This window comes from Nicotiana tomentosiformis, chromosome 4 (assembly GCF_000390325.3).
Source record: "Nicotiana tomentosiformis chromosome 4, ASM39032v3, whole genome shotgun sequence".
Classification (NCBI taxonomy): domain Eukaryota; kingdom Viridiplantae; phylum Streptophyta; class Magnoliopsida; order Solanales; family Solanaceae; genus Nicotiana; species Nicotiana tomentosiformis.
Genome location: NC_090815.1, coordinates 94,480,124 through 94,552,212, shown reverse-complemented (window position 1 = coordinate 94,552,212; position 72,089 = coordinate 94,480,124). Strand labels below are relative to the sequence as shown.

At 38.7% G+C, this 72,089-nt stretch overlaps 2 protein-coding genes across 2 annotated transcripts; both read left to right on the top strand.

The window, feature by feature from the left end:
- The first annotated feature begins 53,905 nt into the window (after window positions 1–53,905).
- On the top strand, window positions 53,906–54,505 carry LOC138910164 (uncharacterized). Its single transcript, XM_070201387.1, has one exon. It carries the CDS (start codon window positions 53,906–53,908, stop codon window positions 54,503–54,505), a length of 600 nt encoding a protein of 199 aa, XP_070057488.1.
- Window positions 54,506–60,352: 5,847 nt separating this feature from the next.
- Window positions 60,353–60,844, top strand: LOC138910163 (uncharacterized). The gene has a single exon (XM_070201386.1). The coding sequence runs from the start codon at window positions 60,353–60,355 to the stop codon at window positions 60,842–60,844; it is 492 nt and encodes a 163-aa protein (XP_070057487.1).
- Window positions 60,845–72,089: the final 11,245 nt, after the last annotated feature.

Here is a 72,089-nt window from a genome sequence, read left to right as displayed (position 1 = left end):
GGCAGAGGCCGACGATGAGCACGTGCCGTAACTAGGGCACCTACTAGAGCAGCGGTTGGGGAGCCACCAGTAGTTCCAGTTGGGAGCAAGTACTGGAGGCGCCTGCTATTACCCCCAGACTTCAGGAGACTTTAGCACAGTTCCTGAGCATGTATGGTGTATTGGCTCAGGCGGGGATATTCCGGTTGCACCAGTTACTTCATAGACCGGGGGAGGAGCCCAGACTCCCGCCGCCCACACTCCAGAGCAGCGAGTTCACGTTGGTCAGGTTCCAGGTGTCAGGGTAACACAGGCCGTGGTTCCAGTTTAGCTTATGGTCAGAGCAGTAGCATCCGAGGAAGGGCAGCTTAGATTTGTAAGGTTCAAGAGATATAACCCTCCTACATTCAGCGGTTTGGCTTCAGAGAGTGCACAGGGTTTTCTGGAGGAGTGTCATAACATCCTCCGCACTATGGATATTGTTGAGATGAGTGGGGCTGCTTTTACTACGTTCCAGCTTAAGGGAGCGGCTTATCAGTGGTAACGGGCATATGAGATGGGTAGCCCAGCCGAGTTAGCTTCACTTACATGGGTTCAGTTTTCAGAGATGTTCCTGAGAGAGTTTGTACCTCAGTCCCGTCGAGATGCATGGCGCGCAGAGTTTGAGCAGCTGCGCCAGGGCACTATGTCAGTGTCAGAGTATACCGTGAGATTCAGTAATTTGGCCAGGCATGCACCTGCTTTGGTTGCCACAGTCAGAGAGCGTGTCTGTAGATTCATTGAGGGACTCAGGCATGATATTCAGTTTAGTATGGCTCGGGAGTTAGAGTCAGATGTTTCATTTCAGCAGGTGGTAGGGATCGCTCGCCGTGTAGAGGACATGCGGGGCCATGAGAGATAGTACAGGCGAGATCAAGAGAGAGAGGATAGGGAGGTGAGGAGGCCTCGTAGACCGGAGAGATCTACTGGTCCTTATTTTGGAGGCAGGGTACGACATGGTAGAGGTTTTGTGGGTCAGCCAGTTCGGTTTGCACTTCAGGATTCGCACAATGTGTTAGGTGCTCATGGGTCTCAAAGTACCTGTACCGCACAGTTCCCATAGCCACGTCAGCAGAGAGGTTGCTTCGAGTGTGGAGATACCAGCCACAGGGTGAGAGATTGTCCTAGACTCCAGACAAGTGTGTCACAGCGGAGTATTCAGGCGAGTAGAGGGCGCCCAAGAGGGGAAGGCCTGGCCTGTTGATGTGTTTCATATAATAGGCTTGAGGCCACTGTGCCAGATGATGTCATACAAGTATGCTTTTGATTTGTTACAGAGGGGCACCATTCGTATTTTGATTCGGTTCTGCTTATCGGGGAGAGTTCTCCTATTTGTTGTCCCACCTATGGGTGAGTTCATGACTTAGTATTATGTTTAGGTGTTTACCCCTGTTGGGAGACTCTGTGAGTGGTAGCCCATGTTTATCGTTTGTTTCTCTTAATTATCGAAAGTTTTGAGACTAGAAGTGAATTCATGTTGTCCATTATGGTAGGTTTGATGTGATTCCTGGGTAAATTGGTTACGATTTGTGATTTGATACTCTACTGGGGTGAGGGTTTAGTAAGTGTTGTGATTTTATTGGAGGAATTGAATTAGTGGAAGATTTCCATTGGTATGATGTGTGTTCGACTTGTGATTCAGAGTTGAGGGTGAGACCCTCGCGATTCCATGTGATTTGATATGTTTGAACCGGGCTGAGTACAGCGGTGGAAGTTATAACAGGATGGGACCCTTGTGATTGTTCATATGCTTTAATTCTTTCCTTGTTATATTTTTTTGTAGGTTAGTATTGATAGAGAGTTGTGCCTGTCGGGCTTGTTTGGTAGTTTCCTTATGTGTTTCTCTTTTCATATTCAGTCAATTTCGTTCTGTGCTTCTTGAGTTTTAGCTTGCAGGGTGTGTGCCCGGTGGTGTTAGTTGAGACTTGTTGATTCGGGTGTATAGTTAAGAGGTCTTCGTGTTTCTTGCATTGTTGTCAGTGTTGTGGATGTTTGAACAGGGTTCTAACAGATATAAGGCTAATTGCCGATGATGGCTTTGATTACGGGCAACTATTGTGTCAAAAATGTTATTATGGACCTATGTGTGATGTGTCTTGTTGTGTGGTCGTACCTTGTGGGTGTAGGCATGGGTTGTTACAGCTAGTTAAGACTGATATCGGTTATGGATTTAGAATCGGGTCTTTTGAAGACAAATGGAAGGTGAGAATTTTAACTCTAAGGCTTATCGATGTTGATAGAAAGGATAAATTATAGTTGGGATGGTGTCGTTAGGCTTATGTGGATTGGGGTGACGTGGGGTCCCCCGCGGGTGTATGTTGAATATGTGCATTCAGTGATTGAAGACTTCGAGGCGATTCTTAGCACGTTCGAGGACGAACGTTTGTTTAAGAGGGGAAGGATGTAACGGCCCGGCCGGTCGTTTTGAGAAATTAAATCCCGTCCAGCGGCATAAGGCCCTGAGCAGCTTCTTATTATGTGTATTGACTTGCGCTCGTGGTTGAATTCAGTTACCAGATGATTTGGAGTGATTTGGGACACTTGGTCCCCAAAACGGAAGCTTAAGTCTTAGGATTTTGACCGCAGTCATAACTGTGTGAAGACGGCTCTGAAATTAAATTTCGTATGTTCCGTTAGCTTTGTTGGGTGATTTTGGACTTAGGGGTATGTCCGGATTGTGTTTTGGAGGTTTGTAGCTCATTTAGGCTTGAAATGGTGGAAGTCGGATTTTTGGAGATTTTGACCCGCAGTGGACTTTTTGATATCGGGGTCAGAATGCGATTCCAGAAGTTGGAGTAGGTCCGAAATGTTGAATATGACCTCTGTGCAAAATTTGAGATCATTCGGACGTGGTTTGATAGGTTTCGACATCGGTTGTAAGAATTTGAAGTTTCAAGTTTTTTAAGTTTGAATTGGAGGGTGTTTCAAGATTTTTAGCGTTAGTTGATGTGATTTGAGGGCTCGACTAAGTTCGTATGGTGTTTCAGGATTGGTTGGTATGTTTGGTTGAGATCCCGAGGGCCTCAGGTGAGTTTCGAGTGCTTAACGGATCAAAAGTTAGATTTGAGTTGCTGCTGAAGTCTTCAGGCATCTGTCATTTTCGCACCTGCGGTGGACAGATTGCAGGTGCATGATCGCACATGCGGGGAGGAAAGCGCAGAAGCGGAAATATGGAGGAGTGCCAGGGATCGCAGGTGCGAGGTGAATTCCACATCTGCGATGCCCGCAGATGCGTTAGGGTCATCGTAGGTGCGCAAAGTCCGCAAAAGCGCAAGGGATTTCTGCAGGCGCGCACGCACAGGTGCGACCCTTTCATCGCAGGTGCGAAGGCAGAGGGGGTAACTGATTTGCGCAGATGCGCACTTTTTGGCCGCACAAGCACACCCGCAGGTGCGAGCCCAGGTTCCGCAGGTGCGGAAATACCTGGGCAGTGGTTAAAACCAAAGGGCTTCGCGATTTGTGTCATTTTTTGGACTTTGCAAGTCGGTTTACGGCGATTTTTGAGAGCACTTTCGAGAGATTTCTTGAGGTAAGTCCCTTGTGCTTATTTTTTTTTTATCAATAATCATGCTTCCCTATGTATTTTTCCACCTAGTTAGTGTGTATTTAAAGTGAAAATTGGAAGTTGGAGGCTAGGGATTTGGGGAGTTGGATTGTGGATTTGGAGGACCATTTGGTGTCGGATTTTAGTAAATTTGATATGGTTAGACTCGTGAGTGAATAGGCTTTCGGATTTTGTGACTTTTACCCAATTCCGAGAGATGGGCCCGTGTCGACTTTTTAGGGCGAATTTCGGAATTTTTGTTAAAGTATTGATTTAATTAATTAGATGAGTCTATTATGATTGTAATTATGATATGTAAATGTTTTTGGCAAGATTTGGGCCATTCAGAGCCGGATATTCGTGGAAAGGGCATTCTTACGGATTGATTGAGCTTGATTTGAAGTAAGTATCATGCCTAACCTTGTGTGGGGGAATTACCCCTTAGGATTTGAGTCATCTATGTTGATTGTAGTCTGTGTACGCGAGGTGACGAGTGTGTGCTCGGAGTTATTTGTGGAAAGTTGGCCTTTTAGGGTTCTTATGTCCTTATATTCACCGTGTATGATGTTGTTTTTGATACGTTTGAATTCCTATTTGCTAGTTTCACCTCTACATGCTTTGATTAGAGATAATTGCTTTAGGATTCACTCTTACTGTCTATTTGACCCTTATTCGACTTAACCAAAGATTTTACCTCTTCTATCATCATGCTATATTTTTTATAATTGCTTATCTTTAATTGAAATCAGTATTTTCTCATCCTATAATTGTTTAGTCTTAATTGGAGTTATGATTATCTTCCGCTGCTTATCCTTACTTGAATTGTTGAATATTTCTCAAAATTTATCAACCTCAAAAGAAGTTTAGATAACCTATATCTTAGTTGACTTGCCATTATTTGGAACTATTTGACTCGTGTTAGCTTCTTATTGCTGACTTGAATATTGTGGAATCGTTGCTACATTTTTATTTTGTTTTCCCTTGTTAAGCTATTCTCCTTGTGCCTAGCATTCTTTACTGTGGTTATTCCTTGTGAATGAGTTCTACCGTTCTTGTGATTTAAATTCTTGAGTTGATTTGCTCGTCGTACTTTGCATTTCTGTCATTGTTGCTTTTGTACTCGTTGTGGTGATGTACGAGGTTTATGTCGTGTAATAGTTGTTATCTCTGTTGTTTGCGCTGCATATTTAATTTGGGAGTAGAGACGTATTTTGGGAGATCCCCCAGCACTGCATATTTATTTTGGGACTACAGACGTATTCCGGGAGATCCCCCAGCACTGCATATTTAAATTGAGACTACAGACGTATTTCGGGAGAACCCCCTGCCTTGCATATTTACTTTGGGACTACGGACGTATTCTGGGAGATCCCCCAGCACTGCATATTTATTTTGGGACTACGGACGTATTCCGTGAGCCCCCCCTCCCCCCGTACTGCATAATTAATTCGAGACTACGGGATGGTATTCCGATAGATTTTCCCTGTGGTTATATCTGTGTTCGGAGCTGCTAATCTTCCATGCTTAGGTGTCATAGGGTGACTTATACTCGAAGGATATTACTTGAAAAATTTATATTTGAAAAGTATTTATCTTGAAAGAACTATGTTTGAAGATATTTATTTGAAAGGGTTATACTTGAAAAGTATTTATCTTGAAAGAACTATGTTTGAAGGCTAATTATTTGAAAAGTTTATATTTGAAAGGTTTTATCTTGAAAGAACTATGTTTGAAAGATATTTATTTGAAGGAAGTGTATTTCAAAAATAATTTCTTATTGGAAAGGACTATATTCTAAAGACCTCAATTTAAAACCTTACGGGTGAAAGTTTACACTTGAAGGATTTGACTAATTTATTGGGGTTGTTGGCTGAGTCCTGATGTGAAAAAACTATTGCAGCTGCTAAGTTACTACTTGCCTTTACTGTATTGTAATTTTTGGATTTGGGTTATGTTTTCGTTCATTCTTCTGTGTCTTATTCTAGTGTTCCACTGTTACTTGCTGTTTTTCCTTCCTTATTGCAGTTGCTATGTCGTTAGCCATATCGCGGGGTCCTTAGATAGATGTCATGTTTTGTCATCCCTATACTTATGCTTGTTCAATTTATTAGACCAGTGGATGTCTTGACCAGTCCTCGTCACTACTTCACCGAGGTTAGTTTTGATACTTACTGGGCACCGTTGTGGTATGCTCATGCTACTCTTCTGCACAGTTTTTTTTTGTACAGACCCAGGTATTTGTTCGTTAGCTAGCTGTGTGGACTGTCTCTACGGAGACTCCAGGTAAACCTGCCAATGCGTTCGCAGGTTTCGGAGTCACCTTCAAGTTTTTATTTTGCACTATTTATTCTTATTTCTGGATAATTGTATTTAGAAGTTTTCTAGAAAACACTCTGTAGAGCTTATGACTTGTACTACCGGTTTTAGGAATTGTAAGAGATTTCTATTTATTTTGTTAGATGTTAATTAAATAATATTGTTTCAATTAATGTTAAGCTTACCTAGTCCCTAAGACTAGGTGCCATCATGATACCAAACAGAGGAAAAAATTAGGTCGTGACATAGTGGCAGTGGAAGCGGCAACGACGGGGGAGTGGCGACACGGGGCAGTGGCTACATGGGGTGGGGAATGGGATTTGTGTGAGGGAAATAGAGAATGAGAGGGGCAAGGGTGTTGTGTTTGTAAGGGAGAAGAGAGTGAGGAGTATGAAAATTTTGTGAAGAGAGTAAGAGAAATGAGGGGCAAATCCAGTTTTCAGATCTAAAATTAGAACTACCGACCAAAGTTGGTCGGTAATTTTGGTAGGTACACTAAGTGTTTGACTGTCAGACTATTAACTGACCAGATTTGGTCGGTTCACTAAGTGTTTGACTGTTTGACTATTAACCGACCAGCTTTGGTCGGTTATTGTTTTTAAAAAAAACTAAATTGTTTTTTTGTGTTTTTATTTCTTAAAATATTATAAACTATAAAACATTATTATAAACTATAAGCATTTATTTTATTCACACATATATTTATTATAAATAATTATAAACTATAATAATAATAATCTTTATAAATAATTATATTAACTAATTACTTTTAATAAATTATAATAGCATCTATCTAAGTTAATTTTCTAAGTTATAATTAAGTATATGAGTAATTTTACACACACACATATACACTTTATTGTAATTGATGATCAATCACATACATTACTACGTACGAAAAATTTATCAATTGATAAACCAATATTATTCTATTGTAAATATGTTTAGTAGTTTGACCTATTATTCGAAACGCTTTGTTTTTAATATTTATCGATACATCTAAATAAGTTGTAAGTCGATAAATCAATTTATAAATAGATATATTTGATGATGATCAATTATATATACAAATTAGATTATTGCTTCTTCACAAGTTTATCCCCAAAAGAGCCCGACCATGTGGCCCTAGCGCTTCATGTTCTTATATATATGCAGATATACCTATATATTGTCACGACCCAAAATCCCACCGCAGACGTCATGATGGCGCTTAGTCTCTAAGACTAAGTAAGCCGGTTATTAAATAGATAATTGAAACCAATAGAGGAAATAATTACAAACAACCTCCCAAGACTGGTAATACTGAGTCACGAACTCTAACTGAATACATAAAATGATCTCAAGGATCGAATACTCAATACTGTTTAATTAATAATTAACAGTATAATAAAATGGAAAGACTCCAAGTGACTGCGACAACCAAATATGTCTACCTTGAATCCTTGCGATCACACTCTAACACTGTCCGAGTCTGATATCTCCAGGCTCTGCACAAAAATGTGCAAAAGTATAGTATGTGTACACCACAGTCGGTACCCAGTAAGTATCAAGACTAACCTCAATGGATTAGTGACAAGGTACAGTCAAGACACTCACTAGTCTAATAACCTGTGCAATATAGTATACAAAAATAATAGAAAATAAATAACAATGATGGCAACAATAATCAATCAGTGATATACACAGCAGGGCAACCACATACACCATAAATATTGCTCAACAAATAATGAATACAAGTACAACCAATTAATCAAGTCCTTCAAATATAAATCTTTCGCCTATATTTTTTTCTAATAATAATCTTCAGGATATAATACTTTCCAATAAATATATTTCGAATATATTTCGAATATACTCCCTTCAAATAAATATCTTTCAAATATAATTCTTTCAAATAAATCTCTTTCAAATATAATTCTTTCAAATAAATATCCTCCGAATAAAAGTCACTATGTGACACCTCATTTCAAAATCATAAAATACGGGTCTCAACCCACTTTCATATTTCCACGGCACCTCGTGCCAATTTCTCTATCACAACCGCACGGACAACTCACGTGCCAATATCATCATCATTTACTCACGACACCTCATGCCCACATTTCAAATCATAACTGCACGGACAATTCACGTGCCAATATCATCATTATTTACTCACGGTACCTCGTGCCCACATTTCATTTCATAATCCGCCTGGCAATAGCCACATGTTCCCAATTTCAACATAGATCAAACTATTATCAAGTTTACCAAAACAATAAGACAAATTGCACAAGATATAAAACTAAACATAAGAAAAAATCACAACATCACATAAAAATTACCAACGCAATAACTTCACATCATCACGTATCATCCCTGATAATAGCCACCCTTATCTCTCCTATAGCCACCCTTATCACTCCTATAATAACCGCCCTTATCCCTTCGCCCTGACAATATCAATAGCCACCCTTATCGCTCCGTATAATAGCCACCCTTATCACTCCGCCCAGACAATATCCCAACACACATAACCACTGTGAAATGCCGCCCTTATACCCACATAATATCAACAGTGAAATGCCACCCTTATATCCTCATAATAATAACTCAAATCACACAACAATTAACATGGAATATTATCACGACAACACAACACAATCAATTCCTATCACAATTTGCCCAACAACCACAACAAATTCTAATGACATAGTAAAATAAAATAAATTTCTCAAAAATAGCCCAAGGCTCCACACAACGTATATAAAACCTCAAAAACAATCAACAGAGATAGAAAATACTCAGTATAGGGCAACGTTTTCATTAATCCGAATTCTTGATAATTATATTAGCGCCTCAGTTTAAGCTTAGTTCATTAATTATTTGCAGATCGAAAATCCTTAATATAATTATTTTCAGAAAATATCAAATAAACAAACTCACGGAATTTACATAAATATTCAAGTAACAATCACATCAAATTGTCATATAAAAATAAATTCAACAAACAATGATTTAGGCATGGCAAATAGATGATTTAATAAATGTCAACAATTATCTAATTTACTATACAATAATGCCTAAGACTTTAACCCAATAAAATTTACACATATAAGCCCGAGTACGTACTCGTCACCTCGCGTACACAGCTTTTCACATTTCACAAATGGCACATAAGACTCGATGCCTTAGAGGTAATTTCCCCTACTCAAGGTTAGGCAAGATACTTATCTTTTTCAAGTTAGGCCGATATTTCAAAATTGCCTTCTTGCTTGAATTGACCTCCGGACAGCTCAAATCTATCCAAATTAAATCAATTCAGTTAATACTAATTATAGGAATTAATTCCATATAAAAATACTAATTTTCCAACAAAATCCGAAATTTAATTCAAAAATCGCCCGTGGGGGCCGCGTCTCGGAATCCGACAAAATCACAAAATCTGATAACTCATTCAATTATGAGTCCACCCATACAAATTTTATCAAATTCCGATAACAACTCGACCTCCAAATCTAAATTTTCGTTCTTGAAAAGTTTTGCAAAAATCTTGATTTCTTCCATTTAAATCCGATTCGAAGTCGTGAAGAAATTCTCAAAATTGCCTAAGAACCGTACTCCAAAAATCCAAAACGAAATGAAGGAAATGACCATTTTTGGTCCTTAAGTTTCTGCCCATCCATCACTAAAAGTCCATTTTTCATCACTAAATGTCACGACCCAAAAATCCCACCACAGGCGTCGTGATGGCACATAGTCTCTAAGACTGGTTGTACTGAGTCACAAAATCTAACTGAATACATGGAATGATCACGAGGATCGAATATACAATACTGTTTGATTAAAATTAACAGTACAATGAAATGAAAAGACTCCAAGGGACTGCGACGACCAAGCAACTCTACCTTGAATCCTTACGATCCCGCTTTAACTCTTCTCAAGTCCGATGTCTCCAATACCTGGCTCTGCACAAAAATGTACAGAAGTGTAGTATGAGTACACCACGGTCGGTACCCAGTAAGTATCAAGACTAATCTCAATGGAGTAGAGACGAGGTACAGTCAAAACACTCACTAGTCTAATAACCTATGCAATATATATTATACAAAATAATAGGAAACAAATAACAATAAGGGCAGGATAAAACAACCAGTGATATGCACAAGAGATAACAAGAATACCAATAATATTACTCAACAATTAATAAACACAATTACACCCAATTAAATCAAGTCTTTTAAATAAATGTCTTTCACATATAATTCTTCCAGATAACTCTCTTTCAAATATAATTTTCTCAAATAATTATTTTTTAAATATAATTCTTTCAATAAATCTTTTCAAATATAATTTCCTCAAATAAATATCTTTCAAATACAATTCTTTCATATAATACTTTCTAAGTAAAAATCCTTCAAAATAAATATTTTGAATATAATTCTTTCAATTAAAAAGTCACCATGTGACACCTCATTTCATAATCATAAAAATACGGGTCTCGCCCCTTTTTCATATTTCCACGGCACCTCGTGCCCATAATTAAATTATCATATTTTCCCGGCACCTCGTGCCCTCATTTCATATCTCAACTGCACGGACAATTGACATGCCAATTATCATTATCATTTCATCACAGCACCTCGTGCCCACATTTCATATCACAACTGCATGGACAATTCACGTGCCAAATATCCTCATGATTTACTCACGGCACCTCGTGCCCACATTTTATTTTATAAATCGCCTGGCAATAGCCACAGGCTCTCAATTTCAACATAAATCAGATTGTTATTAATTTACCAACAATAAGACAAATTGCACAAGGTATAAAAGTAAACACAAGAAAATCACAACATCACATGAAAATTATCAACACCACAACCCCACATCATCATATATCGTCCCTGACAATAGCCACACCCTTATCGCTCCTATTGCCGCCCTTATCCCTCCTATAGCCACCCTTATCGCTCCGCCTAGACAATATCAATAGCCACCCTTATCGCTCATATTGCCACCCTTATCGCTCCTATAGCCATCTTTATCGCTCTGCCCAGACAATATTCCAACAAACACAACGACAGTAAAATGCCACCCTTATACCCACATAATATCAACAGTGAAATGCCACCCTTATATCCTTAAAATAACAACTCACACAACACAACAATTTATACGGAAAATTATCATGACAACATAACAAAATCAATTCATATCACAATTTGCCCAATGGCCACAACCAAATTCCAAAGATATAACCAAATTAATAAATTTTACAACAAATAGTTGAAGGCTCCACACAATGTGTATAACACCACAAAAACAATCAACATAGATAAAAATTATTCAGCGTAAATCAAAGCCTTCAGTAATTCAAATTTAGATAATTATATTAACGCTTCTTCTTAAACCTTGTTAATTAATTATTTGCATAGGAAAAATTCAAAATGAAATTAAATTCCCAGGATTATCAAACCAACAAACTCACGGAATTACATAAATATTAAAATAACAATCACATCAAATTGTTATATAAAAACAAGTTCAACCAACAAGGGTTTAGGCATGGCAAATAGATGATTAAATAAATGCCAATAATTATCCAATTTACTACACAATATGCCTAAGACCTAAACCCAATATATTTTGCACATACAAGCCTGAGTACGTACTCGTCACCTCGCGTACACGACTTTTCACATTTCACAAACGACACATAAGACTCGATGCCTGAGGGGTAATTCCCCCACTCAAGGTTAAGCAAGACACTTACCTTTTTGAAGTTAGGCCGATATTCCAAAATAGCCTTCCTATTTGAATTGACCTCCGGACAGCTCAAATCTATCCAAATTAATTGTATAACTTCATTAAAATTCATCGGAAACAATTCCGGATAATAATACGTCGACTTAAAAATTTATTCCAAACAGTCAACGCGGGGCCCGCCCCTCGGAACCCGACATAATTTTCATGAAATTCGAACAACCATTCCGATACGAGTTCAACCATACCAATTTTATCAAATTCCAATAATAAATCGACCTCCAAATCTTAAATTTAAACCAAGAGGGTTTTCTAAATTTTTCAACTCAATTCACTAATTTAGTGATAAAAACAACAATAGATTCATGTAATTTAACCAAAATCAAGTTAGGAATTCTTACCCCAATGTTTTCCTTGAAAAACTCTCGAAACATCGCCTCACCTGAGTTTCCTTGGTCCAAAAATGGAAGAATGTCACAAATTTGGACTTTATTCTACTGCCCAGGGGTTTGTTCTTCGTGTTCACGAGACTCCCCCCGCGTTCGCGAAGAACAATTTCTTCAAAAGTCATTTTCAAACTCTTCTCAGACAGCCTCTAGTATAATGGTCATAACTTTTTGTACAAAACTCCAAATGAAGAATGGTTTGACTTTCTGAAAACTAGACTCCAAGGGATATAACTTTAGTTTGTTACTCATCTCCCAATTCCTTATAGATTACGAGATAAAAGCTTCCAAAATTAGCTCTCTGCAACAGAGATTTCCAAACTCTTCCCGGACAGCCTATAGTATATCCACCATAACGTTTTGTACACAACTCCAAATGATAAATGGTTTATCTTTCTGAAAACTAGACACAAAGGGCTACAACTTACATGTTTGGATCATCTCCAAATTCCTTACAGATTGCGAGATATCAGCCTTTAAAAGTAGACGACAAACAGCGAAATTTCTTTCTTCGTGAACGCTAAGAACAAAATCCTAACAGCAAAATCCTTCTTCGTGAACGCGAGAGGCTTCTCGCGAACGCGAAGAACAACACCAGAACCAAAAACCAGCAACATCAAAACACCCAAACTTGGTCCGAAACCACCCTGAATCAAACCCGATGCCCCCGGGACCCCGTCCAATTGTACCAACCGGTCCCAATACATAACACGAACCTGATCGAGGCCTCAAATCACATCAAACAACATCAAAGCCACGAATCATACCCCAATTAAAGTTTAGTGAACTTTGAAATTTTAAATTCAATATCTTATGCCGAAACACATCAAACCAATCTGGAATGACTTCAAATTTTGCACACAAATCATAATTGACATAACGAAGCTATTCCAATTTCCAGAATCGAATTCCGGCCCCGATATAAAAAAGTCAACCCCCCGGTCAAACTTCCCAAAAATTCATCTTTCGCTATTTCAAGCCAAATTCCTCTACGGACCTCTAAATAATTTTCCGGACACGCTCCTAAATCCATAACCACCATACAAAGCTATTGACATCATCAAAATTCCATTCCGGAGTCATCTTCACACAAGTCCGACTATGATAAAAATTCTAAGACTTAAGCTTCCGTTTTGGGGACCAAGTGTCCCAAATCACTCCAAATCATCCGGTAACTGAATTCAACCACGCGCGCAAGTCAATACACATAATAAGAAGCTACTCAGGGCTTTATGCTGCTAGGCGGGGCTTAAGTTTTAAAATGACAAGTCGGGTCATTACACTAAAAGTCCACACCAAAACTTGCTTGCACCAACAGTTATGTTTTTCACTAAAAAGGCTCTAACTCCATCATACAAACTCGAAATTCAACTATTCTTGTTCCTATGAGTCACAAATAATAATACGAACCTAGTCGTTCAATCAAAACTCAATTCAGGGCTCATTTGCTCAATGCGATACCTATTTCTCTTGTTAAATAATTAACTCATGTTTCGCGATAAAAACCCAATCGCGACTTGATGAAATTAGACCAAACTTTCCAGATCACTCCTATAATTCATTATCAAAATCTTGGAAGTCTCAAAATCGAATTTCGATCTCTAGAACTAAAAATGGACTTTTGGATCATTACCTGCTTATGCTGAAAACATCAAACTCTTTCAAAACTCTTCCCCGACAGCCTATAGTGTATCAATTATAACTTCTTATACTCAACTCCAACTGCCAAACAGTTTAAATATCTGCAAACTAGATACAAAAGGCTACAACTTTCATGTTTTTCTCATTGCCCAACTCCTTATATATTGCGAGATATAAGCTCCCAAAGTCAGCCCTGCGCAGCAGAAATGTCTGGCGATGCACACTGTTGTAGCCAAAATCTGCAGTACTAGCTTCAGTAAATCAATCAAAGCTTTTTGTACAAATGTCCAAACGATGAATGGTTTATCATTCTGGAAACTAGAATCAAAAGAGTACAACTTTTATTTTTGGATTATTTTCATATTCCTTATAGATTTCGAGATATAAGCTTCCAAAGTTAGCTCTGCGCATCAGAAATTTTGCACATTACTGTAAAAAAAACCAGCAATTACAAATGATCCGAAACCACTCCGAAACTCACCCGAGGCACTCGGGACCTCAACCCAATACACCAACAAGTCCTAAAATATCATACGAACTTAGTTGAAACCTCAAATCACATACAACAGTGCTAAAACCACGAATAACACCCCAATTCAAGCTTAAGGAACTTAAGAATTTCCAACTTCTACATTCGATACCGACACCTATCAAATCAATTCCGATTGACCTTAAATTTTGCACACAAGTCATAAATGATATAGCGGATCTATGAAAATTTTCAAAACTAGATTCCGACTCTGATATCAAAAACTCAACTCCCCGGTCAAACTTCCCAAAAATTCAACTTTCGCCATTTCAAGCAAAATTTCACTACGGACTTCCAAAAAATTTTCCGGACATGCTTCTAAGTCCAAAATCACCATACGGAGCTATTGGAATCATCAAAACTCCATTTCGGGGTTGTTTACACATAATTTATCATCCGATCAATTATTTCAACTAAAGCTTCCAAAACAAGAATTGTTCTTTCAATTAAATCCCGAATCATCCGAAAACCAAACTTGACCACCCTCGCAAGTCATAATACACATTGCAAAGCTGCTCGAGACCTTAAGCCATCGAACAGAACATAAATTCTTAAAATGACAAGTCTGTTCGTTACATCCCCCCCTCCCCGGTGCCAATAATTATTCTGAGGACATTAAATTTCTGAGTGTATTATTACACACATACTCGCGGGCGATTATACGTCACCACAATTTAGCATGGGTCCGACAACACCATCTCAGTTGAGATTATTTCTTTTATCCTCATTTATAAACTTTAAAGCCAACTTCTAACACTCCAATTAATTTCAAAAGGTCTTATTATCACATCAACGCACGGTATTAGTTTCAACCAGTTATAGCAACTCGTGCCTACGCACACATCAACGTATGCCCATGACCACATCTCTGGTCATAATAATTGTTTATAATTAATTCCACCATCCTCAATTAATCTCATATTAACTAAAATCTCATTTTAAATTTTTGCAACACTGACAGCAACATGCGAGGCATGAAGACCTCATAATTATTTATCTGAATCAACGAGTCGCATTTAACACCACCTGAGCACTCACCTTATAGGCTAAAACTCAATGTTTACAGCGCAAATATGGCTATATATGCACAGAAACATATAAAGGAATTATCAAATAAGCCTAACAGGCATGACTCCATATTAATACTATAGTACAAATTTAATTTCACTGTGGGAGAATTTAAAATCATAAATTTTTCACCACAGGGACCTCGTCCTTATATAACTTCCACCGCGGCTTGTAACCCAGTTTAAATATTTCGCATCATATAAAAATACGAGGATCTCGTCTTCAACTCCGAATGACGAATATTTTGCACATTGTGCCAACTGAAATTTTAAATTTCCTTTCTTTCTTCTTTTCAATAAATTTCATAAACAATTTTCACAACACAATGAACCCCCATACCAATAGGGCATATAATTCGTAAAAATGAAATCAATTATTCTGAAATCACATCAAAACCCACTGTAGAGAGTAATACTTACGTAGATTACTCTCCAGGAGATAACCCACCTCCTTATCCTCAAATTGGCATCTTGTTATATCTTTTCACAGTCACAATTACTATACAATCACTTAGTCTATTTGAGTCCAAACTTATTAACCAGACATGAGAATTTAATTTGTCCCAAAATTTAACAGTGTAAAAGATCCTTCAAAATATTCATACTCGAGATTGTACGTCACATCAAAACAAAAATCAAGCACCCAATGGCCTTTCCTTTACATTTTTACGGAAACACTTCTCATCACATTCAATGCATCTTAACACATCCCGCAGTTATATCGTACTCATCACAAGGCCATTCCACCGCTCATCGATCCACAAATTCCACCTGTAGGGACATTACCATACATATTAGTCCAAATGTACAAGTTATAACTGAAGCTACCGAGCTTAAACTGCAGTCTAGCCATGAACTCAAGTCCTCCAGACTGGCCCATCACCAAAACATAAAAACACATCTCGCACATCATCCTTGAAATCACAAGCTGACGATACACAGGTGATACCGAGCGCTCATGTGCGCATACGAATGCGTGGAAGGAACTCAAAGAGTTATATTTCAAGCTGAATCAATTTCGCACGATAAAGAAAGAAGATGGGAAATTATCCTAAATGACCTGTAGCCTCTCGAATATAAGTATGGACGTCATCATACCGATCCGCAAGACTCTACTAGACACTTGCTCATGATTTGTAGAACCTATGAACCTAGAGCTCTGATACCACCTTGTCATGACCCAAAATCCAACTAGTCGTGATGGTACCTAACCCAACCCTCTAGGTAAGCCAACTTTCAACTATTCAATTCCAGTAACAATTATTTAAACAATTTAAGTAAAGAACGATCTTAATCTTATATATTTTCCAAGAACTGGTAGTACAAATCATGAGCTTCTAAGAAGAATATGCAAAGCAAAAATGAAATAAATACATAGTCTGTTTGAATAGTACATAAACAGAGCTTTCATAAATCTAAGGCTACCATGAACAAGAGGCAGCTACAACAGGAACGCAGGTACATCTTCAAATCCCGCAACCATCGAGAAGAGCAATAACATCAGCCAACATCTGCACGCAATGTGCAGGAGTATAGTATCAGCACAACCGACCCCATGTACTAAGTAAGTAACAAACCTAGCCTTAGGTTGAAAGTAGTGATGAGCTTCCACTAAGGTCGGGTCCAAAACCAATAGTCCACAACAATCCATAACAACATAAAGCAGATAAGACCAAAAGTAACTCAGAACTAAAATGCTCAGCTAAATCATTATTTCAAAGATAATAGTTCTTCCTTTCAAGTACATCAGTGAAAACTCAAATCGTTTACCAAAGTTTCCAAAATATGAATAAGTTAGAAAACAATAATTTTCCCAAAATCCTTTCAATAATAAATGAGATGTTTCATTTTCTTTCCAGATAACCCGTGTAAAAACAAATGCATCACTATGCCCATCTGTCAAAAATGTGTGAAAAATCATGAATGATGTGATGTAGTACATCATGAGGAAATACATCTCTATGCCTGTATGTCATGTGTGTATGCCAATGCGATGCAACTCAATGATAAAAATCATAAATAGCCCCTCGGGCAGACCTCACCATCACTCGTATATAGCCCATCAGGCTTACCTCTCAATCACTCGTAAACAGCCCCTCGGGGATACCTCACAATCACTCGTAAACAGCCCTTGGGCATACCTCACAATCACTCGTAAACAGTCCCTCGGGCATACCTCACCATCTATCATGCCTCCCAGTCACTCAACACTTGGTACCCATACTCAGTAGGTACATGCGCTCACTGGGGGTGTGTATAGACTCCAGAGGGGCTCTTTCAGCCCAAGCGTTATATCAAGCATAATCATGGCATAAATCACTCAGGCCTTCGGCCTATATCAAACATGTTGCGGCGTGCAGCCCGATCCCAAAAATATCCTCACAATCAGGTCCTCGGCCTCCCTCAGTCATCAATCTCTCCAGTCTCTCTCTCACGGGCTCACAATGTCATGAGAATAGCCCAAAAATGATGATATGATGTATCAATGAATAACAACAGAGACTGAGATATGATATGTAATGAAATAAATATGACTGATTATGAATTTTTAATTTAAAACAAATAATTCACAACAATATGACCTCTGTGGGTCCAAAAATACTGGCACATAGCCTCAACATAATTTTTAATATGCTTTTCAGCTCAATTTCTTTAACACAAAAAACCGCATGGAAAAATGCCAAGATTATTTAACTACAAAATTCCACAGAAACAATTATGTCATAATTTCTATAGTGCACACCCACACACCCGTCACCTAGCATGTGCGTCACCTCCCAACAATTCACAAAATACATATATTCATGGTTCATAACCTCAGCTCCAAGATTAGAAGAGTTACTTACCTCGAACAAGCCAAATCCAATGTCGAACAAGCTAAACAATGCTCCAGAAATCCCATTCTGCGCGTATCAACTTCCGAACGGCTCGAATCTAGTCACAATTAATTTGATTCAGTCCACATAATTTATAGAAATTAATTCCATATCAAAATACTAATATTTTCCACAAAATTCCGAAATTACGCCCCAAAAATCACTCGTGGGGCCCACATCTTGAAATCCGACAGAAGTTACAAAATACAACAACCCATCCCATTACAAGTTCAACCATACTAATTTCACTCAATTCCGACTCCAAATCGATGTTCAAAACTCAAAAATTTGTTTTGTGACATCATAGAAATTTCCTTCTATTACTCTTGAAGATTCGATAATCTTACACCAAAAATGAAGATTAATTCATGCAATATAATCACAAGGGAGTTCAGAACACTTACCCCAAGTTGTGTGGAAATATTCCTCTCCAAAATTGCCCAAACCGAGCTCTGAAATGTCCAAAATGAGAAAAATCTCGGAACCCTCGTTTTTAACACTGCCCAGGCATTTGCGCACCTGTGGTGCCTGGGCTCGCACCTACCCATCCGCTTTTGCAGACAAAAATGCGTGCTTGCAGAAACAGCCAGCCTTCCAAAACCTCGCATCTGCGGGCTCGCAGATGCGCATTCCCCTTCGCACCTGCGGTCGCCTCACGCTAGCCCCAGTCCGTATCTGCGCCAATACCTTCGCACCTGCGGCCTCGAAGATGCGGAAAATTCCTCGCACCGGAGAGCACTGCCCAGTTCCACACTTGGCTGCTTCTGCGACATATCTCATGCATATGCGGCTTCACACATGCGATCAAAAGCTTCGCATGTGCGATCACACTAGTAGGCAGCAGCCCCAGCATTTCATTAAGTTCAAATTTGATCCGTTAATCATCCGAAACTCATCCGAGCCCCTCGGGACCCCGTCCGAACATACCAACAAGTCCCATAACATAACACGGACCTACTCGAGGACTCACAACACACATAACAACATCGAAACGAAGAATCACACCTCAATTCGAAATCATTGAACTTTGAAACTTCAAATTCTATAACTTGTGTCGAAATACATCAAATCACGTCCGATTGACCTCAAATTTTTCACACAAGTCACATTTCATATTACGGACCTATCCCAATTTCCAGAATCGGATTCCGACCCCGATATCAAAAAGTCGATCCCCCGGTAAAACTTCCCAAATTCAACTTTTGACATTTCAAGCCAAATTCCACTACGTACCTCCAAATAATTTTCCGGACACGCTCCTAAGTCCAAAATCACCATACAAAGCTATTGGAATCATCAAAACTCCATTTCGAGGTCGTTTACACATAAGTCGACATCCGGTCACTATTTTAACTTAAGCTTTAAACCTTGTAACTAAGTGTTCCAATTCATTTCAAAACCTCACCGAACCCGAACCAATTACCCCGGAAAGTCACACAACAATTGTAAAGCCTAAATTCAGTAGTAAATGGGGAAACGGGGCTGTGATACTAAAAATGACCGGTCGACTCGTTACACCTCCGCCTTGACAATATCAATAGCCACCCTATAATGACCCAACCGGTCATTTTGATTTTTTGAATCCCGTTCCCCTAAATAAAATTCCCCGTATGTGATTTTCTTAATTTATGACTTGCGGGAATGATTGGTTCGGGATTTAGAAGTGTTCGGGTTGAAATCGGAACACTTAGTTCTTTAATTTGTCTTTAAAAGGCTAAGTTTGACTTCGATCAACATTTTGAGAAAACAACCCTAGAATCGGGATTTGACGATTCCAATAGGTTCATAAGATGAATTTGAACTTGGGCGTATGTTCGAATTGGGTTTTGGATGCCCAGGAGCATTTCGACGCTTAATAGTTAAAAATCAACTATTTGAAGGCTTAATGAACTTTAAATTTGGTTTGGAGTAGGTTTTGGAGTAATTGAGGTCCATTTGGAATTCCGAGCCTGAGAATAGCTCTGTATGGTGATTTATGAGTAGTATAAGTATATTTCAGTGCGTTCGGAATAAGTTTGAAGAATTTGAAATTTTTAAGTTGAATCAATTTGGTTTCGGGTATGATTCTTATTTTTGAAGTTGTTTTACACGTTCCGAGGGTTCGAGCGAGTCTGTTTTATGATTTCAAACTTGTTGGTATGTTCGGGCGGGGCCCCGAGGGCCTCGGGTGTCAACCGGATGAGGCTCGGATCAATTTGGACTTTGGAGCAGCAGCTGAAGCTTCCAGCTTCTGCTGCAACCGCATTTGCGCTTAGCCAGCCGCAAGTGCGAAACTTGCAGGTGCGCAGAAGTGCATCGCAGATGCGGCGTACAAGTCGCAGAAGCGGACGGGGCCAACTTAGGGAGAAGCCGCATCTGCGACGCCTTTTCTGCAGATGCAGAGCCGCAGATGCGAAACTACTGCTTGGCATAATGGGTTAAAAATCGGGGCTCAGCCATTTTTGAGCCCATTTTCTCCATTCTTGGGCGATTTTGGAGCTTTGTGAGAGGGGATTTCAACTATCAACTTGAAGGTAAGTTAATTCCACACTTTTTGAGTTAAATACATAGATTATGGGTAGGTTATAACCTGTAAATTATGAAAATCAAGTGTTTAGATGAAAAACCTAGATTTGTATACAAATGAGATTTTAACCATGAAAATAGGTATTGAATTGCATGAAAATTGTATATTTGAGTTCTTGAGATTATGGGTAACATTTTCCTCTGAATTTATAGGTTATAACCTGTAAATTTTAGAAATTTGGGCCCGGGGTGAATTTTAGGAATTTTACCATTTTGGGTTGGGCAATTAATTTAATCATTTAATTTCAAAGTATTGAGCATGTATTAATTATTTTATATAACACTCGGATAGTTTCGGATTTCTCGGCACCGAATTGGGATTTTTACGCGACATTGTGCTCGGGAAGTGGACTTTGAGACAAGGTAAGTCTCTTGTCTAACCTTGCAAGAGAAAATTTACCCATAGGTAATTTTAACTAATAATTGTTGTTAATTGTAGGGGTTACGTATGCACGAGGTGACGAGAGTCCGTGCGTAGATACTAATTATGATATGTCCGGGTAGTTTTTGGACTCAAATCATGAATTACTTGTGATAATTGCATCTTTTATTTAATTAAACTATTGAAATTATATTGTAAATTGTTAGAGGATATAGTAAAAGATCGAAACTTCATATACTTGAATTTTGCGTAAATTATTTAATTGTTAATAGAAATTGTACAACCTATGTGTAAGCTTTTCAATAACTTCTCATTCAGGAGGTTCATAAGAAAATGTCCTCCTTTCTTGTGGAGCGGGCCAAATATCTCGCCAGTATAGATGTATCTATGAATTGTTCCGCATGTCCCTCGGCAGTGTACACAACACTCTAGAGGTCGTACTACCTCGGCAGAAATCGTGCCTAATAATAATAATAATAATAATTACACAATACTTTGATATTTTAATTGCAGCTTGTAAAGTTAATTGATAAAATTGGAAATTATTAAAATTTAATGAATTAATTATTTCTGTTGTTAAGGGAATTATTGTTATTAACATAAATCATGCTTATTAAATATTCTATATTTTAAAATTTATTGACCCATAGTGAGTGTCAAAGTTGACCTCTCGTCACTACTTCTTCGAGATTAGGCTTGATACTTAATGGGTACACGTTGTTTATGTACTCATGCTACGCTTGCTGCACTTTTTGTGCATGACCTGAGATAGGTGCTATCGGAGGACCTATCGGTGCGCACCCACGTTATCCAGAGGCTTAGTGGTGAGCTGCTTTTCTGAGCCATTCTGCAATAACTAGTGCCTCTTCTTGTATTTGTGTTCTGTCTATTTTATTTCAGACAGTATTTAAAATTTTGTATAATCTACTAGATGCTCATACATTTGTGACACCAGGCCTTGGCACACACACTAGTGGAATTTGGATTCAATTATTTTTCTTGGTTTTTAATTTAGCAGACCTTTCATAATTTTCTTAATTCTTGTAAGTAAGAAGAGTTCAATTACGTGGATAATTTTAAAAGAAATAATTATATGTTTAAATCACTAGTTGGCTTGCCTAGCTGTGATGTTGGGCGCATCACGCCCTATAGGAAATTGGGTTGTGACAACATAGTATCAGAGCACTAGGTTCACGTAGGTCTCACAAGTTATGATCTGGCCTAATAGAGTCTTGCAGATCGGTACGGAGACGTCTGTACTTATCCTCGAGAGGCTATAGGGTGTTAGGAAACTACCTTTCTTCATCTCCCATCGTGCAAATGATGTAAAATGATGTAATATTAAATAGATTTCTATTATTCTCTCACAGATGGTGAGAACGCGTTCTAATGAGGTTCCAGATCAGGGAAGAGCTGCTTCCCCTGTTGTTAGAGGTCGAGGCAGAGGCCGAGGGAGGGCTCCATCCCGTGGTAGGGGATGAGGACGTCCCAAAATTGTTCCAGTTATGCCACCAGTGGGTCCACCAGAGGATCCTATTATTGAGGAATAGGGCGAGATGCCCGTGGCAGAGCCAGCTCCGGTGGATTTCACGTCTACACCGAGATTCCAGGAGGTCATGGGTCGTATGTTGCGGTTCATGGACACTATGACTCACGCCGGTTTATTTCTGGTAGACCCAACCACATATCAGGCGGGCGGGGGAGCACAGACCCCTACCATACAGGCTCATGGGTAGGCAGCTGCTGTACACTAGACCCAGGGTGCACTACCCATGGATGGAGCCCAGCCAGTGGCAACAGCTACACCTGAGCCCGGACCAGTTGCGGTCGCCGAGCCGCAAAAGCTATTGGACAGATGGAATAGACTACATCCTCCTGTCTTTGGGGTGAGCTACATGAGGATCCCCAAGACTTAATTTATCGGTGCAGGGACAGACTGTACTACATGAGGATATTGGAATCTCATGGGGTAGACTTTACTACTTTTCAGCTGGAAGGCAGAGTCCGTATATGGTGGAAGTCTTATATTCTTAGAAGACCAATAGATTCTCCTTCCATGACTTGGGACAGGTTCACCCGTATTTTCCTGGACAAGTATATTCTACCCTCCCAGAGGGAAGAGTTGCGGTTTCAGTTTGAGCAGCTCCAGCAGGGTAAGATGTTAGTGACCGATTATGAGGTGAGGTTCTCTGAGTTATCTCGCCATGCACTTATGATACTCCCTACTGATGCGGAGAGAGTGCGGAGGTTTGTTGCGGGCTTACATACTGGCATTCAGGCCACTATGGCCCGAGAGGTTGAGATGGGGACTTCTTATGAGTTGGTTGTGGACATAGCCCGACGTATTGATAGTGTGCGTTAGCGTAGCTGAGATCAAGTTATGAGGGATAAGTCATTTAGATATTCTGGAGAGTTTAGAGGTGCTCCGTCTGGGGGTAGAGTTTAGTTCGTGAGAGGGCAGTCCAACAGGCCCCCATATCCAGTACCACCGCCACACCAGTGTGCCCCAGTGCGACCTTATTTTAGTGTTATGCCAGAGAATTCTTATCGCCCATCCGCTATTCAGGGTTCTTCCATTGGGTATTCAGGTCACGAGGGTCAGACTTCTAGTCAGCAGCCCATCGCTCCGAGAGGTTGTTACGAGTGCTGGGATTTCAGTCACATGCAGAGATACTGCCGCAGGCTTCGGGGTAGACCAGTGCAGCAGGGTCAGAAGCTTATGATTACCGCACCAGTTGCTCCACCATCTGTCCGACCACCCAGAGGTGGAGGGCAGGTGGGTAGGGGTCGTCCTAGAGGTGGAGGCCAGCCAGTTGGCGCTCCAGCTCGGTTCTATGCTTTTTTGGCTAGACCAGATGCAGAGGTCTCAGATGTCGTGATTAAAGGTATTATTTCTGTTTGCGGTAAAGATGCCTCTGTATTATTTGATCTAGGATTTATGTATTCATATGTGTCATCTCTATTTGCTCATTTCCTGGGTGTTTCTCGAGAGTCCTTGAGTACTCCTGTTTATATGTCCACTCCTGTGGGCGATTTTGTTGTTGTGGATCAGATCTATCGGTCCTGTGTTGTTACATTATGTGGTTATGAGACTAGAGCAGATCTTCTGTTTCTTGATATAACCGACTTTGAGATCATCCTGGGCATGGACTGGCTATCCCCATATCATGATGTCCTAAATTTCCATGCTAAGACTGTTACTTTGGCAATGCTGGAACTACCTAGGTTGGAGTGGAAGGGTTCGTTTGTCAGCGCATCTAATTAGGTTATTTCCTTTCTAAAAGCGCGACACATGGTCAAAAAGGGTTGTTTGGCTTATCTAGCCTATGTTCGGGATACTACTGCAGAGACTCTGACTATTGATTCAGTGCCTGTAGTTCGGGAGTTCTTCGATGTATTTCCTTCAGATCTTCCAAGCATGCCACCAGATCGTGATATTGATTTTTGTATTTATTTAACTCCAGATACCCAGCCTATATCTATCCCACCATATCACATGGCTCCAAAAGAATTGAAGGAATTGAAAGAACAACTTGAGGACCTACTAGCCAAAGGATTCGTCATACCGAGTGTATCTCCTTGGGGTGCACCGGTATTATTTGTGAAGAAAAAGAATGGAACTATGCGAATGTGTATTGACTATCGTCAACTGAACAAAGTCACCATTAAGAACAAGTACCCATTGCCACGTATTGATGATCTATTTGACCAGTTGCAGGGTGCTAGGGTGTTTTCAAAGATCGACTTGAGGTCGAGGTACCACCAGTTGAAGATTCGGGATTTGGATGTTCCGAAGACTGCTTTCCGGACTAGATATGGTCATTATGAATTTCTGGTGATGTCTTTCGGTTTGACTAATGCCCCGGTGGCATTTATGGATTTGATGAATAGGGTATTCAGGCCATATATTGATTCATTTGTCATTGTCTTCATTAATGACATTCTGATCTACTCGCGCAATTAAGGAGGAGCACGAGCAGCATATGAGAGTGGTGCTTCAGACGTTGCGAGAACAAAGGCTTTATGCTAAGTTCTCCAAATATGAGTTTTGGCTAGATTCTGTAGCATTTTCGGGGCATATTGTATCGGGCGAGGGCATTAAAGTTGATCCCAAAAATATCGAGGCAGTTCAAAAATGGCATCGTCCCACTTCGGCGATTGAGATCAGGAGTTTCCTAGGTTGAGCATGTTATTATTGTTGATTTATGGAGGGATTTTCATCTATTGCAGCACATTTGACCAAATTAACCCATAAGGGTGCTCCGTTCCGATGGTCCGATGATTGTGAGGTGAGCTTTCAGAAGCTCAAGACAGCATTGACTACCGCACCGGTGTTAGTGTTGCCTTCCGATTCGGGGATGTATACAGTGTATTGTGATGCTTCACACGTTGGTTTGGTTTGTGTATTAATGCATGAAGGCGAGTTATTGCATATGCCTCACGTCAGCTGAAATCCCACGAGAAGAACTACCCCGTACATGATCTGGAGTTAGCTGCCATTGTTCATGCTCTTATGATTTGGAGGCATTATCTTTATGGGGTGTCTTGTGAAATTTACACTGATCATCGCAGTTTGCAGCATTTGTTCAAGCAGAGGGACCTAAATTTGAGGCAGCGTAGATGGCTTGAGTTACTAAAAGAATATGATATTACTATCCTGTATCATCCGGGCAAGGAAAATGTGGTTGCAGACGCCTTGAGTATGGGTAGTATGGCTTTCATTTCAGCAGAGAAGAGGCCATTAGTTTTGTATATTCAGTCCTTGGCTAACATACTTGTGAGGCTGGATATTTCAGAGCACAGCCGAGTTCTTGTATGTGTAGTGGCCCCGTCTTCGCTATTTGAGCATATCAAGGCTCGCAAGTATGATGATCCACACTTAATGGTTCTTCGAGAAACGGTATTAAGGGGTGGAGCCAAGGAAGTTACTATTGGCGCGGAGGGTGCTCTGCGACTCCAGGATCATCTATGTGTTCCTAATATGGATAGACTGAGGAAAAAGATTCTAGAGGAGGCACACAGTTCTTGGTAATCTATTCATCCAGGTGCTACGAAGATGTATCGTAACCTGAGGCAGCATTATTAGTGGCGGAGGATGAAGAAGGACATAGTTGAGTATGTAGTTGGGTGTCTAAATTGCAGCAAGTTAACTACGAGCACCAGAGACCAGATGACCTACTTCAGGAGATGACAATACCAGAGTGGAAATGGGAACGCATTACTATGGACTTTGTAGTTGGGTTGCCGCGGACCTTGCGGAAGTTTGATACAGTCTGGGTCATCATCGACAGGTTGACCAAGTCGGCACACTTCATTCCAGTCGTGACTACATACACTTCAGAGAGATTGGCTCAAATTTATATTCAGGAGATAGTTTGGTTTACTTCACATTTTTGGAGAGAATTACAGAGTGAAATGGGGGCCCGTATAGAGCTCAGCACAGCCTTTCATCCGCAGACCGATGGGCAGTCGGAGCGGACAGTTCAGATTTTGGAGGATATGCTCAGGGCATGTATGATTGACTTTGGAGGTCAGTGGGATTTTTTCTTGCCTTTGACCAAGTTTGCTTATAAAAATAGTTACCAATCCAGCATCGAGATGGCTTTGCTTGAGGCTTTATATGGTCGGCGATGTCGTTCGCCCATCGGATGGTTTGAGCCTGGTGAGGCTAAGTTATATGGTACTGATTTGGTGAAGGATGCCTTGGAAAAGGTAAAGTTGATTCAGGAACGACTTTGTACAGAAGAGTAATGCAGATCAGAAAGCGCGTGATTTATCCTTTATGGTGGATGAAAAAGTTCTCTTGAATGTTTCGCCGATGAAGGGAATCATGAGATTTGGGAAAAAGAGAAAGTTGAGCCCAAGGTTTATAGGACCATTTGAGGCGTTGAGACGAGTTGGGGAGTTTTCTTATGAGCTTGCTTTGCCTCCCAGTCTATCGGGAGTTCATCCAATTTTCCATGGATCTATGCTCCGGAAGTATCACGCTGACCTATCACATGTGTTAGATTTCAACACAGTTCAACTAGATAAGAGCTTGGGTTATGAAGGGGAGTCAGTTGCCATTGTTGATAAATAGGTTCACTAGTTGAGGTCCAAGAAGATTTCTATGGTAAACGTCCAGTGGAGGGGCCAACCAGCCGAGGAAGTGACTTGGGAGGCTGAGGAGGACATGCGGAGCTCACACTTATTCAGCACTCCAAATATAATTCTAAACTCGTTCGAGGTCGAACATTTGTTTAAGAGGTGGAGAATGTAATGACCCAACCGGTCAATTTGACTTTTAGAACCCCGTTCCCCTAAATAAAACTCCCCGTATGTGCTTTTATTAATTTATGACTTGCGGGGATAGTTGGTTTGGGATTTGGCAGTGTTCGGGTTGAAATCGGAACACTTAGTTCTTTAATTTGGCTTTAAAAGGCCAAGTTTGACTTCGGTCAACATTTTGATAAAACAACCCCGGAATCGGGATTTGACGATTCCAATAATTTCGTATGATAATTTTGGACTTGGGCGTATGTTCGAATCAGGTTTTGGACGACCCGGGAGCGTTTCGGCGCTTAATAGTGAAAAAACAACTATTTGAAGGCTTAATGTAATTTAAATTTGATTTGGAGTAGGTTTTGGAGTAATTGAGGTCCGTTTGGAATTTCGAGCCTGAGAATAACTTCGTATGGTGATTTAAGACTTGCACGCAAAATTTGGTGTCATTCTGAGTAGTATTAATATATTTCGGCGCGTTTGGAGTAAGTTTGAAGAATTTAAAATTTCTAAGTTGAATCAATTTGGTTTGGGGTATGATTCTTAGTTTTAATGTTGTTTTACACGTTCTGAAAGTTCGAGCGAGTCCGTTTTATGATTTCAAACTTGTTGGTATGTTCGGGCGGGGCCTCGGGTGTCAACCGGACGAGGCTCGGATCAATTTCGGACTTTGGAGCAGCAGCTGAAGCTTCCAGCTTCTGCTGCAACCGCACTTGCGCTTGGCCAGTCGCAGGTGCGAAGCTCGCAGGTGCGTGGAGGACACCGCAGAAGCGGAAGGGGCGCAGATGCCCAGGTACAAGCCATAGAAGCACATCGCATATGCGACGTACAAGTCGCAGAAGCAGACGGGGCCGGCTTAGGGGGAAGCCGCATCTGCGACGCCTTTTTCGCAGATGCGGAGCCGCAGAAGCAACTTGCGAGCCGCAGATGCGAAACCACTACTTGACAGAATGGGTTACAAATCGGGGCTCATCCATTTTTGAGCCCATTTTCTCCATTCTTGGGTAGGGCTGGCAAGTGGGCCGGTCCCGGGCCTAAACGGGCCAAGTGGGCCTGTCCAAACGGTCCCGGGCCGGTCCCAAATTAAACGGGCCAAACGGGTCTGGGCTAAACGGGCTTTTTGTAAGGAGCGGCCCAGGACCGGGACCGGGACCGTTTGGTCCCGGGCTAAACGGGCTAAGTGGGCCCAACATATATATATATATATATATATATATATATATATATATTTTTAAAATAATTAAATAGATATTAGAGACAAAAGGATGTTAAAAAACATATCTAAGGCAATTCTTTATAAATTTTATTATTGAATTGTGACCTAAATTTTATTTAACATCCTAAATTTTAATATTCAATATTTAATATCGAATATATATATATATATATATATATATATATATATATATATACGGTATTGATTTGGTGATATCTTCTATATATACATCTTATTTACTATATATAAGATATCTTCTATCATTCCATATTTATACTAGCTAAAAAGTACCATACTTTGGTCATTTCATGTTACTACTAAAAAGTATATATATACTAAGTGTATAGTATATAAGCTATATAAGATGTACATATAGTATAGTACAACTTATATAGTTTATATACTATATATATACATATCGATATATATATATATATATATATATATATATATATATATATATATGCTTATATATTATACACTTAGTAACAATAAAGTAAACAATAGTGCAATTATAGAAGAAAATTAGAGAGAGATTGTGATAGATTGATAATTTTGTAAGAAAAAATGAAAGAATGATTGGGTATTTATATTTGAAAATAGGGAAAAAGTGTAATTATAAAATATTTGGGATTAAAACAAAGTTTGAGGGGTTAAATGACTATTTTATAAATAGCCAACGGCTATTTTTGACAGCCCAACGGCTATATTTTTTTTTAAAAATATAGCCATTGGGACCGTTTGTCCCGCTAAGGGACCGATCCGGTCCCGGTCCCGGGCCGGTCCCGGTCCCTGGCGGGCCCAAATCATAGGACCGGCCCACGAGATCGGCTCGGGCCCACTAAAACCGAGCTAAACGGTCCTGGCCCGCGATCCCGGGCCTGGACCGGCCCACTTGTCACCCTTATTCTTGGGCGATTTTGGAACTTTTTGAGAGGTGATTTCAACTAGCAACTTGAAGGTAAGTTAATTCCACACAGTTTGAGTTAAATACATAGATTATGGGTAGATTATAACCTGTAAATTGTGAAAATCAAGGGTTTAGATGAAAAACTTAGATTTGTATAAAAATGAGATTTTAACCACGAAAATGGGTATGGAATTGGATGGAAATTGTATATTTGAGTTCTTGAAATTATGGGTAACGTTTTTCTCCAAACTTTTCTGGAATCCGGGCACGTGGGCCCAGGGTAAATTTTAAAAAATTTACCATTTTAGGTTGGGTAATTAATTTAATCATCTAATTTCGAAATATTGAGCATATATTAATTATTTTATATAACATTTGGATAGTTTCGGATTTTTCGGCATCGAATTAGAATTTTTACGCGACATTGTGCTCGGGAAGTGGACTTTGAGACAAGGTAAGTCTCTTGTCTAATCTTGTAAGAGGGAATTTACCCCATATGTAATTTTAACTAATAATTATTGTTAATTGTGGGGGCTACGTACGCACGAGGTGACGAGAGTCCGTGCGTAGCTACTAATTACGATATGTCCGGGTAGTTTTAGGACTCAAATCATGAATTACTTGTGATAATTGCATCTTTTATTTAATTAAACTATTGGAATTATATTGTAAATTGTTAGAGGATATAGTAAAAGATCGAAACCTCATATACTTGAATTTTGTGTAAATTATTTAATTGTTAATAGAAAATGTACAACCTATATGTAAGCTTTACAATAACTTCTCATTCCGGAGATTCATAAGAAAATGTCCTCCTTTCTTGTGGAGCAGGCCAAATGCCTCGGCAGTATAAATGCATCTATGGATCGTGTCGCACGTCCCTCGGCAGTGTACACGACACTCTGGATCGGGTTGTACGACCTCGGCATAAATCGTGCCTAATAATAATAATTACACAATACTTTGATATTTTAATTGTAGCTTGTAAAGTTAATTGATAAAATTGGAAATTATTGAAATTTAATGAATTAATTATTTCTGTTGTTAAGGGAATTATTGTTATTCACATAAATCATGCTTATTAAATATTCTATATTTTAAAATTTATTGACCCATAGTGAGTGTCAAAGTCGACCTCTCGTTATTACTTCTTCGAGATTAGGCTTGATACTTAATGGGTACACGTTGTTTATGTACTCATGCTACGCTAGCTGCACTTTTTGTGCAGGACCTGAGACAGGTGCTATCGGAGGACCTATCGGTGCGCACCCACGTTATCCAGAGGCTTAGTGGTGAGCTGCTTTTCTGAGCCATTCTGCAGCAACTAGTGCCTCTTCTTGTATTTGTATTCTGTCTATTTTATTTCAGACAGTATTTAGAATTTTTTATAATCTACTAGATGTGCATACATTTGAGACACCAGGTCCTGGCACACACACTAGTGGAATTTGAATTCAATTATTTTTCTTGGTTTTTAATTTAGCAGACCTTTCATATTTTTCTTAATTCTTGCAAGTAAGAAGAGTTTAATTACTTGGATAATTTTTTAAAGAAATAATAATATGTTTAAATCACTAGTTAGCTTGCCTAGCTGTGATGTTGGGCACCAACACGCCCTATAGGAAATTGGGTCGTGACACACCCTTATCGCTCCTATAGCCACCCTTATCGCTCCGTATAATAGCCACCCTTATCACTCCGCTCAGACAATATCTCAACACACATAACCACAGTGAAATTCCACCCTTATACCCACATAATATCAATAGTGAAATGCCACCCTTATATCCTCATAATAATAACTCAAATCACACAACAATTTACATAGAATATTATCACGACAACACAACACAATCAATTCCTATCACAATTTGCACAATAACCACAACCAATTCCAATTATATAGTAAAATCAATAAATTTATCAAAAATAGCCCAAGGCTCCACACAACGTATATAAAACCTCAGAAACAATCAACAGAGATAGAAAATACTCAGTATAGGGCAATATTTTTATTAATCCGAATTCTTGATAATTATATTAGCGTCTCAGTTTAAGCTTAGTTCATTAATTATTTGCAGATCGAAAATCCATAATATAATTATTTCCAGAAAATATCAAATTAGCAAACTCACGGAATTTACATAGATATTCAAGTAACAATCGCATCAAATTATCATATAAAAATAAATTCAACAAACAAGGATTTAGGCATGGCAAATAGATGATTTAATAAATGCCAACAATTATCCAATTTACCACACAATAATGCCTAAGACTTTAACTCAATAAAATTTTCACATATAAGCCCGTGTACGTACTCGTCACCTCGCGTACACTGCTTTTCGCATTTCACAAATAGCACATAAGACTCGATGCCTAAGGGTTAATTTTTTCCACTCAAGGTTAGGCAAGATACTTTCCTTTTTGAAGTTAGGCCGATATTCCAAAATTGCCTTCTTGCTTGAATTGATCTCCGGACAGCTCAAATCTATCCAAATTAATTCAATTCAGTCAATACTAGTTATAGGAATTAATTCCATATGAAAATACTAAGTTTCCAACAAAATCCAAAATTTAACTAAAAAATCGTCTGTGGGGTCCGCGTCTCGGAATCCGAGGAAACTCATAAAATCCGACAACCTATTCAATTGCAAGTCCACCCATACCAATTTTATCAAATTCCGATAATAACTCGACCTCCAAATCTAAAATTTTCGTTCTTGAAAAGTTTTACAAAAATCTTGATTTGTTCCATTAAATCCGAAATAAATGATGAATATAACCATGGATTTATGAAATATAATCACTTTTGGATATAGGACATTTACTCAAGTCGAAGTCGTGAAGAAATCCTCAAAATTGCCCAAGAACCGTGCTCCAAAAATTTAAAACGAAATGACTATTTTTGGTCCTTAAGTTTCTGCCCATCCGTCACTAAAAGTCCATTTTTCGTCACTAAAAATCCACACCAGAACTTTCTTGCACCAGCAGTTATGTTTTTCACTAAAAAGGCTCTAACTCCATCATACGGACTCAGAATTCGACGATTCTTGTTCCTATGAGTCACAAATAATAATACAAACCTAGTCATTTAATCAAAACTCAATTCAGAGCTCATTTTCTCAATGAGATACCAATTTCGCTCGTTAAATAATTAACTCATATTTCGCGCTAAAAACTCAATCGCGACTTGATGAAATTAGACCAAACTTTCCAGATCACTCCTATAATTCATTATAAAAATCCAAGAAGTCTCGAAATCGACTTTATATCTCTAGAACTAAAAATGGACCTTTGGATCATTATATGCTTATGTTGAAAACATCAAACTCTTCCAAAACTCTTTCCCGACAGCCTGTAGTGTATCAACCATAACTTCTTGTACTCATCTCCAACTGCCAAACGGTTTAAATTTTTACAAACTGGATACAAAGGGCTACAACTTTCATATTTTACAGTACCAGCTTCAGTCAATCAATCATAACTTTTTGTACAAATGTCTGAATGATGAATGGTTTTTCATTTTGGAAACTAGAATCAAAGGGCTACAACTTTTATGTTTGGATAATTTCCAGATTCCTTATAGATTTCTAGATATAAGCTTCCAAAGTTAGCTCTACGCATAAGAAATTGCGCACATTGTTGTCAAAAATAAACCAGCAGTTAAAAATGATCCGAAACCACTCTGAAACTCACCCGAGACCCTCGGGGACCTTAACCCAATACACCAACAAGTCTTAAAATATTATATGAACTTAGTTGAAACCTTAAATCACATAAAACAACGCTAAAACCACGAATCATACCCCAATTCAAGCTTAAGGTGCTTAAGAATTTCCAACTTCTACATTCGATGCCGAAACCTAGCAAATCAATTCCGATTGACCTCAAATATTCCACACATGTAACAAATGGCATAACGGATCTATAAAAATTTTCGGAATTAGATTCCGACTCCGATAACAAAAAGCCAACTCCCCGGTCAAACCTCCTAAAAATTCAACTTTCGCCATTTCAAGCAAAATTTCACTACGAACTTCCAAAAAAATTTCGGACACACTCCTAAGTTCAAAATCACCATACGGAGCTATTGAAATTATTAAAACTCCATTTCGGGTTCGTTTGTACATAATTCACCATCCGGTCAATTATTTCAACTTAAGCTTCCAAAACAAGAATTGTTCTTTCAATTAAATCTTGAATCATCCGAAAACCAAACTTGACCACCCTCGCAAGTCATAATACATATTTCAAAGCTGCTCGAGACCTTAAGCCACTGAACAGAACGTAAATTCTTAAAACAACAAGTCGGGTCGTTACCTATATATACATACACTTCGTTATACTACTTTAACTATATATAGCTTGTTATAGTATATGTTAGTGTATTCATATATATATATATATATATATATATATATATACGCACTTCATTGTACTACTTTAACTATATATATAGCATGTTATAGTATATGTTATTGTATTCATTATTTGTATTATAAAATAAAGTATTAACGGATTATATTTATATTATTTAGATAGTAAATATTAACGTGATTCAAAAATTTGATCATGTTTGACCTATTAACTCGTTTACTTAATGCTAATAACTTATTGCGTTTCTTTAATTTGTGATCCATATATATACATGTCAAAGATGTTTAGTATTAATTCTTCTATATTTCATTCATTCATCACTAATAATGCATGACATAGATTACTTGACATAGGTCGAGACGTTTTTTTTTTAATATTCATCGATATAGGTCGAAACGTTTTTGTTTTTAATATTCATCGATGCATCTAAGTAAGTTATAAGTCGATGAATCAATTTACAAATAAATATATTTGATGATGATCAATTATATATACTAATTAGATTATTGCTTCTTCACAAGTCTATCCCCAAAAGAACCCGACCCTGTGGCCCTAGCACTTCGTGTTCTTATATATATGCGGCTACACCTCTCTCTCTCTCTCTCTCTCTCTCTCTCTCTCTCTATATATATATATATATATATATATATATATATATATATATATATATATATATATATATATATATATATACACACACACACACACACACACTTCGTTGTACTACTTTAACTATATATAGCTTGTTATAGTATATGTTAGTGTATTCATTATATGTATTACAAAATAAAGTGTTAACGGAATACATTTATACTATTTAGATAGTAAATATTAAAGTGATTCAAAAGTTTGACCATGTTTGACCTAATAACCGACCAACTTTGGTCGGTTATTTTTCAGAAAATAAAATATACCAACCAAAGTTGGTCGATAATCAAAAGGCTGCTTTGACTAAGCAAATATAACCACTTCGGTCAAATATTTGGCCAATATACTGTAATGACCCGGCTGGCCGTTTTGAGTATTACAACCCTGCTTCCTCATTTACTACTCAAATTATACTTTACAGTTGTTGTGTGACTTGCCGGGGTAAGTGGTTCGGGTCCAGCGAGGTTTTGGAAGGAATTGGAACACTTAGTTCCAAGGTTTAAAGCTTAAGTTAAAATAGTGACCGGATGCGGACTTATGTGTAAACGACCTCGGATTCGAATTTTGATGATTCCAATTGCTCTGTATGGTGATTTTGGACTTAGGAGTGTGTCCGGAAAATTATTTGGAGGGCTGTAATAATATTGGCTTGAATTGCCGAAAGTTGAATTTTTGGGAAGTTTGACCAGGGGTTTGACTTTTTGATATCGGGGTCAGAATCTGATTCCGGAAATTTGAATAGGTCTGCAATGTGAAATGTGACTTGTGTGCAAATTTTGAGGTCAATCGGACGTGATTTGATAGGTTTTGGCGTCGTTTGTAGAATTTGAAAATTTAGAAATTTATTAGGCTTGAATCCGTGTGTAGTTCATATTTTTGAGGTTGTTAGGTATGATTTGAGGCCTCGAGTAGGTTCATGTTATGTTATGGAACTTGTTGGTATGTTCGGACGGGGTCCCGAGGGCCTCGGGTGAGTTTCAGATGGTTAACGGATTGATTTTTGAATTTGGAAGACTACTGGAACTGAAGCCTTCTGGTGTAATCGCACCTGCGGAAAAGTAGTCGCAGGTGAGAGCTCGCAAGTGCGAGCAGGGGTGCACTGAAGCAAGATGCGCAGGTGCGGAAGGTGCTTCGCAGGTGCGGAATCGCACCTGCACAAGAAGGAGCGCAGATGCGGGCAGAGGGCTGTGAGGCATTGGTCGCAGGTGCGAGGGAAAATTCCACACCTGCGTAAGCGTAGATGCGGACGGATGCGCGCAGAAGCGAAAACTGGGCAGGCGAGTAGAGTTCGCAAATGCGACGTTTTGCTTGCACAAGCGGATGCGCAGGTGCGCAAATCTTGTCCGCAGATGCGGAAATCGGTGGGGCAGAACCTTAAATTCGAGGGTTCGACATTTTCACCCATTTTTCGGATTTTGGAGCTCGGGTTGGGCGATTTTGGAGAGGAAATTTTCCACACAACTTTGGGTAAGTGTTCTTAACTCCCTTGTGTTTATATTCCATGAATTAATCTTCATTTTTGGTGTAAGATTATTGAATCTTCAAGAGAAATAGAAGGAGATTTCTATAATGTCACAAAATGAATTTTTCAAGTTTGAATACCGATTTGGAGTCGGATTTGAGTGAAATTAGTATGGTTGAACTTGTAATTGGATGAGTTATCGTATTTTGTGAGTTTCGTCAGATTTTAAGATGTGGGCCCCACGGGTATTTTTGGGGGCGTAATTTCGGATTTATGGAACATATTAGCATTTTGATATGGAATTAATTCTTATAAATTGTGTGGACTAAGTCAAATTATTGCGACTAGATTCGAGCCATTTGGAAGTTGATATGCGCAGAATGGAATTTCTAGAGCATTGCTTAGCTTGCTCGACATTGGATTTGGCCTGTTCGAGGTAAGTAACTCTTCTAATCTTGGAGTTGAGGGTATGAACTCTGAATATATGTATTTTGTGAATTGTGGGAAGGTGACGCACATGCTAGGTGATGGGCGTATGGGCGTGCACTATATAAATTGTGACATAATTATTTCTGTGGAATTTGTAGTTAAATAATCTTGGCATTTTCCATGCAGTTTTATGAGTTAAAGATATTGGGCTGAAAAGCATATTAAAAATCATGTTGAGGCTATGTGCCAGTATTATTGGGACCCCCAGAGGTTATATTGCTGTGAATTATTTGTTTTAAATTGAAAATTCATACTCAGTGAGGCCGAGGGCCTGATTTGTGAGGATATTTATGGGATCGGGCTGCACGCCGCAGCATGTTTGATATCGGCCGAGGGCCTGATTGTGAGGATGAGTGTGGATCGGGGCTGCCCTCATGCAGCATACTTTATTATTATAGCAGGTGAGTTATCCATGCAGCACGTGAGTTGTCCTTGCAGATTATAGCGCTTGGGCTGAAGGAGCCCCTCCGGAGTCTGTACACACCCCCAGTGAGCGCAGGTACCTACTGAGTGCGAGTGCCGAGTGCTGAGTGACTGGGAGGCATGAGTGATTGTGAGGTATGCCCGAGTGGCAAGAGTGATTGTGAGGTATGCTCGAGTGGCACGAGTGACTGTGAGGTTTCCCCGAGGGCCTGATTATAATTTTATCACTGAGTTGCATCGCATTGGCATGCACACATGACATACAGGCATAGAGATGTATTTTCTCGTGCTGTACTACATCACATCATTCATGATTTTTCACACATTTTTGACAGATTTGCATAGTGATGCATTTGTTTTACACAGGTTATCTAGAAGGAAAATGAAACATCTTATTTATTATTGAAAAGATTTTGGGAGAAATATATTGTTTTCAAACTATTCATATTATTGGCAACTTAAGGAAACGATTTGGGTTTTTACTGAGGTATTTGAAACAAAGAACTATTATTTTTGAAATCATGATTTGGTTGAGAATTTTATCCCTGATTTACTTCTGGCATTATTTTCTTTATGTTGTTATGGATTGTTGTGGACTATTGGTTTTGGACCCGACCATGGTGGAAGCTCGTCACTACTTTCAACCTACGGCTAGGTTTGTTACTTACTCAGTACATGGGGTCTGTTGTACTGATACTACACTTCTGCACATTACGTGCAGATGTTGGTTGTTGTTGTTGCTGTGCTCGAAGGTTTCGGGATTTGAAGATGTACCTGTGTTCCTGTTGTAGCTGCCTCTTGTTCAGGGTAGCCTTAGATTTATAAAAGCTCTGTTTATGTATTATTCAAACAGATTATGTATTTATTTCATTTTCGCTTTGTATACTCTATTCTTAGAAGCTCATGATTTGTTCTACCAGTTTTTAGGGATTGTATAAGATCAGGATCTTTATTAACTTAAATTTCTTTAAATAATTATCATTGAAATTGGTTAGTTGGTAATTTGCTTACCTAACGGGATGGGTTAGGTGCCATCATGACTAGTTGGATTTTGGGTCGTGACAAGGTGGTATCAGAGCTCTAGGTTCATAGGTTCTACAAGTCATGAGCAAGTGTCTAGTAGAGTCTTGCGGATCGGTATGATGACGTCCATACTTATATTCGAGAGGCTACAGGGAATTTAGGATATATACTTCCCATCTTTCTTTCCTTATCGTGCGAGATTGATTCAGCTTGAAATATAACTCTTTGAATTCCTTCCACGTATTCGTATGCGCACATGAGTGTCAAGAGAATGATTACGAGCTTAGTGGATGATTCAGGGTAGTTTTATGGTTGGCGTTGCATGAGTTTGAGAAGAAATTTCGTTGAACTGACTGTAGCATTATGACAGTAATAGAGTATTGGTATTGTGAGTTATGGAATATTTTAATCTATGGCTTTGAGCCAAGTGGGGGAGTATGCTATTGATAATTCAATTTCATGATTATATGTAAAGGTTTAGTTTTGGGCTAAGGCATACTGGTGGGTTAGTTATGACTTGTAGAAGTTGAGATCGAGGATGACTCGAATAAGGAAATTCCTGGTTAAGGATTATATTGCATGTATGCGTAGATGAAATTCGTGGGATGAGCGAGTTATTATTGGTGAATGATGTAGTGTGCACAGAGTATGAATTTGATATGTGATGTTAAAGTAGAGTTACTTCTTTGAGTGTTGTGGAGCTAATGGGGCACGTGTCTTTTGGCCCATTTGGGCAGTGCAATTAGATTTGAGTAAAGTGGGTGACTCCCGAGAAAATTCCAGTGGGTTTGAGAAATATATATATCAATTGAGAATGTTTCCGGACTTGTGAGTGGATAAAATCTGAGATTTGTGTTTGATGGTGCCTGGACTTGCGGAAATTTTATATGACTATGGATTCTACATTTTTGTATAAGAAGGTAAGAAGAACAATTTCAAATTCACATAAGGTATTCTCAGAGTGAGTGTTATAATTGCAGTATTTTTGAAGGTACTTAAGAAGAATACAATTGTTTAAGGGCCGTAGGGCGTTGTGGTTCTATGCTAGGGTTCGTGGGGTGAATTGTGGTTAAAGATCGTGGTGTTTTAGCAAGGAGAAGTATCAATCTGAAAACAGATTCGGAAGGGACTCGGAGAAATTAGGACAACTGGGTAGTAGACTGGACCAGTATGGTAATGGTATGATCGGTCCTTTGGGTAGTTACGATGTGGTAAGACTTTGCTGATGTTTTGGTGGCAATATTCTTGGGTTTGGTGACCTACATGGTTTGGTCGAGTTAGAGGAATTTTGTTCTAAGGGATTGATTATGTGCAAATGGATTCCAAAGTATTCTTGATGGTTTCTACCGGTGTGGAGAACGTGTTGTGTATTGTGGTTTCCTCCTGGAAAGAAGCAAGAGAAAGGTTTCTAACTAAAATGGTATGTAAATTATTGGTGACTCAAAGTTGATAATAAGATTCTTGTGCTTTTCACATGATGGCAAGATAGATGTTATGTGTTGTACGAAAGCTAGATTTACATGTACAAGGTGACAGTTAAGACTTGAAGAGAAGGCAACGAATGTTGGACAACACGGTCAGTTTCAAATATGTTGATGAATGTTATAACTACTCGGTAATTCCTGATAAGGGTGCGCATTTCAGAAGGCGTGTTGTATTTTGACTTACGGATGTATAAATTAGTGTTGCAGTACTCACATGGTTGATAGACTGCTGATATTCAAATTTTGCCAAGTGACACGGAAGAACTTTTAAAGTATTTCTCGTGGGATGATCGTGTATGAGAGAGGTGTTAGGCATTCGGGCAGTAGATGGAATCAAATATGGTGATTCGAGTGTTCTATGGATTTAGATATTGGGAGTTCTCAGGAGTAGATTGTTTTATGGTTGTGGACTGTGAAGTCGTGGCCGGAGCTAGCCAGATGATAGGATGTATTATGAATCAGTCGCGGTAAATGTTCGGAGGGCTATTTGTCTAATTATGTGTGACCAGCATTGATTTGGGGGTCCATTGGTAGGCCCAATTAAGATGTGTATTTTACACTGAGCCGGAATGGTTGGCTCCATACTGCTATTGTTGAGGGATGTGTCATACGGTAGATATTGAACTTATTCGTATTCTGAGATGATCTGTGAGTTACTCCTTTATGCTACGAGGAGTTGTGATTCATTGGTTATGTGCACAGATGGTGCAGTTCTATTTGAGCTTTATAGCGGAATTTAAGTGTCATGAGTACTTGGGTATTGCATGATCGATAGCATAATGGTTATGTCCTTTCAGGTTTTGTGTGGTATTTTTGTCATTTGCCTCTCCGTCGTTATTAATTTGGAGCAGGGTGGCTCAGAGTATATAATATGAACCTCGTGTTAGAATTCGGTGATGGTTCTACGGTGTATGATGAATTTTCAGCGTTTCGTTGTGGAGGTACTTGTTAATCTGGCGGGGGTAGTTCTCTAATTTGAGTCATTTTCCATGACTGGGTACATTTGAATTGTTGCGTATTGGTGCACGGATGGCACGAGTTGTGGCTCTGAGTTATATTGGTGAGGCATGTCTATGGAACAGTTGTGTTTAGTAATATAAGGTCATTGGACCTAGAATGGGTACTATCAGGTTTGATTTCGGTATTTTCGGGAGTATAATATTGAAAGTCAGCTTAGAAAGGGATTATGGTTCTGGTTGAGGTGAGAGGGCTCCGTGACTTGTTGATCTGGTAAGTGGTCATGAAATTTCGCGTGTTTCTTTTATTATCAACAATGTACGAAGGTTTTGGGATGAGGTTTGGTTCGATATGGGTTTAATACTAATATGCGGTTTGTTTTGGAGTAGTCATTGCGATCAGGAATGGTGCTACGAGCATGCGAGTTATGTAATATGTTGGTTGATTATATCCGTGGTTATAGTTATAGCTCGATGCAACTTGTTCGGACTTATACGGTGTGTAAATGTAAGATTTGTGTCTTGAAAGAAATTTTAAAGGTTGGAAATTAAACTCCAAGGTTTATGGGCTAAGGTTAAATTAATGATTTTCAGTTGCATTGTGTAGTCAAGCCTTATGTGGGATAGGGTGACGTGGGTTCACCCCTGGGTACGTGTGTGGTAAGATGGAACGGTGATTTGATGGCTTGGAAACAACTCTTGGCACATTCGAGGACGAACGTATGTTTAAGTAGGGGAGAATATAACGACCCGGCCGGTTGTTTTGAGTATTATAACCCCGCTTCCCCATTTACTGCTCAAATTGTACCTTACAGTTGTTGTGTGACTTGCCGGGGTAATTGGTTCGGCTCTAGCGAGGTTTTGGAAGGAATTGGAACACTTAGTTCTAAGGTTTAAAACTTAAGTTAAAATAGTAACCAGATACGGACTTATGTGTAAACGACCTCGGATTTGAATTTTGATGATTCCAATTGCTCCGTATGGTATTTTGGACTTAGGAGCGTGTCCGAAAAATTATTTGGAGGTCCGTAGTGGAATTTGGCTTGAATTGCCGAAAGTTGAATTTTTGGAAAGTTTGATCGGGGGTTTGACTTTTTGATATCGGGGTCGGAATCCGATTCTGGAAATTTGAATAGGTCTGCAATGTGAAATGTGACTTGTGTGCAAAATTTGAGGTTAATCAGACGTGATTTGATAGGTTTCGGCGTCGTTTGTAGAATTTGAAAATTTGGAAATTTATTAGGCTTGAATCCGTGTGTAGTTCGTATTTTTGAGGTTGTTAGATATGATTTGAGGCCTCGAGTAGGTCCGTGTTATGTTATGGAACTTGTTGGTATGTTCGGACGGGGACCCGAGGGCATCGGGTGAGTTTCAGATGGTTAACGGATTGAATTTTGAATTTGGAAGACTGCTGGAACTGAAGCCATCTGGTGTAATCGCAACTACAAAAAAGTAGTCACAGGTGTGAGCTCGCAAGTGCGAGCACGGGTGCGCTGAAGCGAGATGCGTAGGTGCTTCGTAGGTGCGGAATCGCACCTGCGCAAGAAGGAGTGCAGATGCGGGTAGAGGGTTGTGAGGCATTGGTCGCAGGTGCGAAGAAAAATTTCGCACATGCGTGAGCGCAGATGCGGACGGATGCGCGCAGAAGCAGAAACTGGGTAGGCGAGTGGAGTCCGCAAATGCGATGTTTTGTTCACACAACCGTATGCGCAGGTGCGCAAATCTTGTCCACAGATGTAGAAATCGCTGGGACAGAACCTTAAATTCGAGGGTTCGACATTTTCACCCATTTTTTGAATTTTGGAGCTCGGGTTGGGTGATTTTGGAGAGGAAATTTTTCACACAACTTGGGTTAAGTGTTATTAACTCCCTTGTGATTATACTCAATGAATTAATCTTCATTTTTGGTGTAAGATTATTGAATCTTCAAGAGAAATAGAAGGAAATTTCTATAATGTCACAAAATTGAATTTTTCAAGTTTGAATACCGATTTGGAGTCGGATTTGAGTAAAATTAGTATGGTTGAACTTGTAATTGGATGGGTTGTCGTATTTTGTGAGTTTCATCGAATTTCGAGATGTGGGCCCCACGGGTAATTTTTGGGGGTGCAATTTCGGATTTTATGGAACATATTAGCATTTTGATATGGAATTAATTCTTATAAATTGTGTGGACTAAGTCAAATTATTGTGACTAGATTCGAGCCATTTGGAAGTTGATACGCGCAGAATAGAATTTCTAGAGCATTGCTTAGCTTGCTCGACATTGGATTTGGCCTGTTCGAGGTAAGTAACTCTTCTAATCTTGGAGTTGAGGGTATGAACTCTGAATATATGTATTTTGTGAATTGTGGGAAGGTGACGCACATGCTAGGTGACGGGCATGTGGGCGTGCACTATAGAAATTGTGACATAATTATTTCTGTGGAATTTGTAGTTAAATAATCTTGGCATTTTTCATGCAGTTTTATGAGTTAAAGATATTGGGCTGAAAAGCATATTAAAAATCATGTTGAGGCTATGTGCCAGTATTATTGGGACCCCCAGAGATTATATTACTGTGAATTATTTGTTTTAAATTGAAAATTCATACTTAGTCATATTCATTTCGTTGCATATCATATCTCAGTCTCTGTAGTTATTTACTGATACATCATATTATCATTTTTGGGCTATTTTTCATGACATTGTGAGCCTGAGAGACTGGAGAGATTGATGACTGAGTGAGGCCGAGGGCCTGATTTGTGAGGATATTTATGGGATCGGGCTGCACGCCGTAGCATGTTGCATATTTATGGGATCGGGCTGCACACCGCAGCATGTTTGATATTGACCGATGGCCTGATTGTGAGGAAGAGTGTGGATCGGGGTTGCCCGCCTGCAGCATATTTTATTTTTATAGCACGTGAGTTGTCCGTGCAGCACGTGAGTTGTCCGTGCAGATTATAGCGCTTGGGCTGAAGGAGCCCTCCGGAGTCTGTACACACCCCAGTGAGCGCAGGTACCTACTGAGTGCGAGTGCCGAGTGCTGAGTGACTGGGAGGCATGAGTGATTGTGAGGTATGCCAAGTGGCAAGAGTGATTGTGAGGTATGCCCGAGTGGCACGAGTAACTGTGAGATTTGCCCGAGAGGCTGATTATAATTTTATCACTGAGTTGCATCACATTGGCATGCACACATGACATACAGGCATAGAGATGTATTTCCTCATGCTGTACTGCATCACATCATTCATGATGTTTCACATATTTTTGACAGATTTGCATAGTGATGCATTTGTTTTACACGGGTTATCCGGAAGAAAAATGAAACATCTTATTTATTATTGAAAAGATTTTGGGAAAAATTTATTGTTTTCAAACTATTCATATTACTGGCAACTTCGGCAAACGATTTGGGTTTTCACTAAGGTATTTGAAAGAAAGAACTATTATTTTTTAAATCATGATTTGGCTGAGAATTTTATCCCTGAGTTACTTCTGTCATTATTTACTTTATGTTGTTGTGGATTGTTGTGGACTATTGGTTTTGGACCTGACCATGGTGGAAGCTCGTCATTACTTTCAACCTACGGCTAGGTTTGTTACTTACTCAGTACATGAGGTCGGTTATACTGATACTACACTTTTTCACATTGCGTGCAGATATTGGTTGTTGTTGTTGCTGTGCTCGAGGGTTGCGGGATTTGAAGATGTACCTGCGTTCCTATTGTAGTTGCCTCTTGTTCAGGGTAGCCTTAGATTTATAAAAGCTATGTTTATGTATTATTCAAACAGACTATGTATTTATTTCATTTCCGCTTTGTATACTCTATTCTTAGAAGCTCATGGTTTGTACTACCAATTCTTGGGGATTGTATAAGATTAAGATCTTTATTCACTTAAATTGCTTTAAATAATTATCATTGAAATTGGTTAGTTGGTAATTGGCTTACCTAATGGGATGGGTTAGGTGCCATCACGACTAGTTGGATTTTGGGTCGTGACATATACTGACCAACTTTGGTCAGTATGTAATTTTAAAAAAATGTAAAATAATTTTTTTTGTAGTTTCCGACCATGTTGGACGGTGTTTTGGTCGCTTTTGTTGACCGACCAACGTTGGTCGGTATGGCTTGGTCGATTTTTCCCTGATTTCTAGTAGTGTAATAATATCAAGGAGCTTACTTCTCCCAGTATATCTGTAACGAGTATTTCTAAATACCTTAAAATTAATGTATTTTAACCAAATACCCTTTGACTATCTATAATTAGAAAGAAAATATGCTTGTAATTCATACCTTACTATAAACATTTCCAAACATGGTATATAATCTTTACCTAATTCAGTAAGATTAAGAGTTTTGACCTTTTACTTTAATATCAACTCTTTCATTATAATGGCTTGTATATGCTCTTTTCAAGAAACATACAGGTTTGAGAATGTCATAAACATATACAAGTTATAATGAAGAACCTAGCAGAATCCTATGTAATTTATTCATTTTAGTGTGCCTATAAACACAATTACTGGGAGTTTCAGCAAATGATCAACCTTTTGTCTGCTGAACTTATTACTTACCTAAAAGTCAGCTTTAGTTTATTGATGATGACTGAAAGAATACCTGAATAGCACTTCAGAGTTGACTAATTTTCATATGACAATTATCAAAGAAGAATGCTTTTATTAGCTTCTTTAATTTATGGGATGGACCCCACATGAGCAACGTCTACCTTATATTGTGCTTTAACTTCAACCTAGCAATATCTGTGATTAGAGTAGATTATAAGTTAATTATGGTAAGTTTCAAAGGAAAACAGTGATTTCGTATATACTACAAATAACTAAAAGTTAAAGCACAATATAAGGTAGACGTTGCTCATGTGGGGTCCATCCCATAAATTAAAAAAGATAACTTTCTTCCTTTGATTGGTAGCAATCTTTTCTTTTGCATTGTCAAATATCGTAGGCTGCAGAAGAAAAAATATCAAATTGTTAAGCAGAAAAAAGAAAAAATTTACCAATCCTTCATTCTGATTGGTTGAAGAGGTAGGCTATTTCTCCTATAAAAGGAGAGATTCAGCTTTTTCATTTCACCATACAGAAAGAGAAGCAACACAATAGTTGCAGAGAGTATTTCTCAGGCATTGTGAGAAATAGACTGTGTAGAGGAAAATAGAGAGTGAGCGATATTATAGTGAGGTGGGAATATCAAAAGAGGCTTATTTCTTTTGAGTGTTGTAGTGGTCTTTGGAGTATTTTACTCGGACCTACAAAGTGTAAAATTCCTTGCTATAGTGATATTAGTTGCTCGTCTCAGGGCCATGATTTTTTTCCCTTATTCAAAAGGGTTTTCCACGTAAAAATCTTGGTGTCGTTGTCACTCTTTTATTCTTGTTAATTACTGTATCTCGGTACTACATTATTATTTCGCTTTTAGTACCGTGAATATTATTTCTGTAGGGGTTTATTCCCAACAACTGGTATCAGAGCACAAGTTATGCTCGTTCACAGAAATATTGTTCACTGTCGATAGTACTATTCTCGGTGAAAAACAAAAATGTCCTGAGTAAAGTACGATGTAGCAAAATTTAACGGAGATAGCGGTTTCTTAATATGGCAAAGAAGAATGAGAGATCTGCTCATCCAACAAAGATTACACAAGCTACTAGATGCTAATGCCAAAATGCCTGATACCATGAAAGCTGAGGATTGGGATGACTTGGATGAAACGGCTACTAGTGCAATTAGGTTGTACTTTTCAGATGATGCGGTAAATAACATCATTGATGAAGACACCGCACGTGGCATTTGGGCAAGGTTGGAAATCCTATACATGTCCAAAACGCTAACAAATAAATTGTACCTGAAGAAGCAGCTATACGCCCTACACATGGGTGAAGGTATGAATTTTTTGTCACATTTAAATGTGTTTAATGGATTAATCATACAGCTCGCCAATCTCGGAGCGAAAATAGAGGAAGAAGATAAAGCCATCTTGTTGTTGAACTCGTTGCCATCTTCGTACGATAATCTGGCAACAACCATCCTGTACGGTAAGACTACCATTGAGTTGAAAGATGTCACACCGACTCTTTTACTCAATGAGAAGATGAGAAAGAAGCCTGAAAATCAAGGACATGCTCTCATCACAGAAGGTAGAGGCAGGAGTTATCAAAGTAGTTCGAGCAACTATGGTAGATCCGGATCTCGTGGAAAGTCTAAGAACCGATCTAAATCAAGAGCTAGAAATTGCTACAATTGTGATCAACCAGGTCACTTCAAAAGAGATTGTCCAAATCCAGGGAAGGGCAAAGGTGAAATTAGTGGCCAGAAGAATGACGACAACACAGCCTCCATAGTGCAAAACAATGATAATGTTGTCCTCTGTATAAACGAGGAAGAGGAATGCATGCACTTATCAGGTACAGAGTCAGAATGGGTGGTTGATACAACAACATCTTACCATGCCACACCGATAAGAGATCTTTTTTGCAGATATGTAGCAGGTGATTTCGGCCTTGTGAGAATGAGTAACACAAGTTACTCAAAGATTGCAGGGATTGGTGAAATTTGTATCAAGACTAATGTCGAATGTACATAGGTTCTGAAGGACGTGCGCCATGTACCTGATTTGCGGATGAACTTAATCTCGGGAATTGCTTTAGACCGAGATAGATACGAGAACTATTTTGCAAATCAAAAGTGGAGACTCACCAAGGGATCATTGGTGATTGCAAAGGAAGTTGCTCATGGCACGTTGTACAGGACAAATACAGAAATATGCCAAGGTGAATTGAACGCGGCACAAGATGAGATTTCTGCAGATTTGTGGCACAAAAGAATTGGTTATATGAGCGAGAAGGGATTGCAGATTCTTTTCAGGAAATCACTCATTTCTTATGCCAAAGGTACAACGGTAAAACCCTGTAACTACTGTTTATTTGGTAAGCAGCATAGAGTCTCATTTCAGACATCGTCTGAAAGAAAATTGAATATACTTAATTTGGTATATTCTGATATTTGTGGTCTAATGAAAATTGAATTGATGGGCGGTAACAAATATTTTGTTATTTTTATTGATGATTCTTCACGAAAATTGTGGGTTTATATTTTGAAAACTAAAGATCAGGTGTTTCAAGTTTTCCAAAAGTTTCATGCTATGGTGGAAAGGGAGACAAGCTAAAAGCTAAAGCGTATCTGAAGTAACAATGGATGTGAGTACACTTCAGGGGAATTTAAAGAGTACTGTTCAAGCCATGGGATCAGACATGAAAAGACAGTTCCTGGAACCTCACAGCACAATGGCGTAGCCGAAAGGATGAACCGCACCATAGTGGAGAAGGTGAGAAGCATGCTCAGAATGGCTAAACTGCCTAAGTCATTTTGGGGTGAAACAGTTCAGACAGCCTGTTACCTGATCAATAGGAGTCCATCAGTTCCATTGGCGTTTGACATCCTAGAGAGAGTTTGGACCAACAAGGAGGTGTCCTACTCGCATGTGAAGGTGTTTGGGTGCAAAGCTTTTGCGCATGTACCAAAGGAGCAGAGAACAAAGCTGGATGATAAATATGTTCCTTGCATATTCATCGGATATGGAGATAAAGAATTCAGATATAGATTGTGGGATCCCGTAGAGAAGAAGGTCATCGAAAGTAGATATATAGTCTTCTGAGAAAGTGAAGTTAGAGCTGTTGATGATATGCCATAGAAGGCCAAGAATGGTATTATTCCTAACCTTGTTACTATTCCTTATACTTCTAACAATCCCACAAGTGCAGAAAGTATGACCGACAAGGTTGCCGGGCAGGGGGAGCAACCTGATGAGGTTATTGAGCAGGGGGAGCAACTTGATGATGATGTCGAGCAAGTGGATCACCCCACTCAGGGAGAAGAACAACCTTAACCTCTGAGGAGATCAGAAAGGCCAAGGGTAGAGTCATGCAGGTACCCTTCCACGGAGTATGTCCTCATCAGTGATGAGGGGAAGCCAGAAAGTCTTAAGGAGGTGATGTCCCATCTAGAAAAGAACCAGTGGATGAAAGCCATGCAAGAGGAGATGAAATCTTTGCAGAAAAATGGCACGTACAAGCTGGTTGAACTTCCAAAGGGAAAAAGACCACTCAAATGTAAGTGGGTCTTTAAACACAAGAAAGATGAAAATGGCAAGCTCGTCAGATAAAAAGCTCGATTGGTGGTAAAAGGTTTCGAGCAGAAGAAAGGTATTGATTTTGACAAAATTTTCTCACCTGTTGTTAAAATGACATCTATTCGAACAATCTTGAGCTTAGCAGCTAGCCTAGATCTTGAAGTGGAGCAATTGGACGTGAAAACTACATTTCTTCACGGAGATTTGGAAGAGGAGATCTATATGGAGTAGCTAGAAGGATTTGAAGTAGATGAAAGGAAACACATGGTCTGCAAACTGAATAAGAGTCTTTATGGGTTGAAGTAGGCACCAAGGCAGTGCTACAAGAAGTTTGACTTTTCATGAATGAGTCAAACTTACACAAAGACATATTCTGATCCATGTGTATACTTCAAAAGATTTTCTGAAAATAACTTTATTATATTGTTGTTGTACGTGGATGACATATTAATTGTAGGAAAAGACAAGGGGTTGATCGCAAAGTTGAAGGGAGATTTGTCCAAGTCATTTGATATGAAGGACTTGGGCCCAGCACAATAAATTCTGGGTATGAAGATAGTTCGAGAGCGAACAAGCAGAAAGTTGTGGTTGTCTTAGGAGAAGTACATTGAACGTGTACTGGAACGCTTCAACATGAAGAATGCTAAGCCAGTCAGCACACCTATTGCTAGTCATCTAAAGTTGAGCAAGAAGATGTGTCCTACAAGTATGGAGGAGAAAGGTAACATGGCTAGAGTTCCTTATTCTTCAGCAGTCGGAAGCTTGATGTATGTAATGGTATGAATCAGACTTGATATTGCTCATGCAGTTAGTGTTGTTATTAGATTCCTTGAAAATCTTGGATAGGAACATTGGAAAGCAGTCAAGTGGATACTCAGGTACCTGAGAGGTACCACGGGAGATTGATTGTGCTTTGGAGGATCTCATCCAATCTTGAAGGGCTATACAGATGTTGATATGGAAGGTGACATTGATAACAGAAAATCCACTACTGGATATTTGTTTACATTTTCAGGGGGAGATATATCATGGCAGTCTAAATTGCAGAAGTGTGTTGTACCTTCAACAACTGAAGCATAGTATATTGCCGCTACAGAAGCTAGCAAGGAGATGGTATGGCTCAAGCGGTTTCTTCAAGAGCTGGAATTGCATCAAAAGTAGTATGTCGTCTATTGTGACAGTTAAAGTGCAATAGAATTGAGCAAGAACTCCATGTACCATGCAAGAACAAAGCATATTGATGTGAGATATCATTGGATGCGTGAGCAGATGGAGAACGAATCTTTACAGGTCAAAAAGATTCACATGAGTAAAAATCCTGCTGATATGTTGACCAAGGTGGTACCAAGAGACAAGTTTGAGATATGCAAAGAACTTGTCGGCATGCACTCAAACTATAAGACAATGCTACCTCCTTCAGGTAAATGTGACTGGAGGGAGAGATTTGTGGAGTCCATCCCATAAATTAAGGAAGATAGCTTTCTTCCTTTGATTGGCAGTCATCTTTTCTTTTGCATTGTCAAATATAGTAGGTTGTAGAAGGAAAATGTCAAATTGTTAGGCGGAAGAAAGAAAATATTTGCATTGTAAATTTTCAACCAATCCTTCATTTTGATTGGTTGAAGAGGTAGGCTATTTCTCCTATAAAAGGAGAGTTTCAGCTTCTTCATTTCACCACACAGAAAGAGAAGCAACACAATAGTTGCAGGGAGTATTTCTCAGGCATTGTGAGAAATAGACTGTGTAGAGAAAAACAGAGAGTGAGCGATATTGTAGTGAGGTGGGAATATCAAAAGAGGGTTATTTCTTTTGAGTGTTGTAGTGGTCTTTGGAGTATTTTACTCGGACCTACAAAGTATAAAATTCCTTGCTATAGTGATATTAGTTGCTCGTCTCGGGGCCGTGATTTTTTCCTTTATTCAAAAGGGTTTTCCACGTAAAAATCTTGGTGCCGTTGTCACTCTTTTATTCTTGTTAATTACTGTATCTCGGTGCTATATTATTATTCCGCTTTTAGTACCGTGAATATTATTTTTGTAGGGGTTTATTCCCAACAGTTCATAATTACATTGGAAGTACCTACATCACTACAGGTTCATAGCATATAATAACAAACAAGGTTGTATTAAACACTTCAAATGAAGAGAACGTTGTTTCACTAACTAAAATGGTAAGATCTACCAAAACTCTGAATTTTTCAATTCAAAATCAGCTGCATTATTGTTATGGGGTTATGAAAGTCAATTGAACATACCAATAAAATTAACTCACTAATTACTAACTTAAAAGGAGCAGCGTCTTTCGCACAGACATTTCTTAGAAACGTGGGACATGCTACCATTACATCAATATCCAACTTATCATAGACATAGTTATTGTAACTTCCACTCTATGAAGTTAAATCGATTGTGTAAATCGAACATGAGGATGGGCAATAGAGAGCAAAGTGAAAAAGATCACTTCTTTAGGAATTTGGTTAACACTAAGTTTTTTGAGGAAGTCGTATATAACAGAAAAGTTCGAGAGTAAACATTTAGATAGTGGAAAAATTTTGCAAGAACTTCTACCCTTTAATTATCGGCCAGCACTTGGAGACTGTTTATACTATGAGATAAAGATTTTGGACAGAATGCTTACACATTGCCATACTCATCTTTGATAAAGAAAAATATTTCAGAATAGTCACTATGAACTGTTGGTTTCCTTAATATTCACATGTTACAGATCATGGATAGATCAAAAATGAATTTCTAATTAGTCAAAGAGCTACAAATGAATACAAAAATGTGATGCCTCAGTCTACACCTCTTTATTTGACAGACCTAAGTATGCTTTTTTTAATCATTTGACAATTTTCATGCTTTCATCTATTAACCTGTTCAGTTGAAAAAAGAAGAGACTATTATCTCAGATTACAACGTTAGCATTGCCATGCTTCAGGATGATCATAAATCAACCTTTTTAACCTCCAAATATCATCTAATCCTAATAATAGCTGCTGAGAAATTGCCAAAAGAAGTATTTAAAATTCAAAGTCAATTTCTATAAGTGAGCATCACGAGACATGCTTTAAAGAAGAGTATTCATTTAAGAAATCACTTAGGCAATTGAGTCAAGAGTGAGTTGAGGTCATGTATTGATAAGAGCAAAAATGCACCATGTTTCGAAAAGCTAAACTAAAAATTTCAAAAGTACCAAATTGAGTCCACAAGATCAGTTGAGGAGGAAGAAAAATGAAACACCCAGCAGCCGTAAAAAGAAAATCGAACTGCGCAAAATAGAGTGAGGAAGAGGATTGTTTGGATGCTTGTTACTCATTGTATCGTATTATATTATTATCCCAAAATAATATTTATTTTGATTGTTGTATTAAAATAGGTTGTATCATATTGTTAAATCTATTATTCCGGAATAATGAAAAGTCCTATTTTTCGAAACAACCGATTTAGTGTGATGAGATTGTTTCCTATTTTTCTTTCCAAATATGCCATAACTTATTACTCCGTAATCTATTTTACCCTTTATATTTTTTTTATTTTAACTCCAAATCTGCCACCTATAACCTACCTTGTCTTTGTCCCTTTTTTCTCCACTTCCAACTCCAACATAAAATTGTTAATTTTGTTTCACTAGTTTTGTTAGAATTTGCATGAATTTAATTGTTTAATCTATTTATAAGACATATTTGGTGATATGCGTAATTCTCGATAAATTTAATATTTAAATAATTGAGGGTATTTTAGTAAACTTATCAGTTATAGTATATCACGATACAGTCAAACCAAACAGCAAAATGCTATTTAATAACAACAAATAATATAATCTATCCAAACGTTGTATTTATAAAACGATACGATACAATATAATACAATACAATACAATACATTATAAAACGACGGTAACAACCATCCAAACAAGCGAGTCTAACTGCGTTGACAACCACGCTTTACAAGACCTACACTAGTTGCTCTTTGAAGATACATATCCAGAACTGGCTCCAGCCCTATGAGGATGAACTCAACCCAAATTACAAAGGTTTAATTCCAAACCTAGAAGGAAAAACAAAGAGGGAATAACAGAGATCTACCAACACAGACACAGGGGAGATTGAAGAATTGCACACCACGTGTTTGACAAAGCAAAGTACACCTCAACACCTGATAGACGTGGGAAATATCCTATTATAAATGGTAATCTTCTCCAGTCTTGCTTTGGTATGAAGAGTTATAATGGAAGTAACTTGGGCTTGAGTTCAATTCGACCAGAACTCTCGAATACCAAAAACACCCAGGAACAAGATGAACAGCCTACAATACGCAGCTTTAATTCCAAAGTAAGGGAGAAAACGAAGGGGAATAGAGAAATCTATACCTAGAAGAATCTAAAGAGATACAGAGAGGAGAGAAAGAGAGAGAGCACACAGGTGAGATGAGAAAGCGCTTGCGTGTTCAACAAAAGGGATGTACACCAGAAATCACTCAGAGGGCAGATTTCCGAAAACAACCCCGAAGCAGGGATGGGAAATTCCAAAAATAAGCCCGAAGCAGGACGACGATGAGCACCTCAAACTCCCGCTTCTAAATAAGTAGAATAGAATATACTCTTAAAAAGTTATTCCATCATGAAGCACAAGCAGGATAATTCTAACCATTGAAGAATAAGCCAACCTAATTCTTCGAAAATAACACATGAATGTTACAGGATATGATCAGACACCACAAATGTATTTCATAAGATCAGCCGGAGTTAGGTAACTCAATTGGGATATAGCTAGCTAGGATGCATTGTATTTATTCAAGCACTATTCCAATTAAAAAAATCATACATGTACCATAGGTTACAGTCTCTTGATATATGTATCTATCAAATTGGCTGTTTAAAAATATTATTAATATTAAAGCTATATATTACATCTCCAACAATATATTTTTAACTTAGATTACGAGAACCATTAGATCGGACTTTTTTTTTAAAATCTGAATAGAAATAAAAAATAATAACCGGTTCTTTAAATAAGCAAATCAATAAAACAAAGGAATTACTAGCATTCTATTTTTACATTTCAGTCTTTCTCCATCTTAGATTTTTTTCACTACTTCGAATCAAATATATTGTGAGATATGAATTAACTTATCACTGAAACAAATAAATCCTCCTTACTCGTGAACGAATATTATAAAATAACTCCTAAAACCCCAAGAATAATTGAAAATCCTCAAGGTACGTGAACCATACAGAAGGCCAAAATTAATGCCTAATCACTAAGTTCTATAGTTGTTACTGATGAGGCGTCTATATAAAGAAAGCAAATGGGCAGGGACAACGTCAAAATGGTTAAGTAACTATCCGCAAAGAGACAGAAGCAAAATCAATCTCTTCTTTTCCTTTGCGAAAAATGCCTTTTTTGCACAAATTCACAGTTCAAGTTCCCCTTCTCTTTTCCTTCCTCTTGCTTTCTCCTCTGTATTCAAATTCTGCTCCAATTTCAAAACCCAACAACAATAATGTCACCGCACTTATTAACAAAGCTTGCTCATCATTAACAAATAAAGTCTTGTGCATGAACTATCTCAAAAGCAATCCAAAGGTTATGGCAGCTGCAACATCAAAACCTTTAGACTTTGCTCTTGCCATTATTCATTCAGCAATAGGCGAAGCCAAAAATATTCATTCGTATCTGTCCAAACCCAGAGGAAAACTTAGCCCACCAGCTATTGAAGCTTACAATTATTGCAAAACCCAATGGGGTGACGTGGCTAGTGGATTGGAATGGAGTCTCAAGATTATAAGAAAGGATAAAGGCTACGCTCTTGATACAAGTACAGATTATGACTTTGTGGTGAATCTTGATCATGCCACCAATTGTGGAACTACCCTAGCCCAAGCAAAAATTCAAGATCCTGTAATAGAAAAAGGAAAAGAGAAGGTGCAGCTGGCTGTAGGAGGTGCAAACAAGATTCTTGAGTGGGCAAAGCCTCCCAAAAAGAATGACTAGTACACTCTTTATACAAAAGTATAAAGAATTCCGATATAATTAACGTAGTTAGAAACAGCACATTAAGGTACTTGACCAGTGCATTTCTTGATTACTATGTTAAAGAGAATGAGATTCCTCTCAAAATTGATACTTTTAGTGCCTTCTAACTCTATAAAATTGTTGTGACGAAGAATAGTTCAACCTAATCTACCAAATTCAAAGTAGAGAAAATGATCATCTTTTGTACATAAATATATAACGTGGAGTATCTAGAACTAAGCCTTGAGTTTATAGAAGTCCTGGTTAATGACACAAAAATGATATAAAACTAAATTTTAAAATATCAGAAGAATCATATACGTAATAGATTTCATATTCTGCTTTTAAACTTTGGCTTAACAAACGTACACAAGAACATGATATTATAAAGTACCCCAAACGGCCAGATTCTTGTAATATCATCAATTTTTTGTGTTAGATCTTCCTACTGAAACAACTGTACCAAAGAGTTCAGATAAACCACATTCTCTCTCTCTATAACAGCTAGATAAGCGACTGAACCACACGCTCCGACGGATGGAGCCTCCGGGCAGCGCTAATCAGGCGCGTCCGAAACAACTTAGTGTTCCTCCAGACGAGAAGAATACAACACCAGAAGTAATTGCCCCAAAATCTACTTATGCAAACACAATCACGGGAATCGCTAGCCCATCTACGGCACATGCCCACCATCCACGAGAATCAGTCATTGCTAGGCATACCACTCACAACGGGATGCCGGCTGTTATTTTCAAAGCCAAAGACTACTACGGCATAATGGCGGAGGAATGCAAACGCACCATTGTAGGCAGATTCTTGAAGCCTCGGCCACAAATTGACAGAATTAGGTCAAGTTTCAGGGAACAATTTTCGATGAAAGGATCTGTTAAAATTGGGGTATATGATAATTACAATGTATTTATCGATTTCACAACTATCCATCTAGTACCGAAGGGTGATTGAAATCGAAGGGAAACAAATGTGGCTTCAAAAATGGTCCCCTGACTTCAAACCAGAGGAGGACAGCCCAATAGTTCCGGTATGGGTTCTTCTCCCCGGGCTTCCGTTTAATATGCATAACTGGCACTATGTGAAGCAAGTTTTAAGTTCAGTTGGCACACCATTGACGCTAGATGTCGCAACTTATGGGAAAACTAGACCTAGCATGGCCAAAGTAAGAATAGAGATTGATCTCCTTAAACCTCAACTTGAATCTGTTTGGGTTGGCTCGGAAGATGAGGATTCTCCGCTTAAAGGTTTTATCCAAAAGTTGGAATATGAAGGAATTCCCAAATATTGCAAACATTGTAAGAAACTCGGGCATAACATGATGAACTGTAGGTTTCCAGTAAAGAAAAACATGATTGAAACCACTAAAGATATTGGGAACCAGAATGTGTATAATTCTGGAATAGCAGGTCCTTCAGGAAAGGATAATATTGAAAAAAAAGCCAATGAACTAGGACACCAAAGACACTGAAAAAGCTGGTTCAAAAAGAAAAGATGATCCTATATTTACAAAGGAAGTAAAGAATACTACTGTAAATGAGAACCTCCAAACAACTGAAACAACCTTAGCTCACACCAATAAGACTGCAAAAAATAAATCTGACCCATCAGTGGGTGAAAGGTTGAAGAAGAATAAGAAGAAGAAACAGAAAATAAAAAAAATACCAAAAAAGAGGAGCAAAGTCATATTCAAACCAGTGCAATCTCATGAAAGTAACAGAAAAAGTCAGACGAAGAGCTTTATCTTTACTCAAAACGAGCACTCTCTAGCAATTGTGGAAGAAGATATTCAGATGCAAGGAAAATTCAACAGTAAGAATCAAAATTAGCAAGATCACTCTACGACAGATGAAAACATCAATGATAAGGAAGTGAAGAATTCTTCTAATGAGGTCACATGGAATACAAGGCAGGGGAAAGTAAATAAAGAAGAACATGACATCAGTAAAAGTGTCGATCAGGTTCATCAGGTCGATCCTACGAGCGACAGCAGTAGATCGTCTAGCCTACCTTCAGAGATCATCAAACATTCAGGAATTCAGTTGGTAGTAGATCTGAACTCCTTCAACTTAAATCATCCAACAGAGAACAGAGGGGTCGCTGAGAATCCTACAGGAGAAAACTTGGATAACACACACTCTACATGCAATAAGAAAGCTGAAGGAAAAGATCAGAAGACGGGTAACAATACTCAAGATAGTAGGGATACAAGAAATAGTTCTCCAGTGACAAGAGGAAGAAGTCAAGTCGGGGGAACTAGAAAAAAGCATAAAAAGAAGAATGATCCTTCACAAAAAAAGAGTCAAAAAAAGGACACCTCCCCTACAAGTTCTAATGCTTAGAACAATCTTCTGGAATATTAGGGGAGTTAGGTCCAAAAAAGCCATTCACAGGCTGAAACACTTATTCAATATCAACAATCTACAATTTGTAGCCATTTTTTAGCCTTTTATTAGTAATGAAAAGCTTGATGGATATAGGAAATTTCTTGGTTTTCAACATAGTACCTCCAATCGCAATGGTCAAATTTGGTGTTTTTGGAACAACAACTACCACCATACGTTAATAGCAGAGGATGAACAACATATAACTATAAAGTTTGATGATGGTATCAACAATCAAAGTTCTTTCATAATAGCTGTATATGCTAAATGTACATCAGCTAAGAGAAAGAACCTTTGGTACAGCCTGGAGAAAGATAACCTTAGCATTGATAGTCCATGGTGCATTGGGGGTGACTTCAATGTGATTATTGATCCTGATGAAAAGCTAGGAGGAAATCCTCACACAGTTCACAGAAGTTTGAATTTCATTAATTGTATGGATAATTGTGGGGTTACAGACCTGGGTTACACCGGCCCCAAGTTCACCTGGTGTAATAATTGGAGGCCTAACAAGAGAGTCTGGAAAAGGCTTGATAGAATTTTTGTAAATGACTCGTGGATTCAAAAATTCCAGCATAGCACTGTTAGGCACCTAGTGAGAACTGGTTCGGATCATAGACCTTTACTCATGAAGTGTTTTAACACCAACCACACTCACATTAGTTACTTCAGGTTTCTAGATTTTTGGGTTAGTCAAAACGATTTTATGGACATTGTCAAGAAGTTTGGAACGTAAACATTACTGGTAACTCAATGTGGATCCTCCAATCTAAATTAAAAAATCTTAGTAACAGGCTAAGAAAGTGGTCTAGACAGGAGATTGGAAACATCAATGACCAAGTGAGTAGATGGGAAGACAAAATTCAACTTCTGGAAAACATTGACATCGATATTAACAGTGAAGATAGCAGGGCAGATGCTAACAAAGCGCATGCTGAATATATAAAATGGCTGAGTATGCAGGAGTCTCAACTCAAATAGAAGACTCAAACCAAATGGTTTAAAGATGGAGATAGTAATACAAGGTACTTTCATAGTCTTTTGAGAGAAAATAGAACAAAACTCCAGCTCCATAGAATCAAGAATCATAAGGGTAAGTGGATCAAGAGTGAAGTGAACATTGCTAAAGCTGTTGTCAAACATTTTAAATCTCTATTCAATCTCCCTTAGCCTACCATCAATCCTAATATTTTGAATTGTATTCCTAATTGCATATCTGATGAGGATAATATCATGCTATCAGCTATCCCTAATGAAGAGGAATTAAGGAAGCAATCTTCAGTCTTAGTGTTGATAGCACTGCTGGTCCGAATGGGTTCAATGGTACTTTTTTTCATCATTGCTGGGATATTATCAAGAAAGATGTTATTGCCTTTGTTAGGGATTTCTTCAATGGTAAAAACCTTACCAAGTTCTACTCACGTACTTACCTTGTTTTAATCCCAAAAATTGAGGCACCCACAAATTTCTCAGAGTTCAGGCCTATCAGCCTTTCCAACTTTACCAACAAAATTATTTCCAAAGTACTTTCTCTTAGACTTAATCATATGCTTTCAAAACTAATTTGTGACAACCAAACTGGCTTTGTAAAGGATAGATTAATCACTGAAAATATTCTTTTTGCTCAAAAAATTATTCATAATATCTCCCAGAAGACCTCGGGGGGCAATATTGTTATCAAATTAGATATGGCAAAAGCCTACGATAGAATGTCTTGGTCCTTTGTCACATCAGTTCTAATGAGATATGGTTTCTCAGAATCTTGGATTGATTTAATTCACAATCTTATTTCTGGAGTGTAATTATCATTAATGGTTCTAGAGTTGGTTTTTTTACCTCCTCACAGGGCTTAAAACAAGGGGATCCCCTGTCCCCATCTCTCTTTATTCTTGTTGCCGATATCCTCTCAAGATCTTTGAATAATCTTAATCTAAATGACAATTTTACTCCATTCTCTATGCCTCGCAGGGGGCCTATTATTAACCATCTTGCATATGCTGATGATATTATTATCTTCAGTAGTGGTAATAACACCTCTATTAATATGATTATGAAAGTGATTAACGATTATGAGAGAAGTTCTGGCCAACTAGTCAATAGGGATAAAAGCTTCTTTGTGACTGCTCCTAACACATGTACTTTCAGAATTAATAGGATGAGGGATTGTACAGGTTTCATGGACAAACAATTCCCTTTTATCTATCTTGGTTGCCCTATTTATGTGGGCAGAAAGAAGGTGGCTTATTTTGACGACATGGTTCACAAAGTGATAAAAAGACTCAATGGTTGGCATGGAAAATTACTTTTCCATGGAGAAAAATTGGTTCTTATTAACAGTGTATTGCAATCACTTCCTATTTATACCCTTTCTGTTATGTGCCCTCCAAAAGCAACTTCTCGTCTCATTGAAAAATACATTGCCAATTTCTTCTGGGGAACAGATGGTGATCATAAGAAATATCACTGGAGATCTTGGAAGAATTTATGCTATTCTACAGATGAAGGAGGCATAGGAATTAGAAAAATGGAAGACATTAGTGACGTTCTAGCCATAAAAAGATGGTGGAGGTTTAGAACTACACCATCTTTGTGGGCTAACTTTCTTAAGAATAAGTATTGTATTAGAGCACATTCAGCAGCTAAACAATGGGCATCCGGTAATTCTCACTCTTAGAAGCATCTGACTAAGGTCAGAAAGAACGCAGAATTTCATATGGCATGGCAAATAAACTCAGGGAATTGTAGTTTCTGGTGGGACAATTTGTCTTCTAAAGGTCCTCTTGCAAATCTGGCCCCGGGTACATATAAAAGTCTGAAGATCCTTGTCAAGGACTTTATTCAGAATGGGGAATGGAATATCAATAAACTCCATGATATCCTTCCAAGATCTATGGTTCAGCACATAATGGAGATTGAGATAGGGAGGAGCACATCACCAGATAAAATTTATTGGGACCTTACGCAAGATGGAACTTACTCCAACAAGTCTGCTATGCAAATTATCAGAAGTAGCACACCTAAGGAGCAGTTACTAAGAAAGGTATGGCATTCTTCCATTCCATTTAATATTTTATTTCTTACTTGGAGATTATGGTATAGAAAACTACCATTTGATGATGTGTTAATCAACTTTGGTAAACAAATGGTTTCCAGATGTAACCGTTGTAGTAATCCTAAAACGGAAACTATTGATCATATTTTCATGGAAGGAGATGCAGCTACTTATATTTGGAAACTAATAGGTTCACCACTCGGAATAATACATCACAAAAGGTCAGTTAGATATACTATTAGCAATTGGTGGCAGGGTAAGAAAGTTAATGCAGTACATAAGTTGGTGCTATAAATTGCTCCCATTATTATATGCTGGGCAATTTGGAAAGAAAGATGCTCGTGTAAATATGGCAATCAAAAGAAGTTCAACCTACTCAAAATGGAGCAGCAAGTACTATGGACAATTAGAGCAGCAGTTTCGAAGGCCTTTCCCAGCTGCAATATTCCACTTCCATGGGCTATGTATTGCGACATTATGCTACAGCTACAACCTGTCCAAAAGATTACTATTGTCACCTGGAATAAGCCGGAAAAAGGCTCTCTTAAGCTAAACACTGATGGAAGCTTTATTAAAGAAAATGGGAAAGCTGGTATGGGAGGAATTCTCAGGGATGACAAGGGAGATCTAATCATGGCCTTCTCTGTTTTAACTCAAGGCAAAAGTAACAACTACATTGAAGCTCAAGCAACATGGTTTGGAATCAATTGGTGTGTTCAAAATGGATACACAGATTTTTGCCTGGAACTTGACTCTCTGATTGTAGCTAACATGCTGAAAGAAAAAAGGGCCAACAATTACAAAATGAATAACATAATTGAAAGTACCTCTCAGATGCTAGACGAAGCAAATGTCAACATACTGCATTGCTAACTAGAGGCAAATCAAGTGGCGGACTACCTTGCTAAACTAGCATCCTCAACTAATATAGACTCATACTTCTTTACCTTTCAGCAACTTCCTAAAGGAGCTAAAGGACCTTTTCAGTTGGATAAGAGTCAAATGCCTAGCGTTAGAACAAAGTTTGATAAGGCCAATTTTTTTGTTAGCTAATTTAGTTCTCTGTAAGGGGTATGGGATGCAAGAATTGTTCACCATGCCTGTTTTTGTGAAGGATAGCTTATTATCCTTTTGTTGTATCCTGGATTTTGGAGGTAAGGATATTTCCCCCTCTTGTATTCCTCTGCTATGATGAAATACAACTCCCAGTTAATCTGGGAAATTGAAAAAAAAAAAAAAACTTCCTACTGAACAAAAACTATATACAACAAGATCTAAGTTATTACGTTGATCAAAAAACAGTGACCATTTTGTTGAACCAATTCACACCCTATTTGAGAGTTAACTTCGTAGTCATGACAATGTGTCTCGTTGTGCGTTTTCTCCTCTTCACGTATTAGATGCTGTAGCTGTAAAAATAGGTTGGCCCTTGTTCCACTTGGATATAAAAAATGCATTCTTATATGGAAATTTAGATGAGGAGGGCTTCATGAGACTCCCTTATGCTCTTTCTGTTCATTCTTCTTCTTTTTCTTCTTTTTCAAAGTTAGCCAATAAAATCTTTTGCTAGTATTTGCATATCCATAGGCCATACGATTAAGTCTAGCATACCAAATTTCACATTGTCCTCATGATTATATGATAAGGTATATATGAAAAGCTAACATATGGATCAAAGGAACTAATATCCAATTCTATTTAAAATTATTTATGATAAAACTAGAACAAAAATGAAGTGTTCCTATACATAATGTCATGAAAATTTTTAATTATAAGATTTAAACATAATAACACCAATATAGAAATGATATTCTTCATATCTACGGAGCTAATAACGTGTTATGTAGGATAAAGTCTCAATTTTCACGCAAATTAATTCACATGATATGGTCCTTTTAACAACATTAGTGTTGTTTCGTACGTATATCCACGTTGCATATGTGAGATCGATTGGAAGTTCACAAAGGCTTCACGATCCCGCCGTTATGTGGTCCATCGCTCCTAGGTCAACTATCCACAAAAGATTAGTTTTAGAAAGATAGAAAAAATAGAACTAGCAACACATATATAGCTAATCATAAAGAACACAAAGTACCTTTTTAAACTCATTGTAAGGTGCTTTCCTAGTCTTAGTGCAATCACTAGCATCGTGATCCTTTTGATCACAATTGAAGTATTTCACTTTAGTCACTAATTTTCTTTCTTTCACACTTGCTATCGTCCATCTTATTATTACTTTAGGATTCTTGTTTGGTTGAGCCTTACGTTTTCACTGATTTTTCGTTTAAACTATTGGTTGAGCTAGAAGTTATAGTTACGTGCACTTTTGTATCTTCTTACGCTGCCTCATGCCGATCTTGTTCTAACTCTACATATTATCTCATATCATCAAACGCATTATTACGCTTATTATGAGTTAGATACATACATATACACTCCTAACTTTAAGGCAAAAAACATATAATCGCTTCAACTTGTTGCTCATTAATCAACTTATGACCCTGGTTTGGTAACCATAGTTCTACCATACTTAGTTTCAAGAGCATTCCACATATCCTTAGCAATGATCATGTCAGTCTAGAATTTCCTATGATATCATCACTACATAACAATGTAATACGTCTAGGAAATTCTTATTTTTCGCTGCTGGATTTTGCTAAAGCTTTTGATCTGGTGGTATCTAACTCGTGTTTTCAGAGGAAGGAGGACCACTTGGTCACGTTCCGAAATATGGTGGTCAAGACCCAGATTGATTATCTTCTTTGCAAGAAGACGTATAGAGGTTTATGCACAGATTACAAGGTTCTACCGAGTGAGTGGCTTTCGACACAACATAGGCTCTTGGTATTGCATCAAGGATCGACTATTAGCATATTTTTATTTGCGCTGGCGATAGATGTGCTGATGCGACACATCCAGGGGGAAGTGCCATGGTGTATGTTATTTGCAGATGATATATTGCTTATTGACAAGACATGCGGCGGGTTAATGTTAAGCTGGAGGTGTGGAGACAAACTCTAGAGTTTAAAGATTTCAAGTTGAGCATGACAAAAATAGAATACTTGGAGTGTAAGTTCAGTGTTGGGATACAGGAAGCAAAAATGGACGTGAAGCTTGATACACAAGTCATCCCCGAGAGAGATAGTTTTAAATATCTTGGGTCTATAATACAGAGTAACGGGGAGATTGACGAGGATGTCACACACCGTATGGGGTGGTTGAAATGGAGGCTCGATTTTGGTGTTTTGTCTGACAGAAATGTGCCACCTAGACTTAAGGGCAAGTTCTACAAAGCGGTAGTTAGACCGGCCATGTTGTATGGAGCCGAGTATTGGCTAGTCAAGAAATCTCATGCCCGAAATATGAAAGTAGAAAAAATAAGGATGTTTTGATGGATGTGTGGGTATACCAGAAAATATAACATTAGGAATGCATATATTAGGAACAAAGTGGATGTGGCTCCTGTGGAACAGAAGTTGCGGGAATCGAGGCTGAGATGATTTGGTCATGTGAGGAGGAGAGACGCAGATGCCTCGGTTAGGAGGTCCGAGAGTTTGCCCATGGCGAGTCAGATGAGGGGTAGAGGGAGGCCTAAGAAGAACTGGGGTGAGGTGATTAGGCAGGACATGACTCTGCTCCAGCTTACCGAGGACATGACCCTCGATACAAAGGTGTGGAGGTTGAAAATTAGGGTGGTGGGTTGATAGACAGTTTAGAGTTTTGCCTTGTCTTACCGCTAGTAGTAGTACTAGTCGGGTACTTTCCAATTCATAGTCCCTTGTTTCTATACGGTGTATCAGTATTAGCAGTAGGATTAGCACTATTCGTGTAGTTTCATATCCATGGATCTCTGTCATTACTCGTTGTATTATTTGCTTCTACTGTTTGATTATTTTGTTGTTGCTATTGTTTCTCTATTGCTCCATTTTTTACGTTCTTGAACCGAGGGTCTTTCGGAAACAGCCTCTCTACCTTCATAGATAGGGGTAAGGTTTGCGTATACACTACCCTCCTCAGACCCCACTTGTAAGTTCCACTGGGTTGTTGTTGTTGTTGAAATTCTTATTTTTCAAGCGTCATAGGCTTCATCCATAACATTATTTACATTCCAAATATTTATTCTTCCAGCACATACTACAGTTAATCTTTAAGTCTTTTAGTTGTTACCATTGAGCTTTTCACTTTTGATAATCTCTCCAATAATATTCTTTAAAGCAGTAGACATGGTCTTTGTGGAACACAAAAGCTCTACACCTTTATAAAATACAAAGTTTCACAATCAAACTTAAAGCACGCATGTTTAATATTTTTTCATACACATAAATGTAACTTTAGCAAATTGACAAAGCTAATAAATACAAACATAAATCTTATATTCGAAAGTTTACTATATTCCCAATTTATCCTCTAACAATGATAGATGTTAAATGTAAATTAACTAAATCAACTCTAGCCAAGTCACCAACTAAACAAGTAGTATATACAAAATATATACATGTCAATGATAAATCAAATATTTATTTTAGATTTTTATTTTAATTGATAGAATATCACAATTAGATTTGAAAAAAACATATTTCCAAGAACAAATCAAGGAAAATCTCAATATATATGCCTAAAACTTCACTTTAAAAATAGGATATTTATTTTACATAAGCATCTAGGGAGAGTGAATTACATAGACATATTATGTCGCGACCCAATTTCATCTTAGGCCGTGATGGCGCCCAACACCATTGTTAGGCAAGACAACACTGATCAAACTAATAGTTTCCCATTTAAATAAAATACTAAGTGGATAACATTTTCTCATTTGTTAAAGAGATTTAGAAATTTGCGAATGTGACATAATTTAAACGGAAGCAAACGAGTACAAATCGTAATCATATAAACGAATCCAAAATCATAAGTCTACTAGTATGTATGCCAAGACCTGGTGTCACAAGTATGTGGGCAATCTAGTAGAATATACAAAAGGATACTAGCCTACTGTCTGAAATGAAATAGACAGAAGACAAAAAATACAACATAAGGGAGACTCCAGCTGCTGCAGAACGGCTCGGAAGGCAGCTCACCGTGAAGTCTCGAGATGAGGATCAAATTTGCGCACCAGACTGGTAACCAGATGCACCTGCCGAGAGTTGAACGGTGCGAACTATAGATGTATCTATTACCTCGCTCGCGAATCATATATGCGACGCGGTCAAATATAAATATATCAACAAATCATAACCCTTCCTTGACTCTTTCCAAATTAAAGACAATTCGACTTGAAGCTTTTAAATCCTTAAAAATCCTCAACTCAGTTCCATTTGATACAATTAACAAATATAATCAATCAACTGTGTCCACAAGCGTGGTGTAAACCTAAAACTACCAGGACATAAATAGGAATAGTAGCTACGTACGAACTCTCGTCACTTCGTGCGTACGTAGCCCCACACAAATAACAACACATATTAATTAAGTTCACCTATGGGGTAAATTTCCTCTTACAAGGTTAGAAAAGAGACTTATCTTGTCTCAACGCTTACTTCCCAATTCAAGAATGCGCCTAAACCTCCAAATTTGATGCCAAACGACTCGGAACTAGCCAAAAATTATATAAATCGATCAATCTATTGATCAAAAGTTCATATCTCCGCTATTAAAGTGATTACCCAACCAAAATTGCAAGATTCCTAAAATTAACCCAGGGCCTACACGCCCGAATTCTGAAAAGTTTTGAAGAAAGTTGTTACCCATAACCTTAGGAGCATAATATATGATTTTTACTAAGTTTCATAATCATTTTCGTGGTAAAATCTCATTTTTATTAAACCCTAAGTTTTTCATCTCAACCCATGATTTCTACCAATTTTCATGTGAAAATCTACCCATTATATATGTACTAAACTCATATTTAGAAGAAATTACTTACCTCACCAAGCTAAGTCAAAATCCCCTCCTTAGAAGCTCTCAAATCACCCAAGAGTGGAAGAAAATGTGATAAAAAATGGACCTAACCCGTAATAATTGAGGCTCAATGCCTCCAACGGTTTCCACACCTACAGTCATAGGGCCGCACCTGCGCCCTCTCTTCTGCAGATAAGGGTCCACTTCTGCGGTATTCACTGGGCTGGTTAGGATCGTTTCTGAGGATGGGTACCCGCTTCTGCAGTCCCTCTTTTGCGGAGGATGGGCCTCATATGCGGAACATGGGCTGCCATCTTTTGGCCGCTTTTGCGAGGCTTTGCCCGCACCTGCATGCTCGCACCTGCGGCTGACCAAGTACATGTGCGGTTTTGACATATCTGGTGCATCAGCTGCTGCTCCAAATTCTCATCATGGTCCGAGCCTCGTCCGATTGACATTTGGGGCCCCGCCCGAACATACTAAAAAGTTTAAAATCATAAAACGGACTCGCTCGAACTCTCAGAACGCCCGAAACAACATTAAAACTAAGAATCGCACCCCAAAACCAATTGAATCAAACTTAAGAACTTCAAGTTCTTCAATTTACTTCCAATGCGCCGAAACGTACTTAAACTACTCGGAATAACACCAAATTTTACGGGCAAGTCTTAAATTATATTATAGAAGTATTCCCGGTCTTAGAATTCTATTTGGACCTCGATATTGTCAAAACCCGCTCCCAATCAAATTTAAAGAACTTTTAAAATCTTCAATTACCAACTTTCACTATTAGGCGCCGAAACGCTCCCGGGTCATCCAAACCCTGATCCGAACATACGCCCAAGTCCAAAATTATCATACAAACCTATTGGAACTGTCAAATCCTAATTCTGAGGTCATTTACTAAAAACTTTTGACCAAAGTCAAACTTGGCCTTTTAAGCCAACCTTAAGGAACCAAGTGCTCCGATGTCACCCCAAACCCTTCCAAATTCCGAACTAACCATTCCTGCAAGTCATAAAACAGTTAGAGCATGTACGGAAAGTGTTATTTAGGGCAACGGGGTTCTAGAAAGCAAAACGACCGGTCGGGTCATTGCATTCTCCACCTCTTAAACAAACGTTCATCCTCGAACGGGTTTAGTATAATACCTGAAGTGCTGAATAAGTGTGTATATCTGCTCTTCATGTCCTCCTCGGACTCTCATGTCACCTCCTCGACTGGCTGGCCCCTCCACTGGACCTTTACCGCGAAAATCCTCTTGGATCTCAACTGGCAATCCTGTCTAGCAATAATGACAACTGGCTCCTCCCCATAACCCAAGCTCTCATCTAACTGAATAGTGCTGAAGTCTAACACATATGACAAATCGGTGATACCTCCGGAGCATAGACACGTGAAAAAATGGATGAACTCCTGATAGGTTGGGAGGTAAAGCAAGCTCATAAACAACCTCCCCAACCTACCTCAACACCTCAATGGGCCTATAAAACTTGGGCTCAACTTACCCTTCTTCCCGAATCTCATAATGCCCTTCATCGGCGAGACTCTCAAGAGAACCTTCTCGCCTACCATAAATGATACATCACGCGCCTTCTGAACCGCATAACTCTTCTGTCTGGACTGTGCTGTGCGAAGTCGCTCCTAAATCAACTTTACCTTTTCCAAGGCATCCTTCACCAAATCAGTACCATATAACTTAATCTCGTCAGGCTCAAACCACCCGATAGGATAACGACATCGCCGACCATATAAAGTTTCAAATGGAGCCATCTCGATACTGGACTGATAACTATTGTTGTAAGCAAACTCGGCCAAAGGAAATAACTGATCCCACTATCCCCCAAAGTCAATCACACATGCTCTGAGCATGTCCTCCAAGATATGGACTGTCCGCTCTGACTGCCCGTCGGTCTGTGGATGAAACGCAGTGCTGAGCTCTATACGGCTCCCCAACTCACTCTGTACGGCTCTCCAGAAATGTGAAGTGAACTGAGAGCCTCTGTCTGATATGATGGAAACAGGCACGTCGTGCAACCGAACTATCTCCCGAATATAAATCTGGGCCAATCTCTCTGAAGTATAAGTAGTTGCAACTAGAATGAAGTGTGCTGACTTGGTCAACCTGTCAACAATGACCCAAACTGCATCGAACTTCCGCAAGGTCCGCAAAAACCCAACTACGAAATCCATAGTAATGCATTCCCATTTCCACTCTGGTATAGTCATCTGCTGGAGTAAGCCACCTGGCCTCTGGTGCTCATAGTTAACCTGCTGGCAATTTAGGCACCTAGATACATACTCAACTATGTCTTTCTTCATCTATCGCCACCAATAATGTTGTCTCAAGTCCTGATACATCTTCGTAGCGCCTGGATAAATGGAATATCGAGAACTGTGTGCCTCCTCTAGGATCTTATCCCTTAAGCCATCGACATTAGGAAAACATAAACGACCCTGGAGTCGCAGGACACCATCCTCGCCAATAGAAACCTCCTTGGAAATACCCTATAGTACCGTCTCCCTGAGAACTGCCAAATGCGGAACATCAAACTATCGAGCCTTGACCTACTCCAATAGTGAAGACTGGGAAACAACACATGCAAGAACTCGACTGGGCTCTGAAATATCCAACCTCACAAGTCTGTTGGCCAAGGACTGAATGTCCAAAGCTAGTGGTCTCTCCTCTGCTGGAATGAAAACCAAGCTACCCATGCTCTCTGCCTTCCTGCTTGAGGCATCCGTGACTACATTCGCCTTGCCTAGATGATAAAGAATAATGATGTCATAATCCTTCAGTAACTCAAGCCATCTGCGGTGCCTCAAATTGAGATCCCTTTGCTTGAACAAGTGTTGCAAACTGCGGTGATCAGTGTAAACCTCACAAGGCACCCCATATAGATAATGCCTCCAGATCTTAAAAGCATGAACAATCGCAGCCAACTTCAAATCGTGCGCAGGAAAATTCTTCTCATGGGGCTTCAGCTGACGTGAAGCATATACAATAACTCGCCCCTCCTGCATTAATACATAACCCAATCCAACACGTGAAGCATCGCAATACACCGTATATATCCCCGAACCGGAGGCAACACTAGAACTGGTGTTGTAGTCAAAGTTGTCTTAAGCTTCTGAAAGGTTGCCTCGCAATCATCGGTCCAACGGAACGGAGCACCCTTCTGGGTCAATCTAGTCAAAGGTGCTGCAATGGATGGGAAACCCTCCACAAATCGGTGATAATAACCTGCTATCCCCAAGAAACTCCTGATCTCAGTCGCCGAAATAGGACGAGGCCAACCCTGAACCGCCTCAATCTTCTTGGAATCAACCTTAATACCCTCGCCTGATACCACATGCCCCAAGAATGCCACAGAATCTAACCAAAACTCACATTTTGAGAACTTACCATATAGCTTCTGTTCCCTCAAGGTCTGAAGCAATGATTGGTGCCAAACCTATACCACTATTGAGTAGCGAGGATGGTCGATGCAGTTTTACCCAACAAGGTCGGGATCGATTTCCAGAGGGAGTTAATTGATTTAGAATTAGGTATTTATCTAAATCTAGATGTGTGTGTTGTTCCTAATTGTAATTCTAAACATGATGGTGTTGATTCTACTTCTATTTCTATTTCTATTATATGCTAAGATTAAAGCTAAGTATAATATTTTTGATGATAGTTTTCAAGTGTTTAAAAGGACTAGGGTAGTGACTTCCGCCTAGGTGGATATCTAACGGGTATCAAGAATCTAGGGCGAGTTTGATTTGATTGGGGTCATAATATAACTATCACACCCAAGTACTCACTTTATATTTCTCGGTAGTTTGAGTGATTTTGCCCAATTTGGCTTTCTCAAGTCCAAATGGGTATTCATGCAATACAAGTAATATTAGCTCAAGTCGGGTATTACTATCTCTAGGTTTAACCCTTTTATTAGGGCTATCAATTTCTTGAGTTCACCCCAATTCCTTATTAGCTTAGTTTTCTTAGACTTAGTCCATCTTTCTCAAGAAGAGCCTAAGTCACAAAGGCATGAATCAGTGTTTGCAACCACTAATTCTACAATTCTAGCATGAACAAGGCTAAATATCACTAACCCATAAACAATCAAGCCCTAAAATTCAAGACCCATTAAATACCCATACTAGGGTTGGGTTACAAACCTAGCTATAGGTCTAGGTACTCATAATAATAGCATAAATCAAAGATAAAGGGAAGATATAATCCATAATACTAAATTAAAAGATGAAAATCTAATGTTATAACGTAAATCTTGTACAAATTTTCCCAAAAGGGAAAACCTAGTTGTCTCACATACTCAGCAAAAACATAACCAAAATTGACAAAAAGATCTATTTATACTAAGCTGAAATTTTCGAACAAAAATACCCCGGTCGAAAGTTTCGCGGCCGCATAATTCTGATCGCGGTCCGAGTTTCTTCACATATGGACCTGGGTTGAACCTTGTTTCGCGGACCGCGTAATTTCCACCGCGTCCGCGTGAGAGACTTCCACGGCTGCGTAACTTTGACGTGGACCGCCCTTCTCATTTTTTCTTGAATTATGCACTCTCTGAACCTTAGAAACTGCGGTCCACGGCTGGTACTTTTGCTGCCGCATCTTCTTGTCGCGGTCCGTGTTCATGTTTGTGCCCAAAAACCATCTCTTTGATTCTTCATATTGCGGACCCTAAAATAATGGCCGCGTCTGCGTTGATACTTTCGCGTTCGCACTCTTTTGTCGCGGTCCGCGTTCCACACCTCTTGGCCTAGTCTTGATTTTTGTTCAGGTTTTGACTCCTTTATGAGTTGATTATGACTCATTTGTCTCATTTTGAACAGTCCCTTCCAACAAGCATATTAAGTTAGTTTCTGAGAATACCTTCACGCATTTTTGGCCCAAAACACAAGTAAAAGAGAGCAATTAATAGGCTAAAATCCCTGCTTATCAACTCCCCCAAACTTAAGCTTTTACTTGTCCTCAAGAAAATAAGGTAATTCCCACATCCACAAGAAAAAGAAAAGGATATTTCAGTTAGCCTAAGGTGAGTTCATCAAGCATCAATTGGGACTAACAATCACCCTCAACACAAATGAATTATCAACAACGTCATGTTATGACCTTTTGAGTTCCATAGCTCTAATGTGACACTAGAGCATAAAGAGTTGACTCAATTCATCAAGGAAGCTCGCTCTCTCGCGTAGGTCATTGTGGTTCCCAAACTCCTATTCCTCTACTCTCCATGAGTAAATCTCACTTTTTAGAATGTAACACTCAAAACAACAATTGTGAAGAAGTGCGCACATCACTCGCTTACTCATGACAATCATTTTTCTCCTTTTCTCATAATTCCTTATCTTTCATCATTATGTTCTTTGAATCCCTTCAACCTTCTCTTTCTTTTTGACATATTTCTTTTGGCTTTTCTTCCTTTTCTTTGCCTTTCTGTTTTATCAATTCCTCTTCTTTTTTTTGGAACCTTTTATCACTTTCAATTTTCTCGTCTCTCCCCCAAACTTATACGTTTGCTAATTGTTCATCATGAATGCTAAGGAAATATTGGGTGCCAAGAAGGGGTCATTATAAAAAGGATAAAGTCTTATAATGTGGCTATTGAATGAAAAGGATTAGGCTCAAAGGGGTTGACTAGGGATATCATAATGGTAGGCCACAGAAGCTTTCAAAGTTCAAATTGGACCAAGGAAAGCCTACAATCACTTCTCAAGTCGAGCTACACTTAGAATTTCGCCTAGACAAACATTCAGGGCAAGTTCTAGACTTATTGACACTGGACTTGGACTTGCAATTCAATACCTCACCTCTCAAGCTACTAGATTGTTAAAGAGAACAAATTCGAGGGCCCACAACAACCCTAGCTAAGATTGAAGATCACAAATGGCTCAATGAAATCACTCGATGATTGTTTTAGTCAACTCAAGAGTCTAAAGGTCACAACTAGAGCTATTCTTTGTCAATCAACATGTTTCTAACCATGAGGTCAAAGGTAAATGTGTTAGTACCAAGTGAAGCCTGCTTGAGACACTTTTATTCATTACTACTATATATCAAAGCAAAAAAGAAAATGGATGCAATCCCTTAAGAAGGTTGTCACGCCATCCATCATTGGGAAGAGCCACCCGGTTCACACAACATTCACCTTTAGAAAGAACCGTGGCATTAAGAAAACCAAAGGCTTATTGATCACGCATAATGTAAAAAGAA

What these genes read in the sequence shown, in the direction of transcription:
- LOC138910163 (XM_070201386.1), top strand. Translation starts at nt 60,353, where the DNA reads ATGGAGCAGCAAGTACTATGGACAATTAGAGCAGCAGTTTCGAAGGCC.
- LOC138910164 (XM_070201387.1), top strand. Translation starts at nt 53,906, where the DNA reads ATGCCTTTTTTGCACAAATTCACAGTTCAAGTTCCCCTTCTCTTTTCC.